Below are 72089 nucleotides of genomic sequence, written 5' to 3'. Positions count from 1 at the left end.
CTGGATAATGGGAGGTTTATTTGGCTCTCCTTCCCTTTCTTCCAGCACTGGGGGCTGACTACCCTGGGAATAACAGGTCTGACTATTGAAGACTGAGGCAAAGGAGGCATTAAGTACCTTAGCCTTTTCCTCATGCTTGTTGGCAATATTCCCCCCTGCATCCAATAAAGGGATGGGGATTCTCCTTGGTCCTCATTTCATTGTTGATGTATTTGCATAAAACTTTTTTTGTTGTCCCTTATAACGGTGCCCTGCCTGATTTCTATCTGGGCTGTCGCCTGTCTATTTTCCTCTCTGCATGACCTAGCGAGACCGCTGTACTCCTCTTGAGTTGCCTGGCCTTGCTTCCGTAGGTGGTAGACCCTCCTTTTTTAACAAAGTCGCAGCAAGAGCTCCCTGTTTAGCCAGGCTAGTCGTCTTCCCCATCGGTTCGTCTTGTGGCACGTGGGGACAGCCTGCTCCTGTGGCTTTAGGACTTCCTCCTGGAAGAATGTCCAGCCTGCATGGATCCCTTTGCCCTTCAGGACTCTCTTACAGGGGACCATCTCAATCAGCCTCCTGAACAGGCCAAAGTCTGCCCTCTGAAAGTCCATGGTGGTGGTTTTGCTGGCCCCCCTCTTAACTTCATCTCGAACTGAGAACTCTGTCATTTCATGGTCGCTAAACCCAATATGGCCTCCAACCACTACATCTCCCACCGGCCCTTCTGTGTTAGTAAACAGCAGATCTAGCAAGGCACCTTCCCTGGTAGGCTCACTTACACTCCAGGAACCTCCCAGTCTCTTTCCTCTCAGTTGTGTTGTATTTCCAGCATATGTCTGGTAAGTTAAAGTCTCCCATGAGAACAGAGGTTAGCAATTGTAAGACTTCTGCCAGCCTCTTGTAGAAAACTTCATCTACCTGGTCGTCCTGGTTGGGTGGTCTATAAGAGACTCCAGCAGCATGTCTGCCTTGTGTGCTTTCCCCCTCATCTTCACCTATAAGCATTCAATCTTGTCATCACAATAGTCAAAGTCTACACAGTCGAAGCAGTCCCTAACATACAGAGCTGCCCCACTGCCTCTCTTTCCTTGCCTATCCCTTCTGAAGAGCTTATAGCCATGCATCGCAGCACACCAGTCATCAGAGTCATCCCAACACGTTTCTGTGATGGCGACTAAGTCATAGCTGTCCTGCTGTCACCCACATCCTCATTTGCCTGGCCCTCACATTCCAGAGCCCTGTATCTGTCAATAAAGGGCAACTTGGGAGCTGAGGGAGGCCAGGAGGGGATTTGCCTGCCACCCCGATCAGGGACCTGTTTCCATTAGCCTCTGACTCTTAGGTCCCCTTTTTCTGCTTGGTGGCAAGAGGGTAGGGGGTCCTCTGCTTCTTGTGAAGCCACCTCCTGCTGCCTTGGCCTCAGGGATGGCAGGGTGCGGCTCCACCAGTCGAGCTCCCTCTCATGTTCCCTGATGTTCCTTAACCTCTCCATTTACTCTTTCAGCTCTTCCACCAAGCTGAGCAGATCATTTACCTGGTCGCATTGAACACAGATGTTGTCTCTGCTGTCCTCCAGTACGAGTGTCAGGCTCAGCCACTCCCTGCAGCCAGAGACCTGGAGAGCTCTTTGTTTGTGTGGGACCTCGGTCTGGGTCACCATGCTCCTTCTGGGGATGACTTTCCCACAGGTGTAAACCATGGCTAGAACATCTCCTGGGAGGGTGATGTTCACTATCCGGGTTGACAGAAGGGGAACTGTGCCCTGCCTGCTTGCCCTCCCTGCGCTAACCGCCGCGCTAATTGCCGCACTAACTGCTGCCCTGCACCCTGTTTGCTGGCCCTGTTTGCCTGCACTCCTGGTCGCTCATGCACCCCAGGGGCTGCTCTTGTACATGAGGGGATTTGGCCACTGTCACTTTCCTCCCCACCCATGCTGCTTGTTAGCAGCTGCTTCTTTGCATCTTGGGGAGGGAGGCTGTGGTCTGCTCTCTCTCCCGGCACTTTTGCTGCCTTGCTGCCACAGTTTTGCCACTTCAGGAAGGGTAGTGTATTGAACTGTTTCCTGTTAAATGTAAAAGAAAGGAAACACTGGAAGAGGAGGAAGAAAGGAAGGTGGCATAGAGAAAGATTCATATGGGATGAATATGTTCTGTATTTCAACACATTGGAGCTGCCTTGCCCCTTTCGGACATGATTTAAAGTCATGCTTTCATGTTATAAGGAAACAACTTGACCTCTTATATGACACCCAGCACAGACTTCCAGGCAGGGATGTGTACACTGAAGCCTTAAACTCTGTTCACAGAATCACAGAATCACAGAATGTTAGGGGCTGGAAGGGACCTCTGTGGGTTATCTAATCCAACACCCCTGCAAAAAGCAGGGTCACCTACAGCAGGCTGCACAGGACCTTGTCCAGACGGGTCTTGAATATCTCCAGAGAAGAAGACTCCACAACCTCCCTGGGCAACCTGTTCCAGTGCTCCGTCACCCTCAGAGGGAAGAAATTCTTCCTCATGTTCAGACAGAACTTCCTACGCTTCAGTTTCTGGACAGCTTCAAAGAGGAAGAAAACTATTCCAGGACATGCATGTAAAGGGAAAAAAAAACAACAAACCCCACAAAACCCCTCTGGTTTGTGGGGTATCTCAGTGACAGTAGGGATTTTACTTCTGTCTTAAGAAGACTCCACAACCTCCCTGGGCAACCTGTTCCAGTGCTCCGTCACCCTCAGAGGGAAGAAATTCTTCCTCATGTTCAGACAGAACTTCCTACGCTTCAGTTTCTGGACAGCTTCAAAGAGGAAGAAAACTATTCCAGGACATGCATGTAAAGGGAAAAAAAAACAACAAACCCCAAAAAACCCCTCTGGTTTGTGGGGTATCTCAGTGACAGTAGGGATTTTACTTCTGTCTTATGTACTGATGCCAGTAGGTAGAAGCAGCGTTCAGTTGTCTATGACAAGGACAGAAAAAATGAACAGCTGTAAATAAAATGCTAAAAGTAGAGAAGAACTGGGAAGGAGAACTTCTGCCTAAATGAGCAGATTGCTTTCAAATTGTGTGAGGGAAAAACGTCAGCCAGAATATAGATCTTGAAAGTGATAAACATTGTTAAATCGTTCTTCAAAGCACAGGTCACTTCTCACATGTTTGTACCATTCAGAAAAGAACAGAAACCACAAATAACAGACTTAAAACACCTAAGCTCAATGTATATTCATCAAAACTATGTGACCTTTATAGTCAATTATGGGAAAAGTGTCAGTGGGGTGACTTAGATAATTGATTACAATTATATGGTGACTGTACTTTAACCTAGGCATATCAAGGTAGATGATATGAATTTGGTTCCACATAATTCTGCTGAAGACTAGCTGCAGATCTCCTATCTAGATATGTATCATTACACTGTCTTTTCTCTTGTTTCATATATGGCATGGGACCCAGGAGAGTTTCCTGTCCCCTGAGTGTGACTGTCAATACTGATTGTCCCAGATGTCGTCTGGGGAGAGATTTTTGTGAAGACTGCCCCCTTTTTTTGGATGGAAACATAGACCCATGAACTGAAACTCCAGTCCTGGGTTCAGTCAGGACAGGGTTAATTTTCATCAGAAGTCAGGAGGGGACACAGCTTACCCAAACTGGCCAAGCAAAACAGGGTATTTGATACCAGGTGCCGCCATGCTGGGTTCAGGGTGGGGGAGCTGGTGGGGGGGAAGTCAGTCACAGCTTGGGAGCATGTGGGGCACTGGGTGGTGAGAGTTGTTCTGTGCTTTTCTGTTCTGGTTTTGGTTGCGGCCGGCAACAAAAGCACCACGCGGCCCCCCCCTCCCCCCGCCAGGGTGCAGAGGAGAACGGAAAAAAACCAGCCAGAAAACTGGTGGGTCGGGATAAGGGCAGTTTAACAGAACAGCAAAGAGAGGGAACAGTAACAACAACAATACAGATAAGGAGAAAACACAACAACGAACCCCACGACCCAGAGAGCCACCCTCCCAGACAGGACCGGCGCCCGTACTCCCGAGCCGCAAGTGAGTTCCCACCGTGCCGCCCCCCCCCCCCACCGGAACCCAGCATGACGGCACCGTGGTATGGAATACCCGGCTCTGTTTGGCCAGGTTGGGGTTGGGTCAGCCCACCCGGATGTGCCCCTTCCTGGATTCTGGTGAGAATTAACCCTGTCCTGACCGAACCCATGACATTTTTGCTGTTTGTTTTGTATATTATTGGTATTGTTGTAGTTATTGTTTGCTTCATTTGCTGTTATGTTAAACTGCCCTTACCCAAACCCACAAGATTTGCCTTTTTCTTTGCATTCTCCACCCCACCTCACCCCAGTGGGGGGAGGGGAGATAGAGTGACCGACCACATGATACTTTGTTGCCGGTCTTGCTACTATCTCACTACTATCTAATTGAGAAACAGAAATTGCTGTTTTAAAAACTCAGGAAAAATGCTTACATTTATTGACACACTAATAAAGAAGAAATCTATAGCTATAGAATCTATTTTCTAGACATACCTTTGTTTACCAGAATAAGTATTTTTGCACACAGACTTTTACATCAATACTACTTTTACGTCAGTATTACAACTTCTGCACCTAATTGGTTTAATGTCTTCAGTTTGCATACTATTAAGATTTCTTAGTGAAAGAATTTTGGGATGCAATGAATTTATGCACATTTTACAGTGACAGATAGATCGTTCATATAACAGTAATGATGAAGTGATGGTAGAAATATAGAAAAACTTATTGTAAATCTGTGGGACTTTTTCTGTGTTCTGTCACCTGCAGAGACTGAAACCACAGTTTTCAGCTTTTGAGAGGGAAAACAAAAATGAAAGAAAAAAATCACAGACCATGATCAGAAGTATCTATTCTCTATGATTTCTACTTCTACTTCAGAGGAAGAACTTCTGTAAATAATATTTTTGGGAAAGTCCCTGATTAGCTATATTTTAAAAGTTTCTGAAATAAATACAATAAACCAACATTAGTCATTAAAGCAGAATGTAATAATTTACTATATTTTTAAAACATAGTGTCAAATGAAAACATCTGTTTCCATTTCAGTTAAAATTAAATGTTTAGAATTAATTTGTTAAAAGTAGGTAAAAGTTTAAGTGTCTTATCTTCAAGAATTTGATTAGTATTCTTTATAGCATTGATAATAAAAGACACACTTGTGATTCCTGTGGATAAGCCATTTGATATTACAGTTTTTCATTAAAATACCTTCATTTAATATACAGTTTCAGAAGTATTCTTAAAAGCTTCTATGTTGGGCTATTTTTTTGTAATTTTGCAACATTATTTAATAATTCAGTTTGGTAATACTGGTACTATTCCCTGACTATCTTCAGCTTCTGCTCAGGCAGACTATAAAGTTACCAGATTGTTATCTGGAAAATGGAAGATTTATTTTAAACATCAAGTTTTTTTTATACATATATATATATATATTAGCTAAGGATCTAATTATGTCACACCATCAGTCTGGAAATTTTATGTCATTCATTGAAATTGAAACAATGAAAAGAAAACTTTAAGTATTGGAAAATGAAAATAATGGGTTATTGAAATGCATGCTTTCACACCATAGTCCAAGTGTGGCATTGCAAAGAAAAAGGAAAATGTTTGTGGTTGGCTGGGGTCAGTAGATAGACAGATTATATGACAGATCTCATAGCAGTAGATTGCATAGCATTACATACAAATTGCAAACAGTTTTTAAAACTGGAATACAAGACCAGGCACAAGCAGTAGCAGGAAATGTCCCTTTAGTGGTAATACGCAGTGCTTACACAGAGAACAGTGCAGTACAAAGTTTATGAGCAATCATTTCTGCCCATCTAAAAAATAAGCTGCCAACTTTATTCTGATGAAAAGTGGGAAACTGCACAGGTCAGTGGGGTTAGCTACATTTTTGTACACCAAAACCTGAGGCAGCTACATCCATGCTGTTAAGCTGCAGTCAACTTTGTGGCTACTCTACCTTGCCAAAAAGAGAGACCCCTGTATAAAGTTAACTGATCTTTCAACAGAAGACACCTGTTTTCTTTGATTTAATAGCACTTATGTTCTGTTAATATCTATTCTCTCTGATAAACTGTTCATTTCTGTAACATATTTTTTCTAACTAACTAGCATGTTTATCTGCGGACTACTGAAATTATCAGCCTTTTAAGACACAGTGCAAGACAATAACTGATATTTTTCCAAATATTATTTAATACAGCCTTAATACATTTTTGGCTACATTCTTACTTTATATTAGCATTTCCAAATTTTTCAGGGGGTCTTGAAAGTCAGAGTATGTAGCAACAGGGGGACCTTTAGAGGTCAACTAGCCCAACCCCCCTGCAACGAGCAGGAATATCTTCAACTAGACCAGGTTGCTCAGAGCCCCGTCCAACCTGGCCTTGAATGTTTCCAGGGAAGGGGCCTCCACTACTTCTCCGGGCAACCTGTTCCAGTGTTTCACCATTCTTACCATGAAAAATTTCGTCCTTATATCTAGTCTATATCTACCTTCTCTTAGTTTAAAGCCATTACTCCTTGTCCTGTCACAATAAGCCCTGTTAAAATTGTTTTCCCCATCTTCCCTATAGACCCCCTTCAGGTACTGAAAGGCTGTTATAAGGTCTCCCTGCAGCCTTGTCTTCTGCAGGCTGAACAGCCTCAACTCTCTCAGCCTTTCCTTATAGGAGAGGCTTTCCTTATAGGAGAGGTGCTCCGGCCCTCAGATCATCTTTGTGGCTCTCCTCTGGACCCATATCCAACAAGTCCATGTCCTTCTTGTGCTGGGGCTCCAGAGCTGAATGCAGGATTCCAAGTGAGGTCTCACCAGAGTAGAGGTGCAGAATCACCTCCCTTGATTTGCTGGCCACACTTCTTTTGATGCAGCCCAGGATATGTTTTGCCTTCTGGGCTGCGAGTGCACATTGGTGGCTCATGCCCAACTTTTCATTCACCAGTACTCGAAAGTCCTTTTTGTCAGGGATGCTCTCAATCCTATCATCCCCCAGCTTGTATTGATAGCGGGGGTTGTCCTGACTCACATGCAGGACATTGCACTTTGCCTTGTTGAACCTCATGAGGTTCACTGAATCATCAGTGACCATACTATTTTTCTTAGTAATTCAGGAGATGAAAGTTTATTTTGCAAGTTACTTCCCTTGAGTTACAGATTTCCCAGAAGTGAGGTAGGTGTTTCAAACCTCATGATTAATCCCGTTTCCTGTATCAGAAGACCAATTTGTGGAGATAGATAGATCTACAAAACACATCACAGATGAGCAATTTAATCACAGCAAAATCTGACTTTTTATATTCAAGTCTCTGACCTTTTGCATATTCCTTGAACATGTGTACAGCTCTCCATTGCTTAGCTTCAAAGCTATCAGTCCTCTCTGTGTGACTCTACTGGAAAACAACCAAAACAAATGCCTTAGAAAATATTGTAGACAAACACTACTTCATTCTGTCCTGCTGCTTTCAATAGATACTATTTTCATTTCAAGCCTAAAACCTTTCTGGAGTCTCAACAGTAAACTGGCCCGCTATTTTTGAAGCTGATATGTTTCTGAAACTGCATTATTTTCTTTCACATATTCATTCTTTTTTCCTTTCATTTCTTGGCAACAGGACTTCATTATTTTGTTTCAGGGTTGTTACGTTTTGAGAACCTAAAGCTTTTGCTGCTGTGTTGAACCTAAAATTGCTGCTACGCTTCTTCCAGGGAAGAAGGAAATGGCAGTTGGATCTGTGCTGCATTTAGATCTAATCAAAAGTTATCTAGGAGTTTAACCGAAGATTTAAGTTTCTATGTCAATAGTCTGTGCATGGATAGATTACAGTGTTTGCTACGTACATCCTGTGTTGACATTTATGCTTCAAGCAAACTCTAGTAATGGGTTACATTGTAGGCTCTGTGAGTGTTGCATTACCTGCACTAAAGCTTTGGTTTTGTTTCAATAAGTGGGTAGCTGCTTCTGCTTTATAACTGTATAAATGATTTTTCTTGGACTCAGATTTCCAATGTAAATGCTGCAATGAGTTAAAATCCAGTTCTATTAACATTTGCCTTTGTGAAAACATGATTTCCATTCAACTCATTCAATAGAACATACACTGGAATGCCACTAGAAAAGGTGCATAAACATGGTGAAGAAAACCACAAATTTTATTGCAGGAAATGTTTGCCTAATTTTTTTGTGTGTATTCAAAGCCTCTTCTTCTCACAAAGACCAGATTTCTATTTCCACAAAGGTGCATAGAAGTGATGCTCATTTATTGACTTACACCAACTTGTGCAAGTCTTCTTTCTCTCACCCTTTCCACAGCAATCCCGAACCCCGTTTTATACGCAGCATTATTCCTTCTTTTTTTTTTGCTTTGTTTTTTTTTATCCTCCGGTGAAAGAGTGAAGGAATTAATACAGTTTTAGTTTCTTATGTGGTGAAATTTAGTCTTTAATCTTTTAAAGGATTTGGTTTACCCAATAGACAAATCAGTGTCACTATTTTAAATACATGGGCTTACCAGAGATCTGAAGAGACTTTAGTCCTCCTCTTACCACTTCCTTCTGTTTTTCTGCTCCAGTTTGATTTTTTGCCTGCGCCGATGATGTGGGAACGGGATCATCTATCTAGGATTTTGGGATTCCACCTACCTCTCTTGGAATAGAAACTCCATCTGTCTGCCTTCTGCCCAGAAAACCCAGACAAACATCCTCTACACAAGCACAGCTCCTGCTCAGTGGCTCTGAGCTATCCAGAACATACTCTGCACACACTGACCATCTGCTCCTTCATTCTGTGGTCAGATTTGCAGTGGGCATCAAGGGTAGGGAGCTGGTTCTACAGCTTTGTCCAGGATAAATACAACAGCCACAGTACTGCGTACATTATACTGCTGGACTTACTGTAGGTGGATCCATCCAAATCAGCAGTCTTTCCTGTTACTTTTGGGCTGTTCCAGAACCAAAATGATCCCTGTCTGCCATAGGTTGCTCACTTTGTCGAAGTGTCTATGATCCTTTCTGTCTTTTAGTTGTTACTCTTTACAATATTGTAAAGGGCTATAAAACCATTGCCTTTTTACAAGGAGAAAACAATGTTTGAGATAAAAAAGTAAGAGGGATTTAAAGAAAAATCAGACAAATCTGAATTTCTGGTCCTCCAAATATGACCAGCTGCTGTCCTTTTTGCAATGCTTCTGTACTTAATTATGTCATGTTTAAAGTTGCTTACTTTCTGTCCCTGGAAGCATGCAGATTTGTCTCAGACTTCACAGGGCTAAGAACCTATCAGGTGCTCCTAAATACAAAAAGGGTCTAGAAACTCGTCACATTTCCAGCTATATTCCCTCAGCTGATATTTTCACAGCGTGTCTTGTGGCTTGCATTTCTCACCAAAATGCTGAGACAGCTCCCAATTTCTTCTAAATAACAAATAAAGAAATAAGAAAGTAGTGAACATGTTCTCCAGAGAAGTATACAGTAAATGTGTAGTGTGATACAATGTAGTAGCGGTAAGAACATTTGTCAAGTATTTGGCTGCAGGCCTGTTTTCTCCTCAGTGACATTTGAAATGATCCCTCTCCCTTTCCTGCGGAAATGCTTTATCCCCCTCACTCTATACATGTAGGCTATACTGAGTGTAGGGACTGTCTGTCCCTCTTGCTGAAACCCGTTTCTCTTGGCAAAAAATGGTCTTGTGGATGAAAGAATAAGCAGAGAAAATAAGCAAACACAAGCTTCTCAATGGTTCTCTAGCTTACGAATTTTCTCACTTTGGATGAGATGAGCTGAACCTGGCACAACATGTTCCTTAGAGCCTTTCTACATTTTATATGTGTTAGTACATTTAAACAAAGCTCTTAGAGAAGGAAATGGGATCCAGGACTCCTTCCTTCAACAGCAGTGCTCTCACGACTAGGCTACAGTCTATTTCTTCTGGTGATCTTTTGGAGTATTGACATTTTAACTATTTACACAAATGTTAAAACTTTGATGGGATACATTGAGAATGACAAAATCATCCGCTACAAAGATGGCAATGTATTCATTCCAGGGTGGGGGTTTTGTTTTGTTTTGTGTTGGCTTTTTTTCTTAGTCTTTTTTATTTTCCTCTTAGAATGAGGAATTCTTATGAGTTCTTACACATGTCTTTATATCTCAAGCCAGTGTTTTAATTACTATATATAAGGAACATTTCCTCCTCCTGCAGTGCCAAGAGAACAAGATTAAACATAGACATCCAACTGCAGGAGACAGCTCTGAACTAGGAGCTCCGAGAAGTCTTCCAGTTAGTCTTGAAACATACTTGAGTAGTCTTGAACTGCACTAGGATAATGCTGGCTATGTTTTTGTCTTGTCTTTTCTAAATTTATTTTTGTGTGCATTTAGGACCAGTATAAAGTCCAATATTAACAAATGCTACGTGACTGCTGAAGGTAAGCCCAACCAGCTTTGACTAGTAACCTGCAACAGCTCCTTTCTGATATCTGCTGTTGGTTTCCCAGATGTGTCATAAAACTAAAGTAAGAGAGACATCTTAGATATACATGTTGTCGTTTGACTAGAACAATATAATCTTGTCAAGAATGGTATGGCTTTTGGCTGTAAAGGAAAAGATATTGTGTATTTAAGTATGCATATATGTGTCTATATCTTCATGGTGCCAGAGAAACCAGTATATACATCTCCCTGACATTTCTCTGGAAAAGACATATGATTATATATTATATATTATATATTATATATTATATATTATATATTATATATTATATATTATATATTATTGTTATGGTTTGGCTGCGGCTGGCAACAAAAGTGCCAAGCGGCCGCCCCTCCCCCCGCCGGGGTGCGGAGGAGGATGGAAAGAAACAGGCAGAAACTGGTGGGTCGGGATAAGGGCAGTTTAACAGAATAGCGAACAAAGGGGACAGTAAAAACAACAATACAGATAAAGAGAAAACACAACACAAACCGCACTACCCAGAGAGCCGCTCTCCCGAACCGCCGCCGCTGCACGTTCCCGAACCACGAGAGAGTTCCCTCCGCCCAGCTCCCCCCCACCAGAACCCAGCATGACGGCACATGGTATGGAATACCCTGCTCTGGTTGGCCAGGTTGGGTCAGCCCGCCCAGCTGTGCCCCTTCCTGGATTCCGGTGAAAATTAACCCTGTCCTGGCCAAACCCAGGACATTATATATTATACATTTTTAATAATACATATGAAATATATGATATAATGTATCATATAAGAATACACGTAATATAAGTAATAACATATCTATTATACTTACATATAAATACTAAATCAATTACAAACCAATCCATTGATCATTTCTCTTATGTTAAGGGTTGCAGTACTGTAAGAAAGGACAACAATTTTACTCTTGTAACTCTCCATCTACTCGGGTATAACAGGAAGCTTTCATATTTCATTCATGGTTTGCATGAACAAACCTTTCTTTTCAACTTAATAAACAGTAGTCTTATAAAAAAAATTATTACTTTTATTTTAGAAGGGTGACTTCCATACCTCAGAGAATCAGCTGGAAAATTACTGTGTCCCTTAAAAAATACACTTCCAATAAGCACAGTTTCATCTGCTACACAGATTTCCTGTGAAAAAGCCTCTCATCAGCTAAGATAATAATTGCACTGATGTGATGATGGAATTTTTGGCTGTTCTCTGGAAAATTGTGTTGTTTTATTTATAAAAATACCTAAGCTTAAACACTTTTTCATGGACCTGCTATGTTGTTTGCAATTTTTCTATAATTGTGAAGATAGTCATTCCTTGTTACACCATTTTTTTTAGTCTTAATAGAAAAATACCTTGTGAGCACTGAGATTTTGGAACTAATAATAAATTCATCCAACTGCCTGAGGAGTGGTATGAATTATAATTCTTAGAATAATTTAACTGAAAAAAAACAGGGCAGAATGAAACAGAATAGTTTTAGTTACATCACTTCAGCTCTCATTGGCTACATAAAAGGAATCTGACTTGAATTAACTGATCAGACTTCAGGTACATAGGTAAGTCAGATTGTCTGACTTTAATTTTGTAGTTCTCTATGTAATATCAAAGAACCTTGTCAGTCTGACACCCAAGGGGAGACAGAATATGTTACAGAATACAAGTGCAAAATAGATTTCCAAGAAGTACATAATGCTTTAGGTATCTGCCAAAACATTTAGGAGTTAGTGATCATATAGTTTATAAAGATGCAAACAGAAAAATTAAATAATCAAGTCTGTCTCTATTCAGCTTGAGTAGTTAATTTTTCAACAAAAAGAGTACCAGAGAAACCTAATTTTAGAAACTCAGTTAATCTTACTATGACATCCAAAGATTTGAGAGATTATAGATGGCTTCCCATTCAAAACAATGAACACAAAGCTACTAATTACTTGACTTCAGATTCACCATGGGAATAGTGCAAATAACCTTTTATATGACATACATTTCACACAGATGGAAGAAAGAAGTTATCTAAAGAAAAAATAATGTTCACATTTTATATTGTAACAAAAAACAATTTCAAAAAGGACTATCAGATTAAAACAATCAGGTATAAAATAGAAAAAATTAAGCTTTTTAAAAGTTCCACATATTTGGGTCTGTATTGGTAAGAATGGGCTAACATTTGCCCAGAGAGCTAGTACAGGCCTCATCCCTGGAAATATTCAAGGCCAGGTTAGACAGTGCTCTGAGCAACCTTCTCTAGTTGAAGATGTCCCTGCTCATTGCAGGGGAGTTGGGCTACACAACCTCTAAAGGTCCCTTCCAACCCAAAGCATACTATGATATTGCATTATGAGATCTGAGTAGAGTGAGCAGGGAATAATGAGAGACAGAATTACTTATTAGAGACCTCCACCTGTATGTGTCTTTTTCACATAAATTTTTTAAATAACTTTAATACACAAATAATTTGAGACATCTCAAAAAGTGGGCTCTACACTAAGTCAGCCAACAGTGCTGTCTTTAAAGCAAGTAGCAACAAATGGTAAAATCAGATGAAACAAATATGGGGACTCCTCCAGCATTGTTCACTATAATAAGTCTAGACACTTTAAAATGATTGAACTTTAACTGTTTAACAACTGACTCATCACTATAATACTGAGTGACCAAATCTCTGTGATCTATCCTATTTTGTGACGTGGAATTAGATGTCAAAATGTCAGCTGTTGACTCAAAATTCCTACCAGACAAAAGGCAGGAAAAATACACAAGGTGATGGTGATATATTCTCCTAGGATCGGCACCTGAAACAGGCCAGGCTCAGTACTCAACTCAGATCACACATGGATGTCTAATCTTCAGATGCAAAGTAGAGTAAGTCAGCTCATTATTGTCATCTATTTCTAATACCACTGCAATTTAGAAAAATTCTAGTTTTGTAGCAAAATATCTGATTGGTACCAATAAAATGGAAAATCTGAGAGAAAATCAAAATGAATAGAGTAAGAAAAGGGGACCCTGACAGAAGGACCACATTACATCTATAAAACATAAGTTTCATAGCTACACAAGATTAAATTTTAACAGTAATATTTGAGAAACATACAGAATGTGACAGATTGAGAAGTTGGATGTGAAAATCTAAAATAATCTTCAGTTTTAAACTAAATGACGTAATAGAAATATTCAGAATAGCTACATCCCTGAGATTAAAAACAGTAGTTATAGAAAACAACACTGTCGATGTTAAACTAAGCAAAGAAGAATATTTAAATTTATAAGCAGATCACAGAATCACAGGAGTATAAAATGGTTTGGGTTGGAAGTGACCTTATAGATCACGTGGTTCTAGAAAACCTGCCATGGGCAGGGACACCTTCCACTAGACCACGTTGCTCAAAGTCCTATCCAGCCTGATCTTCAGCACTTTCAGCGATGGGGAATTCACAATTTCTCCGGGAAACCTGTTCCATTGCCTCACTACCCTCATAGTAAAGAATTTATTTCTTGTATCTAATCTAACTCTACTGTCTTTTAAAAATCTTTTAAACTGTAAAAACTCCTTGTCCTATCACCACATGCCCTAGTAAAAAATCCCTCTTCAGCTTTCTTGTAGGCCCTCTTCAGGTACTTACTGGAAGGCTGCTATAAGATCTCCATGGAGACATCTCTTCTCCATGCTGAACAACCCTATTTCTCTCAGCCTTTCCTCATAGGAGAGATGATCAGAGATGATTAAGACAAATTTGAATGTTATGAATACAAAGTAGAAAAAAAGAAGGTACTTTTTTTGGCAATAGTGTAAAAATGACAGATTGAATAATGGAATAAAATCAACAGTAGAATTAAAAAAAAAAAAATTAGCAAAACCTTTCTAAACTTAATATTGATGATATTAGTATATAAGAAGCACAAGCTACTCCTCATTTCGTGGAAAAAGAATACTTAGGATAGGAGGACACTCCTGGATGAGGCAGTTTCTACTCTAGTAAAATACACAGGAAAGAAATGCAGTTTCAACATCAGAAGATGATCCTTGGCCATTGCCCAAATTATTTTCAAAGGAATTATGAGTTTGCTTTTCAGAGGTTTTTAATTTTTCTGGAAATTTGGTCTGATTATATTTCTCACTACCACAGAAGCAAGAGTTATAACTGTTCGCCCTACTGGCCTGGCCAGATTATAATGTGAATGACTAGAACTTGTCACATAGATGCTGCTCTGAAAAGTTAGTCATTATTTTTTTCTCAGCCTCTCCTTAATCATTGGTGTATTGCTATAAAAGGCATTAAATTCTTTAAGCTGTATGTATGGGAAAGGAGACAGCAGAGTGTCAGCAAACTGTTAGAACTTTGTCTTCCTGAGTCAGACTAGGTGCTTTGCATGGCAGGGGAGCTGGGGGCTGTCTGGTTTGGCTTAGTTTCACAAACTGTATGATGAGAATTAGCAACAAGATTTGTGGGATGAGGATGACGGTTTATGTGATGCTTTCGGAAGTCTGATAGGTATGTGCAGAACACCTGAAAAGTTTTTGGATTAAAGAGATGAATGCAAATAATAAAGAAGAGGTAAAATTAAGGAACGTTGTAAGTTCTCTTGGAACGTACATGCTTTTCAATACTGAATGTAGCCAAACACTGTGAATGAGATGACAAACGCAAGTGAGTAGAATTGCTTTAATGATATCAAAGCCAGACAAGAAATAGATGTTAATCTATTTCAAGGCTTGAATTTCAAGTAAATGTGTAGAATAAAACTTAGAATTGTGTCTACAGTATTTTTATGGCATCCACTGATAATAAGAGAAATGATAATTTATATGATTTAGTAAATTCAGTATAATATGGATTTTATTTTTTGTTATTTCTTTATAACAATAAACTAATTAGCACAAAATTGCACTTTAGATATTTACAGTTTTCTAATTATTTTTTTCAGTATGAATGACAATTTAGAAAAAAGCATTATTTTTGCATTTTAGCATTATTTTTGAGATTTAGGCAAAATCATATAGCCATTTCTGTGTTATAACAACATTCTGTGTCCATCAGCAGGTTTAAAAAAACATAAATATCCAAACCCTTTCAGGTTGGAAATAATCCCATAATGATTTTATGTGCTGTTTCAGATATTAATGCTTTTAACTAAAGACTGTATAAATTGCTTAGAAACTGAACTAACAAAGTTCTGTTTGCAAATAAAGAGTTGAGACTTTTATATATTAAAATAGTGACACAAACATGTACTGTAAGATGAGCTTGACTGTACAAATATTACATTATTTAAATTTTCACAAGGGAGGATCTCTGTAACAGCAAGATTTTGTGATTCTTTTTTTCTATAAAACTTATTGTTAATATTTTTATATATAATTTGAGGATATTCTGATATAAACTAAGAAATATCTCTAATTTCCCTTGTTAAGTGTTTGATTTTATTCTATCTTGAGTCCCAAAGAAAAATTCCACTCATGCATTTTACAAACATCCAGTTCTATCTTACTTCTTCCACATTCACTGCAAATCGTGTGATCCTTGTAGTATTTTATTCTGCCTACTTTATACAGCTCAGAAAACTATAGAATCAAGTTTTTAATGACTTAGAAACTACTGTCCTACCACAGAGGAAACCCAAGTTAGTGTGAGCCTGCATAATTGACTCTATCGGCTGTTTCCCAACAATGTATGGAGTACACCAGGCGGCTCATTCTGAATTATATCACTTAGACATGCATACCGTTCCCTGAGAACACACATTAGGACAAAGAGAATGCAGTGTTGAGGTGACAGAAAAAAAACCAGCCAAAACAGCCTGCCCCTGAATTCCCTCCAAGTTGTTCTCTGAAGAAAAACAGAGTACTCTAACCACAGAGTAATTTTCCGTGCTGATATCAGACTTAAGTAAGGTAGTTTGTTTTCGCCACACAGAATCACTAGTGAGTTCTTATGTGTTCTAAAGTAGGGATTTTCATTCATTTCTTGCTCAGGAGTGGCATGGCCTCAGGTTTTGCACACTTCAGAGCTGCAGTGAAGGGAATGTAATATCACTTAGCCATTGTGGATCAGAATCTTGAATTACCTCATTAATATTTCAATTTTTCTTTATATCTTTTTTTTTATATTATTCTTAAATACTGTATCCATAATGTTTCAGAACTTGCAAAGTCAGAAGTCCAGTGCTGAATGACTGTGAAAGCAGTCTGTAGTATGCTTTCTGTTTGGTACAGTGTTTACTGCTTACAGTAAAACAAACCAAAGCTAATATATCACAAAATTGCACAAATCAGCCATGGTACTTCTAGGTCTTGAATGCTACAGAGCTATTATTAATATCATTGCTAGTACCACAGAGCATTACTATCACAATCTCTAGAAGCTGCTATAACAGTAGAAGAAAAATAATGATGAAAAAAATTGCAAAATTTAAATTTCTGATAATTTAAAGCCAGATTATTTAAATTTCTTATTTCTGGAAAATTGAAAATATTGATATGTCTTCATAAATTATAGATCAATTTCTTGTTATTGACAGAATTAAGTGAAACAATTACATCTTTCAAAATAGAAAAGGTTATAAATAGTCAAAATTAAGATAACAGCTATTGAATATTCTAGGTGGTAAACCAATTTCAGACTTTAGGGCAGATACATGAACTTTTGCAGTCTTCAGAAATTTGATACAAATCAGCACTGATGATCTATATCAAGGCTGCGTATTTATCTTCCAAGTAGGTTTTTAAATTCACATTTTTTCTGATGTTAGTTCTCCTCCCCTCTCCCCTCGCTTCTCTTCCTCTCCCTTTTCTTGCTTTTTCTTTTCATGTTTTGGACACTAACAGCTGACTGGTGTCATTTGGTACCTTAACTTGGTATTTACCTGAGGTAAATTATATAGTTCTTTTGATACTCATCTACCGTTGGATCACACCAATTTTCTCACTCTGAGGAGGCAGTCATGTGTTAGGTCTACAAATGAAAGGATTGACTCTGCTGGTTTTCCGTTACCAAATATCTGCACGTCTTGAGACACAACCTCTATTGAGTAATCAGGAGGTTGAAAACAATATATATATTTCAGGAGTCATTGGTTTACAAATCAGTTTGCTTCTAACACCATGTTTCATCCTCAAGAGAAAAAGAGAAAAAAAAAACCTGAATTGTCAGTGTTTATTGTATTCCAGCAGCCTAGAGAGCAGGACATATTGTTCTTAAAAACATAAGGAAGTTTCATAGCTATTCGATTTGTGTATACCTGGAGCACAAATCAACTGCATTACCTTAATGCTAGGCTGCAGAAAGATGGGGAAAATATTTTCAGCAGGGCCAGTTGCGATAGAACAAGGAGCAATGGCTTTAAACTCAGGGTATAGATTTAGACTAGATATAAGGATGAAATTTTTCATGATAAGGGTGGTGAAACATTGGAACAGATTGCCCATAGAAGTAGTGGAGGCCCCATCCCTAGAAACATTTAAGGCTAGGTTGGATGGGGGCCTGTGCAACCTGATCTAGTCGAAGACATCTCTGCTTACTGCTGGGGTGACCTCTAAAGGTCCCTTCCAACCCTAAGCATTCTATGATTCTATGATTCTATGGTCTCACAATATTTTTTAAACTGATTTATTTTATTATATCTCTATTGTAACACGAAAAGTGAGAGCTTATCATTAGTCATGTTCAATAAGTAATCTTAAGTAGCTTTGTATTACTACAATGCATTTTTTGATTAAGTAGTTTTCTGGATATCTTTTGATAACAAACCAAGGAGTATAAAGACATAATCAACAATAAGGAGCATAGGTCAGAAATAAACTACCTATAACATAAGTTGAAGGTTCATGACTGCAGGAGGCATGGAATACTCTCTTAATCAGAAGGTTATAAAAGGTTTTTATCCGTGCTTTCACTTTACCTATCACCATGCACACTAAAACATTATGAAGTTGGTACGTTGGGAAGGTGTTAGAACTTAGTAGTAGCTGCTTACCTCATGAGTACATGAGTATTGTTAGTTTAAATCATGCACTACAATAAGGTGATATCCTACAAGAAACAGAGAATTCTGCTTACTAAAGATTACACTATTTATTACAGTGTAGCTAATCATTAAAAGTCCCAATTCTATCAGTAAGAATATCAAGAGAAACTGGAACACACACCTATTATGTTCTAGAAAGCATTTGGAACCTGAGAAAACTGAGCCTAAAGCAAAAACAAACAAACAAAATACCTGCAAAACCCAAATGTGTGCTCGCCCTGAAACTCTTCCTCTCCTTCAAAACTCACATAAACCAAAGCTCACAATTCCTACAGGCCTCATTTCTACATATCTATTTCTTTGTTCTGTTCTCAAATTGTCCTCATTCATGTTGTCTAAATCATTGAAAAAACACAAATGAAAACTGCTGTAAGCCGTCTCTGAAACATTTCTGTTTAATACACTCAAATCTGTTCAGTGTTTGTCCAAGTTCAGTGCACCTGTAACTTTGTCTTTTTAACAACTTTACTTCTGTTCCTTCTGAAATAGTGTCTAAAATTTGAAGAATAACAATAAAAATATTCTAAATGTTATCAGTGTGCTGTGAGTCAACATTGTTCCGTATCACTTTAATATTTGGTTTTTTCCTTTAAAAACGAACCTGCAGCAACTAAAAGTTCTTCTCATCTCACGATCAAAAGAACAAGATCAATAGCACCATGACCATTTGTTATTGAATTAAACCAAAATAAGTAAAATTACCTATAATAAGACTGTGCAGAGTAGGCAACTTTCTTAGACCTTTATTTCAAGATATTTTATCGGTGATGAAATTCTTAGGTGATACAATCACATTTGAAATCCTTACCAAGTTGACTGTGAACTTTATGTAATTCCTAATACAAAACTCCCTAAATTAAATGTATTTATCATAAATTCTCTGAGAAATATATTTTCATTAATTTGTCTGATCTAGGAAATCGACACATTTTAAACCATTCATAAACTCAGAAGTAATTTTGTTTTGATCAAATTTGTAAAAAAAAAATTATTTAGTAACTGTTTAATTCTGAATTTTCTTCATCAGTTCTGTAGAAACATAGAAAACATGAATTCATTTCTTGATTTGTAGCATTCAATACATCTTATATCATACAGCTGCCCACATAGGACCTTTTAAAAATATTTTAATATATTTTTTATTTTTGTTGGTTGGTTACTTAACAGAAATTTTTTTCTGGGATGGACCACTCGATGGATAAGAAATTGGTTAGATGGTTGTACTCAAAGAGTTGCTGTCAACGTCTCAATGTCCAAGTGGAGACCAGTGACAACTGGAGTTCCTCAGCAGTTTGTATTGGGACCGCTGCTGTTTACCATTTTTGTCGATGACATGGACAGTGAAATTGAGTGCACCGTCAGCAAGTTTGCTGTCAGCACTTAGCTGTGTGATGCAGTTGACACACTGGAAAGAAGGGATGCCATCCAGAGGGACCTTGACAGGCTTGAGAGGGGCGCCTGTGTGAACCTCACTGTTTTGGTTTGGCCTGGATAAATGCAAGGTGCCCACCAAAAAGGCTCTATCACTCCCACTCCTCAACTGGGTAGGGGAGACGAAATATGATGAGAGACTCGAGGGTCGAGACAAGGACAGGGAGAGATCACTCACCACTTATTGTCATGGACAAAACAGACTGAACTTGGGGAGAAAAGGGAGTTTAATTCATCACCGATCAAATCAGAGTAGGATAGTGAGAAAAAAATCCAGATCTTAAAACACCTTCCCCCCACCCCTCCCTTCTTACCAGGCTCAAATTCACTCCCATTTCTCTCCCTCCTACACCCCGAGGGGTGCAGGGGGATGGGGAATGGGGGTTACGGTCACATCATCACACATTATCTCTGCCACTCCTTGTCCCTCAGGGGGAGGACTCCTCACACTCTGCTCCTGCTTCAGCATGAATGTTCCTCTCACTGGAGACAGTTCTCCTCAGATTTCTCCAATGTGAGTCCTTCCCATGGGCTGTAGCTCTTCACAAACTGTCCCAGCGTAGGTCCCTTCCATGGGGTGCAACTCTTCACGACATGCCTCTGCATGGGTCCCTTCCACAGGCTGCGGTCCTTCAGGAACAGGCTGCTCCAGCGTGGGTCCCCCACGGGGTCACAAGCCCTGCCAGCAAATCTGCTCCAGCGTGGGCTCCTCTTTCCACCCATCTGCAGGTCCTGGCAGGAGCCTGCTCCAGCACGGGGCTCCCCACGGGGTCACAGCTTCCTTCAGGCATCCAGCTGCTCTGGCATGGGGTCCCTTCCACGGTCTACAGGTGGATATCTGCTCCACAGTGGACCTCCATGGACCACAGGGGGACAACCTGCCTCACCATGGTCTTCATCACGAGTTGCAAGGAAAGGTTCACTCCTTCTTCAGTGACCTTGGTGTCTGCAGAGTTGTTTCTCTCATGTAGTCTCATCTGCTGTCTCTTAACTGCCATTTCACCCAGAGTTTTTTTTTTCTTCCCCTTCTTAAATACATTATCACAGAGGTGTTACCAGCACTGTTGATGGGCTTGGCCTTGGCCAGCGGCAGGTCCGTCTTAGAGCCAGCTAGCACTGGCTTTATTAGATGTGGGGGAAGCTTCTCACAAACTCTCACAGAAGCCACCCCTAGAGTCCCCCCGTTATCAAAACCTTGCCATGCAAACCCGTAACACTCACGAAGTCAAGTGAGGCCAAGTGCAAGGTCCTGCACCTGGGTTAAGGCAATCCCAAACATAAGCACAGGCTGGGCAGAGAATGGAATGAGAGCAGCCCTGCAGAGAAGTACTTGGTGGTACTACTGGATGAGAAGCTTGACATGACCCAACAAAGTGCGCTCACAGCCCAGAAGGCCAGTTGTATCCTGGGCCACATCAAGAGAAGCGTGTCCAGAAGGTCAAGAGAGGTGATTCACCTCCTCTACTATGTTCTGGTGAGACCTCACATGGTGTACTCCATCCTGCTCTGGAGGAGCAAACTAGCAAACTGCCCGTTTGTTTTTTTTACTGGCCAGACAGGGAAATTATAGGGTGAGTGTGTATGAGTGATGATGCCTCGGTTTTCTAAGTCTTTTACCACCCTGTCAATACCCGATTGCGCAGCTGCTGGTAAGGTGTACTGTTTTGTGTTAGTAATTTTTGATGGTGGTAAAGATATGGACATTTCTAATAAATTAATTTTTTTAGGCTCATTCTGTTTAATTTCTCGCCCAGCAAAACTCCAAACTGAACCATCAGGGAGTTTCCACACTCTGCCATACAACAAATCAAATCCCAAAATATTAGTGTTAGCAGCACCGACTAATACTTCAGTGCAGGTTAATCTTTGTTCGCCCGGGAGCCACAGGGTAATTTTTGCTGTAGGACATTTCCTTATGACTTCATCAATGCCTGTAAATTTTACTTTACGGCGACCAGGTTTTACATTTAAGCTTGTTGCAGTCTCCTTGGTGATTACCGAAATTTGAGCACCAGTATCAATGAGAAAATTTATGAAAACTTTCTTTGGTCCCACCGGGATGGCAATGACAGATTCGGGAGGTGTATCGGAGAGCCACTGTATAGCTAGTACCCGCCGAGGAAGGAGGCTCACAGCCCTCCCCTCAGATAGGCGTTTTTGAGGGTCTGTCAGATCAATTAGCTCCTGCTGTGGGGTGGAGGGTGCAGTGTTAAAAGTTGCTTTGTTTTCTGCCGGCTGACCTGTCTTTGCTGAATTCAGCTTATGGCTTAACAACTGTACGAGAATTTTTAGGTCAGTCGTGGATATACCAATCAGTAGATGCCGTGGCCGCCAGAACTCGTTACGCTCCGTATCAAATTTTAGTTTGCATTCGGGCTTAGCCTTAGGGCTGTGAATCTGGCGAAGTCGCCGAGGTGGTAGATCAGATAACTGTGAGGATCTGATCCATCCCATCCTGCGCCTGTAGTTTACTATATCTTGTACAAATTCACTCCAAGTGATTACTTGATTTTGAGCTTGGTCCTGATCCTGATCCTGCCCTCGACATGGGCGTCGGCCTTGTCTGGGGCGAGCGACTTGAAGTCGATCTTGTATATTGGCCACATATGTTGTTAAACTGTCTGGGAGGCCTCGGATCAGTGGAGTTAATCTTGCCGGATCTATAGGGGCTAACATTGGGGATCTTATTAACACATCCCGCTCATGCATTGCTTGTATGCAGGCAGCCTTTTGCACAGATGTCACCGAATCAGAGAACCCTGAGGTTTTTATAACAGCAGGTTCTCCTCTGTCATGTGGGTCTATGCCACCAGCCCAATAAGCAGCTCGCATAGTTAATGAATAATTATGATTACCTGGAGTGGTAGTTAGGAATACTCCAGGACCCCAGTAGCCTCCTGCTTCTTCCTCATTTAAGAGGATTCGATCTCCCCCGGTAAGGGAGACTCGACACACATGTTCTGTCTCAGATTCCTCCGGACGCCTGGAATATTTTTCCTGCAATTTTCCCAATTCAGCAGGAGACCATGGAATTGTTCGTACAGTAGTACGAGCCTGTTCTCCACCCTCATCGGTGGTTTCTGTTTTAATCAATGGTCGAATAGGTATAGGTTCTGGGGCCAAATCATAATCAGAATTTTCCTCCAGTTCATCATTATCATCCCTGTCCCAGATGTCTCCATCCCACGTCTCGGGATCCGCATACTGTGTTAATTTACGAACTTGTTTAGCTGACACCGAGAACGGTATCTGGTTTAATGAGAGATTTAATTTTTCTTCTAAATATTTTTCTCGCCTATTGGCCCAAAACAATTGCGATTTAAGGTAACCGATTTCACCTTTTAGGGTGTCGATTTGTGTCTCAAATTTCTCTCCACTTTCCTTTTCAAAAGTCAGTGAAGTTTTTAACACTTCATTTTCTGATTTTAGTGCAGCATATTCTACATCTGCAATTTTTTCAGGTGGTGGGGACTCTTTAATTTCTTTCTGCGCGCAAGATAGGCAAGCCCCTAATACAGCACAAATAAATTTTTTGCCTTTAGTGCCTTTGATCTTTTGCTCACTTAAACATTGTTTTATACGTTCTACAACTTTATCCTCATCTTTCCAGAATTTCTGGGCCCATTCAATACCTGCTTGTGAAGGTGCACACTTATATTTTTGTAGCAGTTTATCCATGGCAATCCTGCCAACTATGCCAATTTTTTTTTACTGTCGCGTTAAAGGGGGGGGTAAGGGGAGTCTGATATTCAACTAGCCTGCCAGAGCGCTTACAAGGACTTTCACTGTAACAGTTTCGCAAAGTTGAAACAATAGGTAATTTATTCAAGCGACAGTTATCACAGATTCGGAATTGCCGTTGATAAATTCACTGTCTACAAAAGTTGAGCTCAAAGTAATAGTTCAGCACTTTAGTTAACAATGTGTTCCTGGGGGTATGTCTGACAAAGTCAGAGGTGCGACTCTTACCAAAAAGGCATCCCTTCTTGGGGGGGGAAGAGAGGTTCAGGCCTGTCGAACCGTCCGTCAGGTGAAGTTCTCACTTGGCTCCTCCTCCCAAAGAGAGTTTTCAAGTGCCAGTTTTTATATGTTTGGAAATCTTTTTGCGAGGTGGGACTAAGTCAATTATTGTGTATCGATTGGCTCTTGGCATGGAATGTCGTGACGTCAGAAGTGGGACTCAGCAGTGTGACACGCCTTCGGAGCGGGCATCTTGGTATGTGTATTCGGGGGCCATCTGTGCTTTATCCAAAGCAATCTCTGGCTGCGCAGCCTCCGCGGCGCCCCACAGATCACTGAGTTTACAGTGATGGGCTATCCCCCCTTCCTTTTGTCTGATAAGATAAGAACCAGTTATTTACTTCCTTTGTTAGCTCTTTGGCTCTTGATGCCTCAGTCCCTTTGTCTTTTGTCTTGCATTCGACAAGTCCAGCAAGGCCATCGATTACACTGGTGATATGTTTTTATACCTGCTCCTTGTTTTCCTTTCTGTCTTTTCTTTTCTGCCCCCCCCATGTTCTTTTCCTTGTCCTTTGAAACTATAAAAGGAAGGCTCATCATAATCGTATCACCGTAGTTTGTCTGTTATAATCATACCACTGTAGTTTACTTGTCATAACTGTATCACCGTAGTTTGCTTGTCGTAACTGTACTACCATAATTTGCTTATCATAATCATGCCTCAGTAGTTTGCTTGTCATAATCGTGCCACATGAAGTTTATTTATCATAATCATGAATAAACTTTGTAAAGTGATACAGGATGTCTGGTATCTTTTCACCTTAATCCAATTGTTGGCAATGTTTTTGCCAATTTTTTTCTGTGAGAAAAGACACTGATAGTCCAAAACCCCATGGGTATTTGTCATGTGAAGATTTTTCCATTCACTTCCTCAGGGCGCATTTTGCCTTATCATTATGCTGTTTAAGTTATTATGTCTCAATCTCTCCTTTTCCTTCACTATTCATTCTTTAGTCCATAATAGCCTCTGTTTTCTGAAGATATTCTCCTTCCCATTTCCTCTCTTCATACCTAGTTAGTTTTCAGTGCTCTGTTAGCAACCTACGGATGGTAGTCTGACAGTTTATAAATTTTTTCTGAGATCATAGGCTCTTTGTGTTCAGTCATGTGTTAGGGCCAAACTAGCTATATTAAGATAGCTAGCTATATTAAGATATATTAAGATGAGCCAAGAAAATACCTCCCTTCTCTCTCTCAAGCGCAGTGGGATAATTCTTGTGAATCATCCTTCACACCGAGGTGCTGGCACTGCTTAGCTATTCTCCCTTAGCTCTCCTTTGCGCTATCCACGGATAATGCACAGATAACTTCACAGATATCTGCTTTATACCGATAATGCTTCTAACAAAGTCTTGAGGTTGCAGCAGCATGACACATTGCAATTGTTAGTATATAGGAGTTATCTGGTATCAGACTACTCATTAAATTAATAACATACTGTTTTCTCATTATCTGTACTACAGTTCAATATCTACCCATCACTGCAGTCAACCTTTTTCTTTGGTGACAAAAATGCAAGACATTATCACCATGTGGTCCTATAATACAGTATTACTATTGCTACTAACATGCTCTGCATTAAATTTGCAAAGCCTCAGGACTGAGTTTTGTCAGGTTTCCTCTGTATCAACTTTTCTTGACCTGTCTGCAGCCTTGATTTAACTGTGATAGTAATTTCTCTATTTGACCATGTGTCTATGGCTTATTTGTTTTACTTTCATGTACGTTTATGTGGTACAACCATAGTTTTACAGAGACAGTGATAAGCAGTCTTCCTATGTAGAAGACGACATTTATGACTAATACACTGATGTGGTCTGGACAAAAACATGCCTGGCAGGATAGCAGTGGTCTTCAAAAAAGTGGAGACACCTTGTGCAGCAGACAGAGGTACCTGCATGAGTATAGGAGGATTAGAGATGGGGCATAGTCTTGGATCTGTGGACCACAAACTGTGAGCAAATCACTGATTGTCAGTTAAAGAAATGAAGACCTAGAGGTGAGAAAAAATTGGTTTTGGGTTACAAAGGAAATTAAGGAATAATATTTAACACACATAAAAAGGCACCTTACATAGTAAATTTGAATGTAACAAGGAGATGCAGGTGAGTGGAGAATGCATGTATATGTGTGTTAAAAAACATATAAAAAGATTCCAAAAGTGTCTTCTATACTGAGGAAGAAAAAACATGTAAATAGACTCCTGAAGTGTCTCCCATAGTGAGGAAGAAAAACCATTTACATGAATATCATATTCCCCCCAGTGAAGGACTCCAGATACTGACAACTTTCTATAACACATGCCATAACCCTATCCCACCACCAGAATGAGACATGAGGAGCCAGAGAAGCATGGAAAGGATGAGCATATGTCGCGTTAATTTGGCAGAAAATAAACCCCCTTGCGTTCTAACTCTCTTCACCGGAGTGAGAGGCTAGGTGCAGCTAGGTTTAAATTCTGGGTGATATCCAATTTGCCACTACCAGTCCAGTCGCATTGAATATGTATATTAAAATACCACGATTCTGGATACACTGATAGCGGTCTGCACCTTCAGTCCAGTCGTGCTCATGAACTAGCACGGCCACATTTGGTCGCGTTCAGTGAGAAACTGTGACAACTGGCTACTTAAACAGTGCAGTTTTATTTGTGCAACAGGTATATAGGGTTTTTGAATTGCCGATGATAGTGACTGCAAGAAAGCACGTGCAAATACAAAACGCATGAAAAGCTTATAAATAATACAGCCTGGCTATAAACATTAGGGAGTAACTATTCCTGAGAACAAAGCACTTAGTTTAAGTCTCACCCAAGGCGTCCCAAGGGGGGGAGAAGCAAGGCTCAGCCCGTCGCCATTCCCGGTTGTCGGAGGCAGTCTGAGGTGAAGTTTCCCTTGACTTGCTCACGATGTTATCTTCTTTTCCTCCGAAAATCTACGGTGTTATCTTCTTCTCCAAAAATCCCCAATTTCCCTGGCTATTTTTATATCCTTTCTATGTTTAAGGTGGAGTTTGAATGACTGTAGTCATGCATACCTTTTATCACGATTGGTGTAAAATTTTCTCGCTTCATGTTTAAAGGTATAGTTTACAAAAAATCGAGGGTGCAGACTCGAAGAGGGGTGGTCGCACCTCGGAGGCGGGTAGCCTTTGGGATGGAGGTGTGTTTTGGTATTAAAATGATATTAAAACAAGCAAAGTTCATGAGAGGGTAGCACTTTGGCAAGGTTTTGAAAACCTGTTGGCTCAGGGGACCAGATGAGCTGCTTATCAGTTCTAGAGAACCATTTCTTCCCACTTTATCATCATGGAGCAGGGCCACGGAGTCTCCACTCCTTTCCATCCTCTATGGTACATTGCAGGGAGTGGCTGTGTTAGTGGATTCCTCGCATGCCTGCTGCAGCTGTGTCCCATCCTCAGAGATCTTATTGATTTCATGCTTTTCCTCAATGGGTGAACACTGCTACGTTTTTCATATAAACCTTAATTTTCAGATGTAAAACCTTAATTTTACTAGTAATTCCACACCATAAAACCAGGAAAAGGGATAGAAACTAGAAACTAACAACTGTGTGTTACACTTTTAATTATATCATTAGTACTACTGAGAATTTTTCTGTATATAAGTATTCTGACTGCGCGGTCATTCATTCTTTCAGTTTCTGTAAAAAAAAGGTCTATAGCAGTAATGACTTTTGAACTAGACTGTTAAGATTTCAGTTGTTTGAAAAATAAAAATTTGGCTTTGTATATGCACATACATGCACATATGCATATATATACACACGTATGCTATATACGTATGTATACATGTGCATATAAGGTGTGATTCCACTCTGCCTACAAAAATGGTTTTGAGTATAACAGCACAAATTCACAGAGGAAATGTGCATACAAGATTTTGTCTTAGGGAAAGTATTTTGACCAGTTTTTCTTCTGATGCACACACGACAATATATGTCACTTCTCTTACATTTCTGTTACTACATCCAGGGAATATGCTTGAAAAGAAAGACCTACTCTTTAATGTTCCTGCAGTAAAATGTGAGGTTCACAGTAATTTGATGTGGCACTTAAATTCTGTCCAAAATCCTCCATCTGTTTCTTATTTCCACATGTTCATTGGTATTTGCATGCGTACAGCATCTATATCCCATGAGCATGTGTAGGTTAGCACATTTTCTTTGCCTCTGCCATGGAGATAGTATCTCTGCGACATTCTTTTTTAGGACATTCTTCCTCGAATGATGTATTTTTCATTGATCAAATAGTCTTTCTAGCTTGAAACACCATGGCTGGAGCAAAATGCTTGGTACAAAATGACCAACCTTCATGGCTTTCAGGTTCCTGTACGCGGTGCACTTAACTACTTAGCAAATGCAGTTCACCACGTACTGTTCTCACTGCTGGGGACATCAATTCTTATGTTTTCCTGGAAATACTTGACTTGATATATAGTGGTATTGTATTTGTCCTTCTCACAGAGATACCACATTCGCTGTTTACTTATTACCAATTAACACATCCAAGTTTTTTACGCTACTGACATTTACAGTTCTTGACTCTATACCTTACAGTTGAAGTCTCAGGAAAACTGTTTCTTATATTTCACCAACAATAGTTTGGCATAACAAGTATTGTTCCGTGAATAAAAAGGATCTAGTGTGTTCATATACCTCAATATGCCAGCAGTTGTTTCCTTATTCACTAAAACTCCTGCTAGTTTGAACTATTCCCTGAATACTAAGATATGCCTGCCAAGGAAGATGTAATTACTTTTGGCTACTAATTTGCAATCAACAGTAGTGGCACTTGGGAAGGGCTGGGGGGGCATGTGTGTTTTTCCCCCTTTTTTTTTCCTCTTTTTCCTTTTTCTCCCTTCATTTCTAAAATGACTGTCTTTATCCACCTTTATCATTATTTTAGAGATATCAGGTTTTAGTGGAATACTGCAACTCCACTGAAAGGAATTGAATTGAATTGAATTGAATTGAATTGAATTGAATTGAATTGAATTGAATTGAATTGAATTGAATTGAATTGAATTGAGTTGAATTGAATCGGTAACCAGATTTTCTTACTGTCTTATCTAATACTCACTTCTCTAATCTTAAGATTCATTTGAAATTTCCTTTTGATAAGAGTACATTTGAAAATGCAATGAATCAAAAGTATCCTTTCCTTAGATATAGCTGCACTTAACTTGAAAACCTTGTTCACCAAAATGGTACCAAACAGCTAATTTGATGCTATAACCAATGTCTGTTGGTACACTAAAAAAAATTAATAAATCTCTTTTCTTTAGCAAAAATCACAGAACATAAACTAGTAGGTCACATTTTTGTCAATTATTTCACTGACTCATAGAGGACAAACTGATACTGAAAGAATTTACTTATGTGGTAAGTAAAGTATTCTATTTGCAGGTTAACAAGGATTTTGAAAACACCTGTCTGCGTAAGCTGTTAGTACTAGAAAGCAGGACTTATTAATATAAGAAAGCAGAGAGGTTAGAGGCATGGTTTTTGCAAATGTAAGTAGCTTCCCCTAGTATCAACATGTAATTCATCTCAAAAAATATTTTTTACTGTTAAAAGAAAATTAATACAACCAAATATGGTGGTATAAATGTCATATGAAAAGCATATACCATTTTTGAAAAATTCTGTATAGGAAAATAAATTCAGATATAAGCAGGATTGTACCTCTTCAACATGTCTAGTGTACATGTACACATACATATATATATGTATTTATTGTGCAAGGTTTCTTGGTTCAAAACATCTGGTCTGAGTTCAAAAATGAGATTTGGAACTGGTACTGAAACCTATACAAGAGAATAATTTACTGGCCATACTATTAAGCTAAGAATCTGTAACAGAAAGCAGTAATTTCAACCAACAGTGGACGGTAAATTTAACTTGCTATTGAGAATTTTTTCCCTTTTTTTTGCAGATATTCTTACCTATATTTAAAAGATCAGTGATGGCCCATAGGCACCTATTCAGTAGGTTTCTAGAATAGAAACAGGAGAAATGTTATAAAAATGGAAATTCACACTGTAAACCTGCGCAAATAACATAGTGTCTGATTTAAAAAGTCCTATACTACAGGCTGCTAAAGCATAGAACAATTTTCTGTGTGTCTACTACAGGCCACCTGAAGAACGAGAGGCTGCTGATGAAGACTTCTTCGTCCAGCTCCAGAAGGCTTTGCGCTCATAGTCTCTCATCCTGCTGGGGGACTTCAACCACTACAACATCTGCCAGAAAAGTAACATGGCAAGATGTAGGCAATCCAGGAGATTCCTAGAATGCACTGAGGATAACTTCTTGAGCCAGGTAATAGACAGCCGTACCCAAGGGTATGCAATACTGGACCTGATGGCCACCAGTGAAAATTAGTTCATCAGTGACGTCAGTGACGTCAAGATTGGTGGCAGCCTGGGCTGCAATGATCACGCATTGGTGGAGTTCACACTCCTTAGGGATATGGGAAAGGCTAGGAGTACAGTCAGGATCCTAAACTTCAGGAAATCAAACTTCCAACTCTTCAAGGAGTTAGTCAATAGAACCCCCTGGGACACAGTCCTCAGGGACAGGGGAGCAGAACAGAGCTTGCAGATTTTTAGGGATGCTTTCCATAGAGCCCAAGAGCTTGAACTTCCCAAGTGTAAGAAATCAGGAAAGGAAGGGAAGAGACCAGCATGGTGAGATCAAGTGCACCCTCAGCAAGCTTGCAGGTGACACCAAGCTGAACGGTGCAGTTGGCACACCAGAAGGACTGGATGCCATCCAGAGGGACCTGGACGCCATCCAGAGGGACCTGGACAAGCTTGAGAAGTGGGTCTGTGTGAACCTCATGAGGTTCAACAAGGTCAAGTGCAAGGTTCTGCACCTGGGTCGGGGTAACCCCTGGTATCAATACAGGCTGGGGGATGAAGGGGTTGGGAGCAGCCCTGCCAAGAAGGATTTTGGGGTACTGGCAGATGAAAAGCTGGACATGTGCTCACACAGACCACAAGGCAAACCACATCCTGGGCTACATCAAAATAAGTGTGGTCAGCAGGTCGAGGGAGGTGATTCTGCCCCTTTACCCCGCTCTGGTAAGAATTTACCTGGAGTATTGCATCCAGCTCTTTAGTCCTCAGCACAAGAAGGACATGGACCTGTTGGAGTGGGTCCAGAGTCGGGCCACAAAAATGATCCAAAGGTTGGAGCACCTTTCCTACAAGAAAAGGCTGAAAGAGTTGGGGCTGTGCAGCCTACAGAAGAGAAAGCTGTTGGAAGACCTTATTGCAGCCTTTCGGTACTTACAGGAAGCCTCTAGGAAAGATGGGGAAAATCTTTTTAGCAAGGCCTGTTGCGATAGGACAAGAGGCAATTGTTTTAAACAGAGGGAGGGTAGATTTAAACTAGGTATAAGGAAGAGATTTTTACAATGAGAGTGGTAAAACACTGGAACAGGTTGCTCAGAGAGATACTTGAGGCCTCACCCTCAGAAACATTCAAGGTCAAGTTGGACGCACTCTGAGCAACCTGAGCTAGTTAAAGATGTCCCTGCTCATTGCAGGGGGGTTGGGCTAGATGACCTCTACAGGTTCCTTGCAACCCTAAGCATTCTATGGTTCTGTGATTCTAATAATTGCTTTCTGAAAAGTACTGACTCCTGCAGTCGTCATGGCTGTACCTTGAGTAAAAGTTTTAAGGTGATAATATCACACAGGACTGGTGAACTCTGCTCCTTTTGGTTTATAACCCAACACTCACTTATACTGAAGTGTATATGCTTGTTGCCCTTGTTCCTTTTCTTTCTTCTGCTTTGTTAGCCAAATATGAAAATGATTTAAAAATTCTTCAGTGGTTTATAAAAGCCTCAGTCCAGTTGCATGATTTCTCCAGATGCCTTCTTCATCCTTGATCTCAATAATGGTAAATTTGATCTAGGTATATGACCTTACTGAACTGTGAAGTTCCAGAATCTGAAAGCCTCAAAATAAGACTTCAAGATTCAAGGTGCTGTGTCATTTGGGACAGCTGAAATAGGTATATATGAGTAGCGTATCTGTCTTCTGTCCATTCTAGAACAAGTTTGCCCTCATTTCACTTAAAGCATATACCACATCATAAAGCCTTATGTTTACTTCAAGATGAGGATGTTCAAAATGGCTATAACTGTGGAATAGCTAGTACATCATAATTTGTTATCCCAGGAAAAATTGTTTGTGTTCATAACCTCATTTATCTGTTCTACAAATCTAACTCACATATATCTACTTATCATTCTATTGTGAGTAAAGTTCTACAGCCTTTGGGACATATTGGAGTACTCTAATAACACTTCATTCTCTGAACAAACCCACTGGTTTCACTTTAAAAGCTCTCAAAGACTTCAATGAGTTGTGAAATTAAGCTCTACCCTTGTACTCTTCTCAATCTGAATTTCATCATGGACATTTGTACAGCTGTTTTGCTGTATAAATATTTGTGGAAGAGCTTTTAATTCACCTGAATCCCTGATATTCATGCATGAACGACCGTATTCATAATCCCACCATATAAACATATAATTAATAGCAGAGTTTGACAAGGAAAAGTTGAATGAGGATGGTGCAAGACAGACAGTTGTTACGATTAAACTGAACCTTTTGTGGCCTCCTAAGGTCCCACTTTTTACTGTTGGGGTTGTTTTTTTGTTGCTCTGTGTGTTATTTTATCTAGGTGGGAATCTTTATTTCCTGTGTACAGCAGAATGTCATGTTTTCATCCTTACAAGCACCCAATATTAATTGTGGAAACACTACTGAATCAATAAAATTGTGTTAGTTTACAGTAGTTTAAGATTTTCCCATTCAGGCTGGGGAGAGGAATGCTATTTGAACAGATTTAACTTAAAGACTAGAAAATCCATAAATAAATAAATTTGGTTGCTGAAGAAATGCCTTATTTTAGGACAGTATGATGATTTTCAGGGAACCCAATTTTGATTTTCGAAGATTCTCAGTAGCATTGCTGTGCTTGAAGGCCATGGACTACGATTTTGTGATAGTCACCACACCAGCTGAGTATCCTTCAGGATTCCAGTCAGAAGCTGTGCAGAGAAGAGTAGGAATAACTTCTTTCCAGAAATACCAGAGTCAAACTCAGTAACACCAGCAATGGAAACATCTGGAAGAGGGAAAACAGGAGTGTGTTTTGTTAATGACACATGAAAACACAAGGAATAAGAAGACTGTGTAATAGCACAGCCATTCCTCTCTTTGTATTCTCCAATATCGATTACTTACAACCGTTCTATGCAAAGTCTGCCAGTACTTTGTAGACAAGGTGGATGGTGAGATACTGGATTACAGCCAGTAAAAGAATCTTACCATGTGAATAAACAGGAACACACATGTGGTGACCCAGCTCATGAACTAGCACACCCGCATTTGGTCTTGTTCAGTGAGAAACTGTGACAACTGGCTACTTAAACAGTGCAGTTTTATTTGTGCAACAGGTATATAGGGTTTTTGAATTGCCGGTGATAGTGACTGCAAGAAAGCATGTGCAAATATGTTATCAAGTATAAAATGCATGAAAAGGTCATAAATAATACAGCCTGGCTATAAACATTAGGGGGTAATTCTCTAGAGAGATTTCTAATATTCCCGAGAAAAAGCGCTTAGTTTAAGTCTCACCCAAGGTGTTCCAAGGGGAGGAGAAGCAAGGCTCAGCCTGTCGGCCAATCCCGGTTCTCGGAGGCAGTCTGAGTTGGAGTTTCCTTTAACTTGCTCACGGTGTTATCTTCTTCTTCTCTGAAAATCCACAGCGTTATCTTCTTCTCTGAAGATCCCCAGTTTCCCTGGTTATTTTTATATCGTTTCTACACTTAAAGTAGAGTTTGAATGACTGTAGTCATCCATACCTTTTATCACCATTGGTGCAAAATTCTCTCGCTTCATGTTTAAAGGTATAGTTTACAAAAAATTGAGAGTGCAGACAGGAAGAAGGGTGGTCGCACCTTGGAGGCGGGTAGTCTTTGGGATAGAGGTATGTTTTGGTACTGAAATGATACTAAAATGAGCAAAGTTCACGATTTTATGCTTTTCCTAAATGGGTGAACACTGCTACGTTTTTCATATAAAACTTAATTTTCAGATGTAAAACCTTTATTTTATTAATAATTCCACACCATTCCATAAGAAAGATAAACAGGGAGAATAAAGGAGTCGAAGTTCTTCATGAAGGTGAACACAAGAAAATGTAAGATAGAAGCACTTTCACAGAATCACAGAATCACAGAATCACAGAATCACAGAATCACAGAATAGTAGGGGTTGGAAGGGACCGATGTGGGTCATCTAGTCCAACCCTCCTGCCGAAGCAGGGTCACCAACGGCAGGCTGCACAGGACCTTGTCCAGGCAGGTCTTGAATATCTCCAGAGAAGGAGACTCCACAACCTCCCTGGACAGCCTGTTCCAGTGCTCCGTCACCCTCAGAGGGAAGAAGTTCTTCCTCATGTTCAGACGGAACTTCCTGTGCCTCAGTTTGTGCCCATTGCCCCTTGTCCTGTCACTGGGCACCACTGAAAAGAACTTGGCCCCATACTCCTGACACACACCCTTCAGATATATATAAGCATTTATTAGGTCCCCTCTCAGCCTTCTCTTCTTCAGGCCGAACAAGCCCAGCTCCCTCAGCCTCTCCTCGTAGGGGAGATGTTCCAGTCCCCTCATCATCCTTGTAGCCCTCCGCTGGACTCTCTCCAGTAGCTCTTCATCTTTCTTGAACTGGGGAGCCCAGAACTGGACACAGTACTCCAGATGAGGCCTCACTAGGGCAGTATAGAGGGGAAGGAGAACCTTCCTCGTCCTGCTGGCCACACTCTTCTTGATGCACTCCAGGATACCATTGGCTTTCTTGGCAGCCAGGGCACACTGCTGGCTCATGGTCAACTTGTCATCCACCAGCACTCCCAGGTCCCTCTCCACAGAGCTGCTCTCCAGCAGGTCTACCCCAAGCCTGTACTGGTTCATGAGGTTGTTCCTCCCCAGGTGCAGAACTCTGCATTTGGCTTTGTTGCACCTCAGCAGGTTCCTCTCTGCCCAACTCTCCAGCCTATCCAGGTCACGCTGAACGGCAGCACAGCCTTCTGGTGTATCTACCACACCTCCCAGTTTGGTGTCGTCAGCAAACTTGCTGAGGGTACATTCTAACTCTTCATCCAGGTCGTTGATGAAGAAGTTAAACAAGACTGGGCCCAGTACTGACCCCTGGGGGACATCACTTGTTACCAGCCTCCAACTAGACTCAGCGCCGCTGATGAAAACCCTCTGAGTTCTGCCATTCAGCCAGTTCTCTATCCACCTCACCGACCACTCATCTAGTCCACAGTTCCTCAGCTTCCCTAGGAGGATATCATGGGAGACTTTGTCGAAAGCCTTGCTGAAGTCGAGGTAGACAACATCCACGGCTCTCCCTTCGTCTACCCAGCCAGTCATGTCATCGTAGAAAGCTATTAGATTGGTCAGGCATGATTTCCCCTTGGTGAATCCATGCTGACTACTCCTGATAACCTTCTTTTCTTCCACTTGTTTGATGATGGCCTCCAGGATAAGCTGCTCCATCACCTTTCCTGGGATGGAGGTGAGGCTGACCGGCCTGTAGTTCTCTGGGTCCTCCTTCTTGCCCTTTTTGAAGATTGGAGTGACATTGGCCTTTCTCCAGTCCTCGGGCACCTCTCCTGTCCTCCAGGACCTCTCAAAGATGATGGAGAGTGGCTCAGCACTTTCTCTTGAAAATCCTGGTAAAGGAAGGCTTCAGTAAACAGAAATAGCAAGTTTTGACTGTTTCAGACCTAGCTTACTCTTTATAACATTTTAGCATGTTTGCCTGAACAGAGATTAGGTTAAAGTATGAAGGCTGATGGAAAAATTTTCTAAGGTTCTTTTTGAGAATTTTTGCCTCATTTGTGCAAGTCCCCCAGCCACAAAACTAAAGCATTTCGGAACAACGTCGGTAGACCTGATATTAATGCTGACAGAAGTGGATGATTCCTATAGCCACACTTAAAAAAATATGTTCTCATGGGAAACTGATGATCTTCTGCTAGCATCGTCATAGACTGTAACAAAGTTTTAATATGAACAGAACATATTTTTGCAGTATGTGCGTATTATGGTAACATATATTTCTCTCTTAGTTTCAGGTCCAGTGATCTGTGCTGCAATTTTTCTGTCACCTGAGATGACGCAGGATGCAGGTGTTGGTAAACTCAGTATAATTGTACTAAAACATTAGGTGACCATTGCTTTTAATTTTTTTTTCTGAGAAAGACAGCATATTTGAAAAACGCTACAGCCAACATAAAATTACAAAATCACAGAATGGTAGGGGTTGGAAGGGACCTCTATGGATCATCTAGTCCAAGCCCCCTCCCGAAGGAGGCTCACCTAGAGCAGGCTGCACAGGACTGCGTCCAGGCAGGTCTTGAATATCTCCAGAGAAGGAGAATACACAACCTCTCTGGGCAACCTGTTTCAATGCTCTGTCACCCTGAAAGTGAAGAAGTTCTTCCTCATGTTCAGACGGAACTTCCTGTGCCTCAGTTTTTGCCCATTGCCCCTTGTCCTGTTGCTGGGCACAACTGAAAAGAGTTTGGCCCCCTCCTCCTGACACACACCCTGAATAACTTGTAAGCATTTATTAGGTCCCCTCTCAGCCTTCTCTTCTTCAGGCCGAACAAGCCCAGCTCCCTCAGCCTCTCCTCGTAGGGGAGTTGTTCCAGTCCCCTCATCATCCTTGTAGCCCTCCGCTGGACTCTCTCCAGTAGCTCTTCATCTTTCTTGAACTGGGGAGCCCAGAACTGGACACAGTACTCCAGATGAGGCCTCACTAGGGCAGTGTAGAGGAGGAGGAGAAACTCCCTCGACCTGCTGGCCACACTCTTCTTAATGCACCCCAGAATGCCATTGGCCTTCTTGGCAACAAAGGCACACTGCTGGCTCATGGTTAACTTGTCATCCACCAGCACTCCCAGGTCCCTCTCCGCAGAGCTGCTCTCCAGTAGGTCTACCCCAAGCCTGTACTGGTGCATGGGGTTGTTCCTCCCCAAGTGCAGGACCATACACTTGCCCTTGTTGAAGTTCATGAGGTTCCTCTGCGCCCAAGTCTGCAGCCTGTCCAGGTCATGCTAAATGGCAGCACAGCCTTCCAGTGTATCCACCACTCCTCCCAGTTTTCTGTCATCAGCAAACTTGCTGAGGGTACATTCTAACTCTTCATCCAGGTCATTGATGAAGAAGTTAAACAAGACTGGGCCCAGTACTGGGGGACACCTCTAGTTACAGGCCTCCAACTAGACTCAGCGCCTCTGATGACAAACCTCCGAGTTCAGCCATTCAGCCAGTTCTCAATCCACCTCACCGACCACTCATTCAGCCCACATTTCCCGAACTTCCCTAGGAGGATGTTATGGGAGACAATGTTGAAAGCCTTGCTGAAGTTGAGGTAGACAAAATCCGTGGCTCTCCCCCCATCCAGCCAGCCAGTTATGCCAGCATAGAAGGCTATCAGATTAGTCAAGCATGATTTGCCCTTGGTGAATCCATGCTGACTACTCCTGATAAACTTCTTTTCCTCCACTTGCTTAACGATGATCTCCAGAATGAGTTGCTCCATCATCTTTCCAGGGATGGAGGTAACATGGCTTATTTGAATATAAAAATTTTTCATATATTTTATTGACAAACTATAGATGAGTATATGTGGAGTCCTGCCTGGATGAGAGGGGACATAGCTTGGTGCATTGAGCAACCCAGGTTACGATCCGGAGGTGAGCCTTGGGAGCGGCTGACACAGAACCCTGTTGGGAAGGTAGAGCGACGAGCTCGGGACACTGGAGCAGGGGGACCGTCACGTCGCTGTTTCCTGCCACACTGTCACTTCCTTCCTGCCATGCTGCTGTTTCCTGCCACAGCACTGTTTTCACATCGAGATGCAGCTCTGCACCAATCACAACGAGTTTCAGTAGTTTTGCCTATATATGGATTGGGGTTTGACTAATCAGATGCTGTAATTTCTTTGCTACATAAACCTTGTTTTGCTGACTAATAAAGGTGAACGATCATACTCATATTGGGGTGACATCGTTACAACGTTTCTGTAACCCACGCCAAAATTTGGTAGCCCCGGATGGATGGTTTCCCTGCAGAAGTCCCTGAGACTGCGGTGAGCAGCTAGAGAGGGGGTGTAGGAACAACGGCTGGGAGGGTCCTGCCTGTGCGCAGAGGCGCAGGGCAGACAGGTACGGCCGCCTCCCAGGAATTTTTGAGCCACACTGGCGCTGCCTGGTGCAGCTAAATTTGAACGTGGAGGCCGTGGTCGCAGGCATGGAGGTGGATGCTGCGGTAAAGTTGCTCGTCGGTATTCTCTGTAAGAGAGGAATAGACGTAACAGCAAAGCAACTCATGAAGTTGATTAAACTGGGGCAGCGATGGGATCACTTTGCAGATACCCCACTACTGTTTTCCGTCTCGGAATGGCAACGGTTAGGAGACACAATGTGGGAAAGAACGATAACGGGGGAGGAAAATGAAGAAAAGGAGATAAAAGCCGTCTGTGAGCTCTGGCGAACAGTATTACAGACCTTAAAAGCCATGAAAGCTGAACGAGAGGTGGCGTGTGCTGCAGCTCAGATGCTAGCTCCGGAGCCCGGGAAATATCACGCGCCTAAGCCTGGGACATTAACACGGGTTTTCAGGCTACCTGCCATTAGAGGGATGACTGGGATCACCTGTAACACAATTGCCGAGATTCGGGCAAGTGCGGAGCGTGATTCCGGTCCGGGCACAGAGTGGGAGGACCCACCGGAAGTTGCCGCTAGAGAGATCAAGTTGAAATGCGAGCTGGACGTGGTAGTACGACCACCCCCAGGGAGTAGGGAGGAGTCAGGCATGGAAGTACGACTGCCTTCCTGAAGAGGGGAGGAGTGGCTAGTACCACCCTCAGAGGGGGAGGGAGAAGGGGCTTGGCTTACGACATCGGCCCCTCCTGGGGCGCGGCCTGCAACATCGGCCCCTCCTCTCTATCTACCGTTGCTGCCCTCCAGTGAGGCATCTCCACTCCGACGCCCTCTGATGGTGGCCAGCACGAATTGCAAGGAAAAACAGAGTATGATCTTTTGCAGTCAGTTTTGCAGCGTCTTCAAGACATGAGCTTGCAGTTCTAGCATATGTCAATTGTTGCCAACCCCCCCAACCGGGAAAATGAGGCTTCCTCTCCGAAATGTTTAGCTGGGCCTCCGGCACCGATCACACCTGCCTGCTGGAGTGGTGTTATAAGAGATGCCATCCTAGATGGACAGTGGAACGTTGCCACATGTATGGGAGGTACACAAGCCTTAGCCTGTCCTGTGGTACAGGTTAATGGACAAAGCAAATGGGAACCACATGACTGGAAGATTTTGCAACAGGCCCGTAACACCATAACGCAATATGGGGTGAAGTCTGAGGCCACTTGACAAATTGTTACCTGGATTTACTCCGCTGACCTGATGTGTCCACATGACTGTCGAAGTTTAATGCGATTGTTACTCACCCCTACTCAGTTCTTGTTGTGGGGAGCAGCGTGGGCACAATGGGCTATGGATGAGGCGATGCGACATCGGGACCAGCAAGATCCTTATCATGGAGTAACAGTGGACATACTTACCGGACAAGGAGTTTATGCTAGCCTGGAACGGCAATTGACCTTCCCCGCCCATGTGCTTCAATTGTCAGCACGTCTTGCCCTGGAAGCTTTCTTTGCACTGCCTGGTTTGTCCGCTCCATCTTTCGGAACTGTAGTGCAAGGAGACACTGAAACTTACAGCAACTTCATCGACCGGCTGTATAATGCATTAATGAATCATCCAGATTTAAATGACGAAAGCAAGCAGCAAATGTTTCGTGTACTAGCCTTTGACAATGCCAATAAGACTACAAAACAGCTTCTGGCAGGTCTGCCGAGAGGGGCAGGAGTTGAAGACATGCTGTCCAGGGTCGACAGGGCTGGAGAACAAAAGCAACAGGCGACGGTCGCTGCTGCCGTGCAAGGTGCGGTCAGAGAAGTTGTCCAGGCACTTGCAGCTGTGGTGCAACAAAACAGTCCTCTGCAGGTGCAATCCTCAGACCGTCGTATTTGCTATCGGTGTGGGGCAAAGGGGCACATCAGGCGCTGCTGCCGTGGCGCCATCTGGTGTGAGAAATGTCAAAAGGATACCCATGCCACAAAAGTATGTTCGGGAAACGAGAGGATGAACTCGGACAGAGGCCTTGTGTGGAAACAAATGAATCCTCAGAGCAAAGCAAGAGTTTTTCACAACAGCCTCAAGCCACAACCAGAGGCAGCTTGGGAATCGACTTGGAAACCACAATAGACTTTGTCCTTAACGACACGACCGTACATGAGATCCCTAGTAATGCGGTCAGGCCAAGGATTAATTCAAACGGCAGAATGAAAGGACTTTTAGTGGGATGTTCTTCTGCTGGCGTTAAGGGACTACTAATTGTTCCTAAGGTTACTGATGCAAACTATGAGGACCAGATTCATATTATGGTCCATACCCTTTGTCCTCCTTTGTTTGTTCAAAAAGGCAATAAGAGAGCCCAGGTTCTAGTGATGGGCAGTTCAATCGACCATTCTTTAGCAAAGACTTCCCGTGAAAACCGAAGTCTTGATTCCACAGACCCTGTAGTTTGTTTTACTATGAAGATGGACCATCGGCCTGATATGCGTGTTGTGTTGAGTCAGAAAAATGCATCAGTACAAATCTATGCCACGCTAGAGACCGGAGCTGACATTACGATCGCAAGTACGGGTGTTTGGCCGGAGAAGTGGCCACTAAGTGTTCCCACAACGGCTATCGCAGGTGTGGGGGGACACTCCGCTCCCGTGATGAGCCAATACCCTGTGCAAATAACCTTTCTTGAAGGGCAGGAGGTCAGTTTAAAGGTCTATGTCATGCAGCTGCCCGAAAATCTTTCAGCCCTAATTGGCCACGACGTTTTGAGTCAAATTTGAGTTGTACTAAATACTACCCCTTTTTAGTTATGGGCACTGGTGAGCAGTCGCCCAACCCACCGCTAACCTGGCTTTCCAACGAACCCGTGTGGGTTGACCAGTGGCCCATGACGGAAGAGCGACTGCGAATAACACGGCAATTGGTAGCAGAACAACTTGCTGCAGGCCACATCAAGCCTTCAGTCAGCCCATGGAATACCCCTATTTTCATCATTTTGAAAAAGAGCGGCAAATGGCGCCTCTTACACGACCTACGTAAGATTAATGAGCAAATGCAACCCATGGGAGCCGTACAACCTGGAATGCCATCACCTGCTATGCTTCCATCGGGTTGGCACGTGATCATTGTTGACCTAAAAGACTGCTTTTTCACTATAACTTTACATCCACAAGACACTCAACGGTTCGCCTTTTCAATAACGGTAGCCAACAAAGCAGTACCTTCAGAGCGATATGAGTGGGTTGTCTTGCCACAAGGCATGAGAAACTCACCCACGCTGTGTCAACTTTATGTGGCTTGGGCCTTAGCTCCACTCAGGGAGCAATGGCCGAATACGATCATTTATCATTATATGGATGACATCCTCTGCTTTCAAGAGGAAGCATTCAATGGCGATTCCTTGACACAGCTGAGTACTGTTTTAGCCAGCAAGGGCCTTGTTATTGCCCCAGAAAAGGTTCAGCAATCTGCACCATGGAAGTATTTGGGGTGGCGCATCTCTGACGCTAAGATCCAACCACAAAAGGTGGAGTTAGCAACAAATTTGTGCACATTGACTGATGTACAGACTTTGCTTGGAGACATCCAGTGGGTGCGCAACTGTGCTGGTATTTCCAGTGCTGACATTGCACCATTGACATTACTACTACGTGGCTCGCATCCCAGCACAGCAGTCACCCTATCACAGACGCAGCAAACAGCTTTGCAACACATTGTACAGAAGCTTCAAACAGCCTGGACTGCTAGGCAATTGCTAACCCTACCTGTCTCCTTACTTATTTGTAACCCTGCTGAGTCACCATATGCCCTTGTTTGTCAGTGGCAAAACAAGAAGGGGGAGACTCATTCCTGTACAGCATCGTTGCATAGTCCTGATTTTGCCACTGACAAGGCTGTTAGGGGCGATGATCCATTTTACATACTAGAACGGGTGTTTTTAAGTGTGCAGCCGAAGACTAGTACACAGACACGATCAGAAGCTGTGGGACTGCTAATCAGAAAAGGTAGGACAAGGATAGTGGAAATAGCAGGGGAAGAGCCGCAGGATATCAGTATACCGGTCAAAGCAGCAGATTTGGAATGGTGGTTGAGGCATGCTCTACCCATACAGGAAGCTCTGTTAGGCTATGGTGGGAGGATACATTCCCGACAGCCGAAAGGGAGATTGAGGCAGTTCTTGAAGCGTAATCTATGGCTTGAGAACTCCAGAGTTCAGGAGAAGCCGCTGGCAGAAGGAATCACAGTGTATACAGATGCAGGCAGGACGCTGCGTAAGGCAGTTTGTGTTTGGCAAGAAGGGGGCCAGTGGTGTCATCATATGATACAAGGACAGGATGGAGATTCGCTGCAAATTTTAGAGCTGACTGCCGTGGTCTGGGCTTTAACTAATTGGTTAAATGAGCCTTTAAATGTTGTAACTGACTTCCTTTATGTAGCCGGGATAGTGCCTCGAATACCAGATGCTTTGCTTAGGGAGACAGTCAACCCTAGATTAGGCAAGCTGTTTATCCCGTTGCGGACCGTACTGTCTCAACGGGCCGTACCTTGTTGCGTCATTCATGTACGTAGCCACCAATGGGATCTGGGACTAGGGCACGGCAATCAGATTACTGGCAACTTAGTCAGTCCCGCATGCCCTATGCCTCCAGTAGACAAGTTTCAGCAGGCCAGACAGAGTCATGAGAATTTTCACCAAAATGCAAGAGGTCTGCGAAGGCAATTTGGATGGATAGAGAATGAGACTCGTTATATTGTACTGGCCTGTCCTATGTGTGGAAACCAAGGACCAGGTATAGGCCAAAGGGTAAATCCAAAAGGGCTGCAGGCACTTGCGCTGTGGCAGATGGACATCATGCACTTCTCCGAATTTGGGCGATTGAAGTACGTGCATGTCACAATAGACACCTTTTCAAAAATGATATGGGCCACTGCTTTACCTGAGGAGAAAGCGCAACATGTTTGTAAACATCTGCTTTCATGTTTCGCAGTACTGGGGGTCCCTGAAGAAATTAAGACCGATAATGGACCTGCCTATGTCAGTCAAAAGCTGAGATCATTCTTGTTGACATGGGGAATTAAGCACACCACGGGAATTGCGCATTCTTCAACAGGGCAAGGCCTCATAGAGCGCACTCATCGTGTGCTGAAACACTACTTAGATAAACAGCGAGGGGTTGAAACAGAAGCGCAATCGAGGTTGCATCGAGTTCTTTTTACTGTGAACTATTTGTGCCTTATGGGTGATCAGGAGGCACCTCCTGTTGTGGTGCATCACCAGAACTTAAAATTCAATAGTGCAACGACTTTACCATGGTTTAAAGTGATCTATAGAGACCCGACTACTGGAGAATGGGCTGGACCCGTACCAGTGATATTTAACAGTCGAGGTTATATGTGTGTTTCCACAGATCGCGGTCCAGTCTGGGTGCCTAGCCGAGCCGTGAAGCCTGCTTTGAATCAGCAAGACAAGTTAGCCGAGGAGCAACAAGCAGACTCCCACGAACAGAGCAATCAAGTAGAAATAACCTGAATAGAGGGAAGAGTATATGAGTGGTTACCAGGAGGTACTTGTCACCGATACCAACCGTGATGTTTTGTAAGATTTGTAAGCCTCGGGTTTTATGTAATTGTTACACTTGCTAACCATAGCGGCCGCGTCGAATATCGTTTGCGAAGCATCGGTGTGATCAGTGCCTTTAATAGGGCACAGCGTAGCTCGCATTTTAATTGTTACAAAGCTCAAGACAAAAGGGAGCGATGCTTATCTCTGTAGCCACTTGAAGTGGGTAAAGTTAGCAAACTGGAGGGCTAAAACTGTATGGGTAAGTAGTTCTTTTAATATAGCCAAAGTAAGTTAGTACCTGCTGTTTGGGCCGTCCCCAAGGCGGAGGGGGAAAGACGAGAGTGCGATGCTTACATCAGTTTTGAAGGGAATGGCAGGAAAACGAGTGATTACCCTGTTAGCCGTACTCTTTACATGTTGTCAGATTATAGTAGGTGAAGAAACCCTTTACCGCATTGAGCCCCGACAAAACCTATGGGTTACCTGGGTGAACAAAATGGGCCAATCAGCATTTTGTTTGTCTCTTGCTTCCGCAACAGAACCTTTTCGCACCTGTCTAATAGGAGTACCTAGCTTCAATGTTATTCATTTTACTAATTATAGTGAAGGCAGATGTACAAAGGCGATTCAAATGAGTAGTTGCAGTGCCGAACTCATACAAGGTCTGAATTGCACATTGCCCTGCGATCCTCAAGAGCTGAACTTGCTAGGGTCGATAAGGATTGGTAACACGACCAAAAACTGGACTCAAACTTGTTTTGTATTTGCAGGGCCTGCTATTGCTAGGCCTAACCATCTCCATTTCTTCAACCAGTCAGGGTGGGCCAATGTCACTCCAATTGCTTCTTATTATGACTATCAGGGCCACTCTAGAACTGTCACCTTCTGTGGTACCAATGATACGAACAAAAGAATCCCCCAAAGTCTGGGCGCCTACGGGATGGAAGATGGTTCTCCCTTGTGAAATAATGCTACACCTAAAGCCTTGCCTACCGACGTGTTTTTGATCTGTGGCGACAGGGCATGGCAAGGAATTCTTCGCAACGTCTATGGCGGCTCGTGTTACTTAGGTCAGCTGACATTGCTAGCTCCAGATCCACAGTGGTGGAAGAAGGTAACAACTCTTCCCAAGTGAGGTGTTACAAGTCTTCCTCCTGACTGCGATGATCGAATCACTCTCCCAAGTACCACCGAGCGAGTATTTCTGGTATTATTGGTGCCTGGTGCCACCGCTGGCGCAGCGTTAAATCAACTAGGGAAATTGACGTACTGGGCAGAGAAGCAAGCCAGCGTTACCACAAAAGTCTTGCAATCCCTGCTAGAAGATCGGAGTAGTCTACGACATGCGGTATTGCAAAATAGAGCCGCAACTGATTTTTTACTGCTGGCCCAGGGACATGGTTGTGAAGATTTTGAAGGCATGTGCTGTATGAACTTGTCCGATCATAGTAAGTCCATCCACAAGCAATTACAATGGCTTGAACAGCACGCCAATCAAATACAACAAAACCAGGGATTTTTTGATGGATTGCTCACCTCGCTCTTTGGTTTAACAGTTTAATTAGAGAAATTTTGCATATATGTATCGTGTTACTTGCTGTTGGAATTATAATATGTATTTGCTTTAGCTGTCTTAAAAGGGCTCTCTCCAAGATGACGAAGTATACCTGGCTTGCTCAAAAACAAGAAGGGGAATTGTGGAGTCCTGGCTGGACGAGAGGGGACATAGCTTGGTGCATTGAGCAACCCAGGTTCCGATCCGGAGGTGAGCCTTGGGAGCGGCTGACACAGAACCCTGTTGGGAAGGCAGAGCGATGAGCTCGGGACACTGGAGCAGGGGGACCATCACGTTGCCGTTTCCTGCCACACTGTCACTTCCTTCCTGCCACGCTGTTGTTTCCTGCCACAGCACTGTTTTCACATCGAGATGCAGCTCTGCACCAATCACAACGAGTTTCAGTAGTTTTGCCTATATATGGATTGGGGGTTTGACTAATCAAATGCTGTAATTGCTTTGCTATATAAACCTTGTTTTTGCTGACTAATAAAGGTTGAATGATCATACTCATATTGGGGTGACATCGTTACAACGTTTTCGTAACCCACGCCAACAAGTATATTTATTCAGGTGTAGAGTATTGGAGAGCTTTGTGCTGAAGATTCAATTTAATAGTATTATCAGTAAGTGATATTGGTGACTAAAATTTTTTCCCGGTACAGTCTTAAAAAATTCTTTTCTATCACTTGAAACATCAATTTATTTTAAACTAAAGAAGGATGGTCTGAGATTACAAGAAAGTGACATATCAGTTGTGCACACATCAGTCCCCACAGTCTGAGGAGCCCAATTGTCACCACAATTCTCTTCTGCCTTTCATTCCTGAGTACAGATTTGAGGGTATGATCCTTGACCGTCTGTCAATCTGCCTGTCTATACATGAATATCATAAAATATATGAAGGCATTAAATTTAATTAAATGCTCTCAGAACACTGGGAGATAATACATGCATGTCATTTGTCCTGAAATATTGGCTGGCTTTTCATAGCAGCATGTGTGGCTACAGTAGGTATTAGCAACAGTACCAGCCTGACACCTGCACTAAGCAACAGACTCACACTAGTGTAATTTCATAAGATGTCTTTTGTTATTAAACCAAGAATTGTATGTTGCCAGCTGAGGTAGAAAATAGGTCCCAGAGGTGGTTCTCCCTTACTCCATTTGTGGTTATTTTTAGGGGACTTTAATATTTAAAAGTCTATTACTGATTTCAGCATTGCCCGCACAAACCTGCTTTGTAGCTCTATTGCCAAATTATCCCTTGAAGGCAAGTGCTGTAAATAATTTCTCAGTTCCTAGACACTTGCCAAGGTCATTATCTGCCTTTCCCACAATCCCTCTATTCTGACTTTGATTGTGAGTGGTAACTAAGAAACAGTTAGGAGATGTAATCACAAGCTGTGGCAGTCTTATCAAAAGCTGAAGATGGTCCCTGAGCACTCTGATGAAGCCAGTGGCTCAGCTGCTCTTGCTTCTTCAATACTTCATTTATTTTTCGATTTGGTCAACCAACAGAGCAGCAACAAAAGCAAACATAAAACAGGTGCTACGAAGCAGACAGACAGAGAGAAAGGAGGCTCCAGAAAACCAGCTGGCTGTAGCTGATTATAGAATTCCAATATTTTACTTCTAACTGGCAAGAATTCATTATTGTGTTCTTATACTTTCTTTCCTTATCTCTCACATTTTCAAAAATCTGACATCATTTTTTAAAATGTAAATAATCATTCCATTACATGTTTTTCCTGAGTTGAAGCATGAGTTTCAGGATCAAAAGAATTGCATTGTAAAGTTGTTCCTGTTTTATACAGCCTTATGATGAAAACAAACACCAAAATAGTAGTATCAGAGATCACTCATTTGTGAAAAATCACAGGCTTTCAGGCATTAAACATAGGACAAAAATAAGTAAGGTTGATGTGCAAATACAGGCACCTAGTTATACACTGAAAAGTAAACTTAAGTGTTCATGAGCAGTTCAGGTCCTTAGGTTTTGGAACCACATAAAGAGATATGACTGCATTTATTCAAGTTCCCATACTAAGTATATGGCAGAATCCTTAGCAGATTCCAGCTTCCAGCCCCACATCCTGGCATCACTCAGCACCTCTGACTTTGAGAAATACTGTTTTTTCTAACTGTAGGCATTTCAGGGTGAAAACTGGTCCCAGCAGAAAGAAAAGAATGTTTACCCAATTTCAGTTGTTTGCTTCAAGGAGAGATGGGGAAAAAAAAAATAACGAAAAAAAGAAGGACACAAAGAAGAGTTAAAGAGAGAATGAAACGGGGAAGGAAAGAAGGGAGAAGAAATGGAAGAAAAGAAATGTCAGCCTTCTGTCTTTGAAAAATTCAATTCTGACAAGAAATGCATTACATTCTTTTACTTTTTTAGTGAATAAATTATGCATGTAGTATTTTAGTCATAGGCTACTTTAAATTCAAAAGCTATATCTCTACTATTAAATCAAATAGAGTCAGGCAATATTCCTAGGAACTGGAATTTGATTGCATAAATTGTTAATTTTTTAAGGCAGGGTCTTACACAGTTTTTCTCTGAGCCAGTCAGCATGCTTCTAAACAACTTCTGGGCACAATCAGAGGTGTACCATGGTACAGGGAGAAGTCTGCTTTGGAATAGAGATTTTGCATAAGACCATCTTCTTTTAGGAGATGAGAGAGTGTAATAGTATGAAAGGAGTTTTTATATATCTGTGCATTTGAATACTAGAGAATAATCCTAGCATCTTTTCAGCTGTTTGGATAGATAAATAACATTGTATTATTTGAAAAACACAATGTAATTTCATTATACAAAATAAATAAATATTCTATACAATAGGATGGTATTCCATTCTAATTACTGCATTTTTAAGAATTTCATTCTTTAAAATAACTACTAAAATTTTGTTTTATCTTAATCCATGCAAAACAAGATTAGAATCTCAGCACAATTTTCATTTGCATTCACCCATTAATCAAATAGAGAAAACAGACTAAATGCTTCTGTATTAAGACGTATTTTTGTTTTACAGGTGTGGATGATTAATTTCATAATTTTAACCAGTCTATGATACATTTAACCCAAAATATTTTAAACAAGGGAAGAAAAATATTTTGTATCTCTTTGCTTCTTATTGTAGTATTTTGACCTTAATTAAAATTTTTTCAGTAAAAGTATATCCAAGCAGTTTCTTTGTACAGTTGGATACTTAAGGCTTTGTGAGTTTAAAGTGTCATATTTCCACATCATATTTCTTATACATTATAAAGGTATACTTTATAACCATATACATTATATTTATCCTTTGGATATCCATATAGGAAACGCACAGTCATCAATATAAGACAGAGCTTGGGTTTTGTTTTGTTTTTGTTTTAAATGACAATACTATCTTTAACTGAAAAACACCATTTTGCATTACTTGAATGGATCAGGAAAAAAGAAAAATATAATTGCAGGTAGAAAAAGTACTTTTAAATTTAGTTATATTTAATTCAAAAAGGAGTGTCAGAAATGGTCCACTGATAAACAAGGGAACATGGACACGGTCAGCGACATGGACAGTGGGGTTGAGTGCACCCTCAGCAAGACTGCAGACAACAAGAAGCTGTGTGGTGTAGTTGACACACTGGAGGGAAGCGATGCCTTCCAGAGGCACCTGGATAAGCTTGAGACATGAGCCAGTGCAAACCTCGTGAAGTTCAGCAAGGCCAAGTGCAAGGTCCTGCTCATGGGTCGGGACAAGCACAAATATAGGCTGGGCAGAAGCAGTTCAGCATGACCTGGCAATGTACGCTTGCAGTTCAAAAGGCCAGCCGTAATCTGGGCTGCATCACAAGCAGCGTGGCCAGCAAGTCAAGGGAAATGATTCTGCCCCTCTACCCTGTTCTCAGGAGACCCCACCTGGAGTCCTGCTTCTAGCTCTTGAGCCCTCAGCACAGCAAAGGCACAGACCTGTTGGGATGGGTACAGAAGAAGGCCGCAAAAATTATCAGAGGATTAAAGCACCTCCACTATGAGGAAAGGCTGAGAGAGTTGGGGCAGTTCAGCCTGGAAAAGAGAAGGCTCTGGGGACACCATATAGCAGCCTTCCAGTACCTGAAGGGGGACTATAAGAAAGCTGGAGAGGGACGTTTTCTAAGGGCATGCAGTGATAGGATAAGGGGTAATGGCTTTAAACTGAAAGAAGGTAGATTAAGATTAGATATTAGGAAGAGATTTTTTGCTATGAGGGTAGTGAGGCACTGGAACAAATTTCCCAGAGAAGTTGTGAATGCCCCCTCCCTGAAAGTGTTGGAGGCCAGGTTGGATGGATCTTTGAGCAACCTGGTCTTGTGGAAGGTGTCTGCCCCTGGCAGGGTAGTTGGGACTAGATAATCTTTAAGGGACCTTCTAACGCAAACCATTATATGATTCTACGAATCTACGATTCTATGAACACTTCTTGTTTCTGTGTAACACTGAACTCTGTCTTAACTAACACTCCTTGATGAATTATTGTTCCATGCCTTATTTACCAATTCAAAAAAAAGCCAAAAGGCAAAAAAAGCGAAAAGCAAACAAGTAAACAGAAAATCACAGAAACCTCTGATAATTTATTCCACAGATGGAAATAAAGCAACCTGTGTGATAGATTTAGTCTTGTACTCTGTGCACGCTGTGTTTTAATTTGATTTGTCACTCTAGGTTTCATTGCCCTTGTACCCATTCTACCTAGCTAGTAAGCACTGATGAAACCACATTACAAAAATTGCAAAGAGAAAAGGGGACTTTTTATTGATCAGTTAGAAATCTCAGGATTCAGACTAGGTCTATCCTGCAAAGATTTGCGAGAGTGGTTGTGGCAGGTAGAATTGTTAATAAAATAACATCGTACTTGTAATATAGAGCAGCTACTGCTTACAATCTATAACAGCTCCAAGTCCACAACCTTGGTGTAAACCATACTACACATGAACAGTTTTGGAGTCACATACTCTATTAGTTTGTCTTTGATGTATTGATAACTTGTACCTCTTTTGGCTCAGAGACAGGAGCAGCCTCTCTCCACAGGGGCTTAGATGGCATACCTAGACAGTGTAAAACCCAAATAAACTTTGAGTTTCTTTTTCAGCTTCAAATGGGGAGAGAGTTTAGACTACCTTTTAAAGACAGGCATTTAGCTTTTAGACAGATAAATGTAGATAAATTTTATCATTTATGTTCTGGAATAAGAGATATTTATTTTCAGTATGAATGCAGTGTATATGTTTATGGCAAAAATTAAATAAAATAGAACTAAACATATGGGTATGCTGAGATATAACCTGGCATTAACCCTGTAAAGAGAAACAGTTTTGGCACCTCATGTTCAAAGTCTGGATTTAAGTGGGTCAGGTTTTCCTGTTCTATGTTTTTTTCCCCAATATGAGGCCAACAATAGGTTCTATTTTTGTCTATTAGAAAAGTCATCTACATTTTCTTAGAGATACATTTAAAGGTTCAAACTGGTGATGAGAGGATAAACAACACATAATGCTTTTAGGAAGTTGAGGGTTCACAATATGCTTCTGTAAAGTTCAAAAATACAGGATCCAGTCAGAATTTTTCCCTTCTCTTCTTGTCTCATTGCATTTTTTTATCCTTCTCTCTTACTTCATAGATATCTCTTCAGCTTTGTGCATAAGTTCTTTGCAACCTGTTAAAAATATTAACCCTTGGGGGAAAAAAAAAAGCTTTTTGTAAAAATTCACTTACTTTCTTATCACTGAGAAACCCAAAATGTGAGTCTGACATTTCGTATCTTACTTTTAGCAGGAAAGGATTCAAACCAATGCTCTTAAAAACATCCTCCCTGCCCCAACACGTCCTCAAAATTTGGGATTCAAACTTACATCTGTCCCTTGCATTAATTTTATAGAAACTCGGTGTCTTTCTTCTGTATGTTTTTCTGGAAATTCTAGAGACCCTTTATCTAGTCATTCTCTGGCTTTAATTGTTGTTAAACTGTTTTCTCAGTGAGATTAAAACAACAGCTGTAGTTATTAAGAAGCTCAAATTATTTTTGACTCAAGTATTTATAGGATTATTTCACATGCTCATTTTATTTCCCAAAGAATATCATACAATGACTTGAATATGATGCAACAAATGCTTTCCTATAGACTGAAGGAAATACAATGTTTTATCATTCGTTTCACATTCACTCACAATATCATATCATATGCCAAAGGTTTTTAGAAAACTATGGAAACAACCTTGTATGTGTGAGAGGACCTTGTCACATTTCAACTGAATCTTTTCACCTATTCCACAGATAAATTTATTTATATTTTTCTTAGCAGTGACATGTGAGATAATGTTGTATTCCATTGCTCACATGACCTATTGAGATGGTGCTCTCTCAACAAATGAGCTTTCGTCTACTTTTCCTTAGGTGTGTGGAAAACTGGAGAAGGTAAATTTTGCTTCAGTTTCATTTTTTCCTGTGCTCCTGAATAATTATCTTTATTATCTCCTGGAATTCTATTAACATTTCTGTATAGAATTTTGTCATATCAACTTTTCCTTAAAAATATATTGTTCTTTCAATGACAATTCTTCTTGTTTAAATTTAAAAAAAGGACAAAAAAAGAAAAGATTAGAGGACAGATTCTGTCTGCTGCTTCATGACCTGGGCTCTCACTGTTCTGTTACTACACAGGTTCAGACTTTAATTCCATTGCTAACCATTCAGCAAACTTTCAGGTGCCTCAGTGATAGTGTCAGAATGAAAAAATCAGTGCTCCTTCAACTGTATTAACTCCAACATGTCATGGAAACACCATTTTCCTAAGCTGTGCTGGTGCTTGTGCTGTGCCTGCAGCTCAGACACAGTAGTTAGCCATTAATGCCTCAAAGGCACTAATATTGAACAATGTTAACTGTCTGTTTTCACTAAGGATTTGCTTTAAGAGGAGTGCTGAGTATTCTTTCTGACATGCTGCACACTTAAATAATAATACCTCCTTGCTCCCAGCTCTGTGTTAGAGGATCCCGTGCCCCTTTTTTACATCTATGCCAAATCCTGACTTAATGGTAACTTTGCTCAATGCTCTAAATCCAAATCTGCTGGAAAAATCGCCTGCTTTTCTTTCCTATGATACTATAAAATCAGTGCCCACAAAAGCACATCACCTAGCAGCAGTATAACCAGAAAATTATTTCAATGCATGGGTGAAATTTTGCCCTGAAGCAAGAAAGAATTATGATTTGAGAATCCACAAAACCAATATAGAGGAATATGGCACATAATGTCATATGCCAGAGAAATTTATGGTTAATTCCAAGATCATCCTGACTGGATATCACTCTAGGAACAAGATAAAAGCCTCAGTGGATGTATGAAAAGGGATAAAATTAAGAATGTATACATTTCTGTTTTATGCAGAGCTGGACATCTTACGCTGGACAGCTCAATGAATGCAAATGTCCGTATGGAGTGTGTTGTTACCTTATTCCCAAAACAGGAAACTCAATCCAAAACTGTCTGAGGATTCTCACCTATCATTCAGTCACAAAAAAATTATTATAGAAAACATAACTCGCATCATAGCATTTCTTTGGTGATTTTCTGTACTCTTAATAGGTACAAAGAATAGATATGGTGATACTAGAAATTTACATAGGAAATGAACATTCTGCCATGGTAAAGACTTCTGAGAATTTCAGCAATACCCCTAAGAAGGTTTACCACAAAAATGCCTGATAGGTCTTGCATGAAATTAACATGTTTCCTCTCCACAGAATAATGACTTCTCAGTCAGAGATGTTTTTATTCCTCCATTTTTCAGGAGTGATAAGATTGAGTTTTCTTTTCTTAGAAATTCCAAGTAACCTATGAAATTTCTGACCAAAGTAGCTTTACCTATATTCCTCCTTAGACACTCTTTAAATCCATCTACTAGCCCTTTTCTGACATGATGCAGAAAGAGTTCTCTTTTCCAGACAGAAGTTTTTCACAGTATGGTCTGAGTAAACCACTTTTTCTGCTAGTCCAGGATAATGTCATTACCTAAAACCAATCCAGTCCAGTTTGAAAGTAAGTCTCACCACTATCTTGCTTCTTCAATAGAGGAAGAAGATATGATAATATAGTGACAATTTAGGGAAGCAGGGAGATTCAAGTAGCTCACCATGCTTTCCCTAGGAATGTTATTGAACTAAGGATAGGATCTATCAGAAGTAAAATTTACCCCCATAAAGGGAAGAAATGAGAATCTTTATATATATTGAAATTTTAAAAGCAAATTTTATTTAAGCTTACATTTAAGGGCCTTGAATCTGTGACAGTATTCAGAACATTGAAAGACAGAAAGCTTCCTTGTCTTTTTTAAAGTAATTTTCCAGACAGTATAGAAGTGAAAGACTGAAAAGAAGGATACTATGCATCTCGCCCATATTGTATTCTTTATTGGATATTCACATTTGTAAAAGAATCCTGACATGGACCATTGCCCAATTCATTTTAGCTTTTTAACATGAATTCTTAGAATTACAGAATCACAGAATGGTTTGTGTTGGAAAGAACCTTAAAGATCACCTAGTTCCAAGCCCCCTGGTACAGGCAAGGACACCTTCTACCGGGACCAGGTTGCTCAAAGCCCCAACCAACCTGACCTTGAACAATTCCAGGAAGGGGGCATCCACATCTTCTCTGGCCAATCTGTTCCAGTGTCTCACCCCCCCACCCCCCAGTAAAGAATTTCTTCCTAATATCTAATTTAATATACCTTCTTTCAGTTTAAAATCTTTATCCTTCGTCCTATCGCTACACTCTCTAACAGAGTCCCTCCTCATCTTTCCTGTAGGACCCCTTTAATTCTTTTATTTCATTTGTCATCTTGCCATGTCTTTCTTACTTTATACACATACAAAGGTCCACATGGACAGACAAGTGTGCGCGCGCACACACACACACACACATACACATCTTCTTTCTCTTCGTTTAGATTTGGCCTTTCTCCTAATTCTGACTGGCACTGCCTGACAGACCCCCAAAACAGCTTTCCCCAGGTATATGTTTAACACCCTGCCAAGGCAATACAACTCACTATAACAACAAAAAACATATATGAGGAGTTATAGTCACTAGATCAGGACAATACACTTCTGTATTGTCCTTCCTACACAGCTGCTCTGGTTCTTGAATGCCAGGAAAATCTCAACACAGTTTGCTTTCCAGAAAGTGTCAGTGAAATTACGTGGAGCACAAAGGAGTCAGGTGTGTCCTATAGGCCCCTCCTCACACTGGCTGTATGAATAGACTGTGGTGTAAAAACACATTGCAAAACATTTTTCTTCTCCTTGAAAAGTAGAAAATCAGATGGGAAGAACACAGGTGGCTCATTGAAGCATTCCTGCAATAGCTTCAAGACTTAGTTCAGCAGATGTAAATCCATTTGAGCCACGATGCAATTAGGGAAGTAGAGTCTGGAAAGTGGGCAAGAGTGTTGGATGAGAAATTATCACTCCTTCAACAAGAGCCGAAAACAAGTGTAAGAGAAGGTTCTGACCCTGTGATACTGCTCTACAAACCTTCCCAGGGAGGTTTTGCAATCTCCTAGAAGGTATTTAATTATCACAAGGTTTGGCACAGCTAGCTTTAGCAACCACTGCTCTGTAACACTTAGTTCTGAATAGAGATAGAAACATGCACAAAACCTGCCAGTCACTTTCTCCTAAAAAAATTTACTGGGGAAAAAATGTAAGACATGGAGAGTTCATATTTATCTTCAACAATTTGTGCAGTGAATATCTACTCTTCTATTAAATAAAAAAAAAGAGAAAAAAGAAAAAAGTAAGATACTTTTTTCCTCTGACTTTTAAAGGGAACTAGAAATTTTTTAAGACAGTGTCCTGAAAACGTGTTTCTTCTCAATTTTTCTTTAGATGATTTATCCTTCTAACTGTCAGAAGCTAGTGGTCCCAGAAGTGCTTCATGTCAAATATTTCTTTTATGTTGTGTTATAACCTCAGTCAGCAGCTAAGCATCAGACAGCCACTCCCTCCCTCCTTCCCTCCTTCTCCCTTGAGGGATGCGGAGGAAAATGGGAAAAAGTAAAAACCCATGGACTGAGATAAACACAGTTTAATAGGAAGGCAAAAGAAAAGATAGTAGTAATAATAATAATAACAACAATAATAATAATGCATATACTAAACAATTGATGCACAAAATGCAGTTGCTCACCACCCAGTGAACGATACTCAGCCTTCCCCAAACAGCAATGGCTGCCCCCCAGCCAACTTCCCCCAGCTTCTATACTGAGCATGGCATTATATGGAGTAGAATATCCTTTTGGCCAGTTTGGGTCAACTGTTTGAGCAGCGTCTCCTCCCAGCTTCCTGTGCACCTGACAGTCCAGATCCGCATGAGAAGCTGAGAATTCCTTGACTGCCTCGCAACAACTCAAGCTTTGGTATGTTGTCAACATTATTTTCATCTCAAATCCAAAACACAGAAGTACAGCCAGCTACCAGAAAGAAAATTAACTCTATCCCAGGTCAACCCAGGACACACATACAGGTAAGAATGGGCAAAATCTCCAAACAGGCAAGCAGAAAAGGGACCATTTGAGCAGCTATAAAAACCAGGAATTTAAATTTTCAATCAAAACACTAGGAAAGTTCATTATTTGGGAAGTATGTCCTATTATGTCAAAACATCTGGTAGCCTGAGTCCCAAATGATATGATTATTAAATCTTCAGAATGTTTAAGCTCTCACACAGAAACAAGAAAGTGAATCTCAGTCTCTTACCCAACTTTTGCTGTCCATGTGGAAACTACTGCAGATGAGTTGGCGTTGTTAGAGATATTCACAGCTGTATAAGAAATGCTGTGAGTGCAAAAACAGAGACATGAGTGCAGTATACTGTAATTGCAAAAATTTTATAAATAGGTCTACTGAAAAATACTGGTATAAGGTAATATAATAAATCTTATTTTTTCAGCGATCATCACCATGATAACCAAACAGCTCTTGTGTTCTTTCTGTGGATGAAAAGTGTGAGGTGTAAACAATATGCAGCTATTTTGAAATTATTAGGGGAAGTATCTTCCGTTTTCCTGTACAAAAAAGAAGCAGAGGGAAAGCAAATGTAAATTGATGTCAAACTTCACACTTTTAAGACTGTTCTTCTACATCCAGGTGATTATATTGCAAAGAGGTAACAACATGAAGATTTTAAGGTAAAATCTCTTTTACATTTTTAGCTAGGTGTAAAAAGCAGTATTTTTTGTGAGTTTTGTAAGCATGGATTTCACATATTGCATCTTCTAGCTGCTACTGGCCAGGGAATACGCGAGGGAAAAAATCCAATCTTGAACTATTTCAACAGTTTCAGAAAGAATTAAGTCAACAGACAGAATGTGAGTTTCTTGTCTGAAAGCAAATAAATTACACTGCTTGGCACTTTCAGGAAAATTGAGATTTGATTATTCATGTAAGACTTTTTCTAAAAATTCTTTCCTGAAATTTACCGCCAGTAGAAGTATTATTTTCAATAAATTGCATACTGGCTGGGTGATCAAGATGTCTAACCAAAGAAAATGAAATCCATTGAAGACATTTCGAACAGACAACAATCTGCTAATGTTACAATACAAATTCTCAACCTAAGAAATTCACTGATGTTTTCTCTGAAGTGGAGGATATAAAATATTCCGTTGTAAATATAGAAAAGGTATGAACAAAATAAGTAAAATTAATATTTTAGTGAAAGTGAAACAAACTTACCCGCGTAAAATTAATATACCTCTACTAACTTCTGACTTAAAACTCTTTTATACATAAATATATTCCATTTTTACTTCATCATTGTAAGAACAGATCCTTAAAGAAATGTTATAGGTTCAAATATTTCAAACACACCATACTAAACATGATTTTTTTTTTCTTTTGTATATGGCATATAATTTCTTCTGCTGAAAAAAAGTCCAGTTGGTAAAAATCCCAAAATACGGAGGTATAAAAAAAAAATACTGCTATGACTTGAAGTCATAAATATTTTATAAAGAAGATTGGTAAACTGTCAGCTTATTACCATTCCCCATCCACTACTTTAGAAATGACAAGTTATGTTAATGTCAATTAATATTTGATGTGATAGGCAGTTATTAACAAATGGGAAAGTTCTCCCTTATTCAATGTTCCTTCCCTCTCCCCAGTACCTCCTCTCCAAGTCTGGCGTTAACATGGCAAATTAGTCATACGAACTATAAGCAGTGTTCTAAGTAATAAAATATGTAGTTCAGATTGGGAAGTTTGGGATTACTATGAAAACAATGTGGTTCAATATCCAGGATAGTCTCTTTTTTATTATTACCTTAACAGAGAAATTAAGTTAGATTTCATATGCATAATTAAGATGAAGAAGATATTTCACATCCTATATCAAAATATCTCCTAAGAAACAGACCTTTGCTTTTTGATCAGATTGTTTCTTGGTTTCCATAATTAGTTTTGAAGCTTATACTTTGTCAGCTTTTCCTGGTGCAAGAATAGGGGCAAAATAAGTGACAGACATAGGCTGAAGTCTTTGGAAGAAACCTGAGCGATTACCTTTTTCAAGGTCCAAGAAAAATTTTCCTGTTGACAAAGGTCAAGAAATTATTAATGCTTTCCTTCATGTAGAAACACTTTCCTGTTGTTGCTCCAACACATCCTCTGGGGCATATGAAGATTTATTTCACAAAGAGCAGCCCTAATCCCAGACGGATATAAAGATAACCTGGCCAAAATATATATACTGTTACAGACTTTTCCAATATCGGATTATAACAAACATCTCACTGGTAGGGGAATTTGATTTCATCTGGTATTATTTTCATGGACATGATAATACTTCAATACTTTAATCTAAGGGAGGGTACAATGGATAGAAGTAAGAAATTTTTTACAGTGAGGGTGGTGAAACAGTGGAACAGGTTGCCCAGAGAGGTGGTGGAGGCCCCATCCCCAGAAACATTCAAAGTCAAGTTGGATGGGCTCTGAGCAACCTGATCTAGTTGAAAATGTCCCTGCTTACTGCAGGGTGGTTAGGCTAGATGACCTCTAACCCTTCCAACCCTAAGAATTCTATGATTCAATTCTGTTCTATGATTGACATATTCCTTTAGTCTGTGAACTTTAAACAGCTTCCAACTGCTATCCAAGCAATGGTCTTGACTTTCCTCCTTTCCCTGACCTCTTGCGCTAAACAAATTTTAAGACCTACTTAGAAAAGATAGTAAGGAATAAGTCTTTTCAAAGGCATACCTAGTAAATTCATTAAATTGTTCACTAGAGACAAATTGCTAGCATATCCAGACATTGCAGCAAGTGGCGAAAACAAACTCTAGCTCTGTCAAGTGGCTAACCTGAAGTCTTGACAAGGTTGATCTAAAACAGGTACAAAGGTCAGACTCAATCATCCTAAGGGTGTTTTTGCAACATAAATGATTTTATGATTCTGTGATAATAATGAAATAATTTTTTTAATCTCCCTTTCAAATATGTAGTGAACCATTAACATCTAAGAGGAGAATGTATTTTGCAAGCCTTAAATAGAAAAATGTATTTATTTACCACATCTGAGGAGTGGGTCAGTGGTCTGCAGTATACTCCATTCTCCTTCTGCCTTGAGCTGTATAACTGTCTCATAACAGATTTTGGTAGTTTCATGCTACAAAGCCCCTCCTTACTTCTTATGGTCCAAATCATGCCATAAGAGGGTTTCAACAGCATGAAGATAAATTTAACTTGATAACAAATACAGTGAGTGATTGTTCCAACACTTGGTCAGTGATAGCATATTGTTACAACACAGAAAAAAATTCCATAGATTCTTTTTTTAATGAAGCTTAAACTCTTCACAGCTTTCTGGTTTTTTTATGCATCCCTGCATCACACCCAGCTCACAGAGGGGCATTCAGCTTGGCCATTTTCTGCTTTCCAGCGTATAGCAACCTTATAGTCTGATCTCGTTAGTATTACCTAGAAACTTAATAATATTTCTCTCTATATGTATAAACTGTTGCCCTCCTAAACTCTCATTGGTGCTGCATGCCTGCTTGTCACTGTTAAGACAGAACATCAGAGAACAATATTACTGAAGAAACCTGTGGTAAGGATGACCTCACACACCCCAAGGACAGACTTATCTCTGAATTAAGGAAAGTAATTCAGTCAAGTCATGTGTAAGAGTGACCTATGAGAAATACTATCAGACCATGTTGACTGAAAGACTGCTTTATCTTTTCCAAGCTTTTCTCTTTCAGGAACCATTAGGAGCCAAGGATTCCCCTTCCCCTTCCCCTTCCCCTTCCCCTTCCCCTTCCCCTTCCCCTTCCCCTTCCCCTTCCCCTTCCCCTTCCCCTTCCCCTTCCCCTTCCCCTTCCCCTTCCCCTTCCTCTTCCCTTTTGTTTTTCCATCCATTCTTTACTGTTTGATGGAGTTTAGCCACAGTGGAATTAAGGCAGAGGCTGAGGATTTATTTTCAATTTAGATTTGAAGTTTATGATTCAAATGCAAAAATCAAAAAAAGAGTTAACTGCTGTTAACTGCTTTTACTCTGTGAGTCACGTGCAAAAAACCTTAAGGTGTCTGAGACACACATAAATATATCATGTAACTTGGAAAGCTGAGGGTGTGAAGAGGTCTGAGAGATTTCTAGGTTCACTCTGACAGTAGCCCTGGAAGAACATGAATGCTCTGATGTCGTATGGTACTGAACTGCTTGGGAGGGTTGCATCTACGAATCCTACAGCATTAAATTGTATTAGCCACTGCTGTTTCCTTTCCTCCCACAGCAGGAGATTTGGATGGCTGGGAAGTCTCCACGTCAGCCAAAAGGATGCAATTAAAAACCTTGTGAGCTGGATGTGGCTTAAGAACCACAGTTTAACCTCCTTTATGCAGCATGAAAGAACATAGCAATTGCATAAGTGCAATTGCTGTACAAGGCTTCATGGTGAGATTTTTCCCAGACTGCATAGAATAACCAGATGTCTTGACTACTGCTCTCCCATACAGACTACATTTTCAATGAGAACAGCATCCAAGAGAGTCACACAAACAGAGTAAAACATTTAACTACTCTTTGCATCTTTGAAAGTGGTTGTAATCCTGATTCCAAAGTTGGTTGTGGTACATTAGGATTTCCTCAGTACACTGTATGAGACTTACCAGACAGAAAACTCCAGTATGAAAACTTTTCTTTCCATTAAAAATGTTGTACACATGCAAATTTTTCAATGGTAAAGGCACAGGCTTCCCTGTAATGGAGTCGGCACAAAGAATGAAAATATTGCAGGCTGGAAAAGTTCCTTATACATGCAGCTTGATAGCATAAAGGAAGTGAACTGTGTTATCATTCTTTGTCACATAATAAAATTATATAAATTAACAGAAAAAAATTCACTTTTTATCATACTTCATGTAATACTGTTGTTGAAAGACAGATATTTTTCTATTGCATCAACTAACACAATATTCTGAAGGAGAAAACAGAAATAACCTGAAGAACTCTTAATTTTCTTACTAATGGACTAATGTGTCTTCATCTTTCGTTTTTATGTAAAATCCAGTATTTACAATATTTTGGAGTTCCCCCCATCTGCAAAATACATACAATATGTCCTCTCTATCTAACAATATGTTTTATTAAAGTGATCAAAATATTGGAACGGGAAACAATGGTGGATGTAGTTTTAAAGAATTTAGTTCTGCAAAGACAGATTGTCCTCTTTGTCCTACCAATATCTTTTGGGCTTCTGCTTGCCATTGCTAGAAGAACTAAATCTGTTTACAACTCTTTATATGATTTTTGAAGTAGTACTCAATATAGATAAAAACTAGACAATTCTGAACTCCTCTGAAATCCTTGATGACAATGAGAAGATTTGTGTAGATTTAACAGAAATCATTTTACTTATGCCTATATTTGTCAATATTTTTCCAAATATATCATAATAGTCTTACATTTCCACATGAACTGACAGATTTTTTTGTACCAAAGGAAACACTACTTTTTGTCCAATTTTTTGTTGCTTCTGTCTTTCATAACTTAGCACACTTTGTGGAAAATAATAACAGAGCCTCTTTATTTACTTTTTACGAAAAATTAAGTTTTGCTTTAAATATGCATTTGATCATATGTGAAATAATATGGTGCTTTAATGATGACAAATGATAGAATGGTACTGTAAGCTAAAGGTATTCACGAAAACACATGGATCTGCCTCATTTTCAGTAACGTAGCTGAACGTTAATCTTATTTTGGTCATTTTTATATCCTAGGTAATACAGTATGCTCGCTTTAAAGATTTCAGCACTTAATATATTCCTTCATACGTATCTAAAAATAAAAGGGAATAGAGATCTGTGCACACAGAAAAAAAACACCCTTCTATTTTTTGCTCAAAGTGAAAATATTTTATGTCATGTTTGCAGAAGCAAAGTCAGTTTTTTTTCAAGGAATTAAAAACATTTTGTTCTATCAGAATGTAAAAATATCCAAATGTGCTGGACTTTTTTTAGTGTGGTAGCCTGTGATGCAGGCTATTGTTGCAGCCTATTCATCATCTTCTCCTGGAAATACTAGGGAAGTAGTTTAAAAAAAAAGACACTATGAAGATCTGGATCGCTCCCATACCAATAGAAAAATTTTTCCCCTCTTAGTCCATCCTTTGCCAAACACTTGGTAGACACTTCAGGCTATGTATGAACAGTACATGCACAGATCTGTTGTGCAGCACATATGATGTAAATCCAGTGTATTTCTTGTCTGGATTGCCACAAAGATGATCAGAAGACTGGAGCTCTTCTCATAAGGAAAGAGGTTGGGACTGCTCAGCCTGGAGAAAAGAAAGCTCAGGGGCATCTTATCAAGGAGTATAAGTATCCAATGGAATAAGTAAAGAAGATAGAGAAAGACTCTGCTCAGTGATGTCCAGTGGTGACAACCACAACCCTGCTTTTAAACTTATAAAAATATTTTAATGTGAACAAAAATATGGAGTTTTTTCTAAATGTGATTTTCAAGTCTATGAGCTTTTCTTCAATGAGTGATATGATATGTAAGTATAGAAGACAGATATTTAAAGGAAAGCTGCACAAATTCAAGAATGGTTTTGCCCAGAGCTATTTATAAATATGTAAACCAAATTTTCCACATGGTTTGCACTTTGTCAACCAGTTTTCATCTGATGCCATAAACAGAACTAACAAATTTTTAAAAAAAGATTGTGCTTTCTCATGTCTACCCAAAATACATCAACTCTGGGTAACGGTCCTCAGGGATGCAAATCAGGAGTTCCTAAGCTACTACTTAGAAATTTTCCACAACTGCCAGTTTATTAATGCAAATGTATTTCAGATAAATATCACTTTAAAATATCACTTTGAAAATATTTAACCCAAATCTCTCTTTTTTTATTACAATATTATCTTTCCCCCCCTGACATTTCGATTTATGATCTCCAGAACTGACTGGAATTCCTATCTGGAGATTCTGCAATGATGATTGAAACAGTTGTAAAGATGGTTAGGACTTCCATCAATCACCTCAGTCACCTTGTCGTAAGTCAGCACATTACTTTATCGGCACTGAGACTTGCTGTGCAGTTCCTCATCCACCCAGGAAAATCATCCTCAAGTGTACTGTTTGTGTGCACGCACACAGACCTGATTAGCAGCTAGGCCGAAGTTGTAACTATAGGACAAACCTGAATTTTATCCTTATATTGAAATTATAATTTAAAAGCTGTAGCTTGCTACAGGGGAATTATGAATTCATATTGTGAGACGAATGATAATGAACTTGTTTGATACTCTTAGTGCTTGTATTTGAGCCTGAGTTGTTGTATTATTTCAAATGAGGTAGTCTATAGAAAATTTTCTCAGTTTATACACATAATTTCAAAATAGAAATTATTTTGACAGCATTGCTTACTACTGTATTTTCAGATAATAGTGAAATTATAATACAACAAAGAATAACAGTTGTGCTAATATCTATCATACCTCTATGCAAATAGATGCGTAGTATGCAATAAGGTACAACTGTGAAATCACAAATTACTTGCTGACTGCAGCTGTCTTCTGAAAGGTGACTGAAGGAAAAATTTTTGCACATAGAGGTTTTTTTTTTTCAAAAAAAAAAAGTCCTATCTTTAATAGTTTTGGATGGAAGGTAGATTTTTTATTTATCACCAAATCTTCAATTGAATATTTGAAATTTAGTAGTTAAATTTCTGTATTTTTCTAAAAATAAAGAAGATATCATAAATCAGAAATCTTTTTATGCAAATATTAGAGAGCCATTGACTTCAGTGAAAAGTGCTGTTATAATAATGACTAAGGAAGAACCTTCTGTAAGAGATAATATACTGAATTTTGCTGACAATATACAGCTTTAAAGTTGTATTTAATATGTTATTTCTTTGAAGAACAGAACAATACAGTAAAATTCAACATAACTTTCCTTAGATTGAATGGTGTAATTCAGATTTTTGAAACAATGGCAGTATGTTTATTATATCTTTGGTAAGATATGTTAAACTGTGGGAAAACACCTTCTACTGATCAGCATAACTAAAAAAGTATTTTCTAATTTGTTATGTTCATTAAAGCTATTATATGTAATTTGTTATTTAATTTATTATTTACTTTCCTGAAAAATTTTAATAAAGGTCATATATTGTCAGCTCAATAACATGTTGTCTTTTTAAAATATTCACCTCATTAAAAATAATGTTAAATATGTATACTTCCCACAGCATTAAATTAATTCTTTTATATGAAACACTTCAATAACAAGAATTTAAAATGATGTTCATTTTGTTGAAACTATTGATACAAAGAAGGAAAGGTACCTATTGTGCATTTTAAGTTATTTAAAGTCACAATTACTGTCTAAAAGTAGCCCTAATTATTATTTAAATGATAGTGAAAAATACAGTAGGCAAGTTTCTTTGGGTTTTTTTGTTTGTTTGTTTGTTTGTTTTATAGCTGTTAAGAACATAAATCGCACTGACAAAAAAGTTTAGGTAATTCAGTTACCTATTTCCTATAGATGTGTGTTACTATGTAGTTGAAGTATCAACCAATACGGATACAAGGCACAAGTACTTCTTAAATTAAAAAACTTTATGAAAGCATATTCTCACAATCTTTTTATTGCTCATCAACTGTGGTGAAAATTACAATAATTGAATGATCATCATTAGTGCATCTCTATTGCATATGGCATGATTTTTGCATTAAAGTTCCTATCTGAAGATCACAGCTATTACTGTATCCAAAAGGCTTGGATATACAGGAGACGCAGACTGCCTACTGAGATATCTCCAAGTTAGAAATAGGAGACATAATTGGAAAAAACCCTATATCTGGTCCAGAAACAGGTTTTTTTGGCTGTTTTGTGGGATTCGGTGTTTTTTTTTTTTCCAGAGATTTGCAGTGAAGGTCCTTACAGGCAGTGATGAGAGCTAATCCAAATACATCCTTCACCATATGTAGAAATGACAAGTTTTCCCAAATAGGAAATGAAAAATATAGAGCATTTTGAATGTCCATCTCTTCCTACATCCTGCACACCTATATCCTGGCTATAGTGCTCCTTCAGTCCCCTTGGGCTAAAGTGAACCTGTGTCAGCCTTTGATGTGTTCAGGTGATAGGACTATGCCTAAGAAAACAAGATAACCAGAGAAACTAAAATGCCATAACTTTCTCTTCCACTTCCACACAAGCTGTCAAGGCTTGAGAGCAGTTGTACTAAAATATTCCCTAGGTCTACAGACACAGCTCTTAGATTTCATTGTATATACATTGTACACGGAGTATTTAAAAACATGTATGTGTGCTAGATGTGGTAGGAAAGAACAGATATTTTCTAAGTAAATTAAAAAATTCTCCTGTACAGTTTTTCCAAACTAAACACATGATTTTTTTCTTGGTTTTTTTTCCAAGAAAAATACTTGGTAATACAATACAGGTATATTTTTTTTGGATTGTTTGCTTACTCATTTTTATTGGTCACTTATAATTTGAGGCAAGTAATATGGATTCACATTTCATGGAGAGTAGGCGGGAATAAAAATAAAGATGAAAAAAACCCTTTCCTCATGTTTCAGTCACCTTCTGTTTTATGCAACTTCATGAAAGTCATCTTTTTTCATACATTGTGTCTACATCTACATACATATTCAAGATACTTCAGATCAATGGCCCTTCAAATTCCCTGGTTTATTTTATAGAAAATCATACTATTTTAAAAGACAATAGATGTTTATTAAATAGGTTTTACAATTAATATAAAAAAATTTTAATGTAGAGTATGGAATGCATACCATTGAAGAAATGATAGTAATTTTTGCAATTTCAATGTTATAGCCTCTATTTCTCACTTTCTGGCCAAAAATTACACAAAATTGTATTTAGGTTACAGTAATAAATGATTCACAGAGACAGAGAAAGCTGGACCCGGGAAATTTTCTACCTTCCTATGACTTCTCCGGAAATTTTTTGTCTTTAAAAATACTCCTACATTACTGCAAGTAACAGCAGCAGCAGCAATAATATTGGTATTATTACTTTTGGTGTTATATCAGTATTGGTGCACCTGAAACTGTCTGCATTTCAATCTAATAAGGACTTGCTTTCGGCTGCTGCTGAAATCTGGCTTCCTGTGCTGACTTTTGGAATTTTGATATTTGCATCTCAAAATTATTTACAGTTCACCATTTCTGAGAGAAGATGAAGGGAAAACTTAGAACTTGCCCATGTTAAAAAAAAAAAATTTAAAAATCTTGTAATACCTTCACTAAACATATGTTTGGCAATAGGAATCTGACAATTTGCAGACGCATCGATATCTTCCAGGCTAGTGGAAGTTTGCCCAAGCTAGAGAAAGATTTATTTAATAAGCTATTGTTATATTTATTTATCTGTTTAGCTTTTTTAACTGACTATTTTTGATGGCATGATCCCTGTGTAACTCAGTGAATAAAACAGGTGCTTTTAAGAAAATCATGACTATTTAGAAATGTGATTGTTAACTCTAGGTTCCCAAACTGATTTGTTAAGCAAAGGAATTACTATAACAGATAATCAAATGTATGTATATATGATCATATACATATGTAAAATATTAAAAATAATAAAAATGTAAACATACATATACAGATAAACAAAATTTATAGATATAGTTTTACATTAAAAAATCTATCCTCGACCAATCTTATAACTTTCTACGGTGGCATGACTGCCTGGGTAGATGAGGGGAGAGCAGTGGATGTTGTCTACCTTGACTTCAGCAAGGTTTTTGACATTGTCTCCCATAACATCCTCCTAGGGAAGCTCAGGAAGTGTGGGCTGAATGAGTGGTCGGTGAGGTGGATTGAGATCTGGCTGAATGGGAGAACTCAGAGGGCTGTCATCAGAGGCGCTGAGTCTAGTTGGAGGCCGGTAACTAGTGGTGTCCCCCAGGGGTCAGTACTGGGCCCAGTCTTATTCAACTTCTTCATCAATGACCTGGATGAAGAGTTAGAATGTACCCTCAGCAAGTTTGCTGATGACACAAACCTGGGAGGAGTGGTGGATACACTGGAAGGCTGTGCTGCCATTTAGCATGACCTGGACAGGCTGCAGACTTGGGCGCAGAGGAACCTCATGAACTTCAACAAGGGCAAGTGTATGGTCCTGCACTTGGGGAGGAACAACCCCATGCACCAGTACAGGCTTGGGGTAGACCTACTGGAGAGCAGCTCTGCGGAGAGGGACCTGGGAGTGCTGGTGGATGACAAGTTAACCATGAGCCAGCAGTGTGCCTTTGTTGTCAAGAAGGCCAATGTTTGCACTTTATCTTCTTTTAGCTATTTCTTTTCTCAGAAAACTAATCAAACTCAAAAGCATTTCATAATTTGCAGCAGAAGTGAATTGACTTTCTTCTAAGAGTCTTCTTTCTTTTTGTTACTTTAAAAAGAATTTTCTTTGCCAGCTAATTTTACTTTGATTTGCATTTGTATACTACATTGTTATTTTGGTTTTCTAAAAGGAAAGGGAAAACAATTACATAAAAATTTTCAATTAATTTCTGTCTATTCTGCTCTCACAGGTATGGTAAAAGTTGAGGCTTTCAAAGGATCTTTTTCTATTACAAAAGTTTCTTTTTCTATTACAGAGGTGATCTGCAGTATCAGGACAAAACTATATTAAAATAATAATAAGAAAATCTCCTAGGAGTATCAATCGGAATTGACATTTACTTTGCATTCCACCAGAACATTTTAATGTGCCATCTTACTTCAGCAAGCAGATGGTGTAGCATTCAGTTTTCAGCTGCTAGAAAGCTGATGAACTCATCAACTTGGCACAGCTAGTGTTGTACTTTTTAAAGAATAACACTTTACACTACTTGACAGAAATTACAGAATTCAACTACGCACCCAATGCTCAGCACAGAGTGATGAATTATATGAAGTTAGTGTTTCACTGACTTCAGTAGTAACTTCAGTTTTCTAATAGTCTGAAAGATTTCAGGTCCAGAAGCATTAGTCATTTCATAGATTTGATTTACCTGAACTTTTCCTGTTTAAGACTAAGTGTCTCAGATGAGTTTTATCTTTTTTAATATGTAAAATGTGTAGATTGTCCAGGCAGTTGGAGGAATTTGCCTTGCTTAAGAGAATCTTGGAGGTTTATATGCATATCAGTAAGTACATATTGTAGCTGCAGAAAAAGTTCTTTTCTGTACCTTTATTCTAATCTTTACTCAGTGTGATTTTAGAACCTATGAGAAATGTAAGTTACAGAATAACAGTTTTGTTTTCCAGTAACCCAGCTTTTGAGACATGAGTCCTGTTTTTACCTTCCTCTGCTAGGTATGTCCATGACATCTCAGACTTTTTATTATTAAAAGCAAGATATTATGTTGCTCAAAGTAGAAGAGAGATCTGCTTCCGCTTGAAAAATCTTCTCAAAGATAAAATAGATCCTACTTTCCCTGAAATACTTACTTGCCCTAGGAAAACAATTCAGTATAAAAGAGGTTTCCATCACTTGTTCAGAAACAGTCATAGCTAAAGTCTATTTCAAAAAAGATTTGCTTATTTTATATACAAGATTTGTGGCCAAGACACAGCAGTGTCTAAACAGTAAATCATAAAATACAAAGTTGCACCAAACAAAATAAGAAGAATAAAGTAAGATTATGCTACTGCTTCATAATGCCTTATACTCCAGGAGTTCATTGACTCAAAAGGAGATGATGACTCAAAAAGACATGATGTAGAACACAAACAATATCCAAATATTTCTAAATGAAGCATTATTCTTTACAGGAATAGCTATCAATATATTGGAAGTGCAACTCTGAAGGTTCTTATTCAACTACTTCAAACCATGTTTTATGCATTTGCTCAACATAGAACATTTTAGGTAGGGTGGGTTTTTTAGCTGCTTTCACTTCATTGTATAATAAAACTATATTCATGTTTACTTAACTGCACAATAAATCTGTGTTCACTACATCGAAATACAAATTGTCTTTACACGACATAATCGGCAGAATATTGACCCATCAGCATGTAACTTCTAGACCTGTATTAAGACAAGCTCTACAGCTGTTAAAAGTATTCGTCTTTCCTAACCTGAGATATTTATTGTGCAGAAATGACTGTGTTGTTTGGAAAAAAAATTTAAAACTGAAAAGCTATGAGACATTTTCAGGAGATTATCTACATATTAGTGAACACAGTGAAAATACCCACTGATAAACATCATTGTTCTGAGCCACCCGAATGATGTTTTTGTAAAAAATTATTTGGCACATTAAAACTAAGTAGGCTAGAAAAGAGAAGATCAGTTAGCAGGAGCAGAGGAGAAGAGATGTTGAGAAAGAAAAGCAGACAGAGGAGAAAAACCTTTGAGAGGCACAAGGACACAAAATTGTTTATATAAAATTCAAAAATTAGAGGAAAAAAATATTTTCTGTATCTAGATAGACTGCTAGGGAGGACTCCAAACCTATTCTGAAAATAAGATTTTCTACTCAAATCAGTAAGCTGTTTAAACTCCTATTGATTTCAAGAAAAGTACACATAGCAGCAAAAGTTGAATTACAGCTTTAAAATTAGTTAGTTATTAATTCAGAAATACAAATTGCTCAATAAAATCTAGTATGATTTTTGTACTAGTTTTCATTTTACTATTTCAGTGTAAAATAAATTTCTATGGTATCTTTCTAGTTACCCAAATCAATTTCTTAACAATATCACTAAAAATGTCCCAGACTTCTTCACCTCATCCTTTTATTTTGAGCTTACAGTTTTGAAAGAATTTCATTGCAAGTCTACAGAGAATGCATTGGAGTCTGAAATAGCAAAATAATGTATTCAGCTTTAAAGAGTGTGGTGTTACAAGATGAGATAAGAGCAGGGAAAGAAAATCAATGCAAGTCTTTCATTGCTTTGTTTATACTATTAAGATTAATGTATCAATGTCTATAGGAAACAGCAGGAAACTAATAATCTTTTAGAGTTTTGGGTTTTTTTGTCATACTTGTTCAGAGTCTCAAATTATCATTGATTTTTTTTTTACTAAGGTGTCTCCATTGTGATTCAATGAGGTGCTCAATTTCAGCATGCTGTTAACTTAGAGGGTATGAACAGTCTATATAAATCAAAGTGACTAAAGATGCTTCAATGTAATAACTATTAATGATCTATTTTTTCAGCATAAACCAGTTTCAAATGTGGAGTCCATTTAGTGTGACAATAAAAATAAATAAAGAAGATGTTTTGGTTAGTAATGTAATATGCAAAAGTTCTGCCTGAACACTTTATATGACTTTTCCGTCATACACATATTTTTCAATCTATTCTGTAATAAATGACCATGTATCTGAAAACATCACCATCTCATGAAATATTCTTGAACATTTGCTAATGGTATGTCTATATTATTTACTTATCTTCAGTATCTGATGAATGGACAAATAGTCCATAGAATTGACTCATGTACAAAAGCAAGAGAGGCTAGTGCAGTTTGTATTGCAGTTGAAGTAGCCGAAACATAGTGACTTTTCTCTCTTACTACTTGTTTTTCCTCTTTTTCAGAATTGTTACTCCTGTTTCCCTCCAAGAACATCCCTCCTAACAATGATCTCTCATGTATCTTTGTGGTTTTTCTTTTCATGACAATACATACAATATGAAGAACAACGAGATGTTACACAGTTTTATCAAAAACTTTGGATTCTTCTAACATTTCAAAATATTTTCTAATAAAAGTATTGGGAACACATGTTTCTTTCTATTAGAGCAAAAATATCTGAGAAGATTAGCATCAAAGTATGATTGAACAACTTCTGTGTACACTTATACTGATCCAAAGCTGTGTATTTTATACGTTGGCAACAAATATATGATAACCTTTAATTAACCATACATTATTTTTCTTAATACTCATCACATATTTCTGTTATTGCATATTAGGCGCAGAAATGGTGGCCATAGACCAAGACTTGACAGTTATAGCTGCTGTAAAAGCAAAAGAACAAACAGCCCATTTTTGTACTCGTGGAAAATATTTGGTGTTGTAGGTGACAGCATTGTGGGGAAAGCCTTGTGTAACAATGGTATAAATCTCATAAAAATATACTGGTTCTAGTTTTTAATAACAGACACAATCTTATTTAATATCTTAGTTAATATATCTTATTATTTAATATTATCATCATTGTTTTATTATTATATTATATTAGTTTACTATTATATTATTATATATTATTTAATATTATTTAATTATTATTTAATGTATCTTATTTGATCTTATTTAATATACTTTAAATGAAAAGGAAATCTTAACTTTCTTTTTGAAATAGTGATATTTCAGTGAAACGGACTATCTCTTTATAACATTTTACGAAAGAATAAATGCTTCCAGTAGAACAAAGTTTAACCAAAGCTCTTTGAATATGAAAAAAATTAAGTCTTCTGGAGACACAAATTTCTTCCTCTGTTCTCAGAGCACTTGGGGTACTTCAAAACTTTCAAAAACTGATAGGAATTCTAGAATTCTGTTTATCAAGTCTAAGTGCCAAAATCAAGACCAAACACACGGCTAAAATCTACTCTCCTTTACAAACTCTCACTTAACCTTTTTTCTACAGCATTGCTACTGCAAAATGGCTACTGGATTTCTAATCCAAAGGCAGGCAGCTGATGTTGGAATTCAGCAATGAAGCGATGCAGACTCTCTGCTTACCCTGCTGCTGATAAAAAGCTATACAATGAAAGGTGCTTTGTAAATGTAAAGTAATATTACTGTTGATTTGTCAATTGGATTTGCATAACAAAACTATTTAAATACAGTAACTGAAAACTGGAGGTAACAATTTGTTTTTATATATCCACAAAAGAAGACTGCAAAATATTTAGTCAACATTAACGATCTGTATTAAATACTTTTCCTACAGTCACGTTACAAAAAACATGTCGTAAGAGGTCTATATATCTAAAAAATAGTCTATGAAATTTTATCAAATGTACCTCTCTACACTAAAATAAATCCTTGGTCTTGGTGGAGTCCAGGATCCTGTAAGGAAAAAGAAGGGCTAAAACCAGGATCACAGCCCCAGACTTAAGGTGCACAAGTCCATGGGGCCTGATGAGATGCATCCGTGGGTTCTGAGGGAGCTCACAGACAAAGTTGCCAATCCACTCCCCATCATAT

The sequence above is a fragment of the Opisthocomus hoazin genome, chromosome 1 (genome assembly GCF_030867145.1).
Source record: "Opisthocomus hoazin isolate bOpiHoa1 chromosome 1, bOpiHoa1.hap1, whole genome shotgun sequence".
NCBI lineage: Eukaryota > Metazoa > Chordata > Aves > Opisthocomiformes > Opisthocomidae > Opisthocomus > Opisthocomus hoazin.
This window is presented reverse-complemented; position numbering follows the sequence as displayed.